Genomic DNA, 60948 nt, shown 5'->3' with positions numbered 1-60948 from the left:
CGCGCGTCAGACCACTTTTGCATTAAATGCTCCTGCGATTTGGTCGGTCGGCGCGACGATTTGGTCAGGGTTGCTTCTTGGCGAAGACAGGGCCTCGGGCGAGCTGGAAATACGTTAGCCGCTGGAGGGGGGCCTCGGGCGAGGCGGAGATCCTCCGGGGTCGGCTGCCCTTGTCCGAGGCTAGGCTCGGGCGAGGCGTGATCGAGTCCCTCGAATGGACCGATCCCTGACTTAATCGCACCCATCAGGCCTTTGCAGCTTTATGTTGATGGGGTTACCAGCTGAGAATTAGGAGCCTTAAGGGTACCCCTAATTATGGTCCCCGACATCAATGGATCAATAACATTCAAAACTCGTGTGCACTTTATAAATCTTCACATCGCCTCTATTAGCGATCTTGTGAATAAGGTGATAGAGCTAAATTATATGCTTATATTTTTATGTGATTTAGGTTCCTTGGCCTATGTAATGGCACCATTATTATCACAATAAAGGCCCAAAGCATTAGACACGCTCAGAACCAAACCCCACTTAGAAACAAACATCCTGATTCAAACAGACTCCTTAGTACCTTCTAACGTTATTACATACTCGACCTCTATCGTAGAATCAGCCATCATCTCTTAATTTTTTCTAACTTATTACTCCTCCATTGAGGCATAACACAATTCCGAATGCGATTGACTATCATCTTTATTGATTTGGAAACTAGCATCAGTGTAACCATTTACAATGAGATATTCCTCACATGCATAAACTAGGAACATATCCTTAGTTCTTCGCAAATACTTTAGGATATCCTTTACAACCACCAGTGAGCCTCACTAGGGTTAGATTGATACCTACTTGTAATGCTCAGAGCATAAGTAAGATTTAGATGTGTATATACAATGACATACATGATGGATACGACCATGGAGGCATACATAATCACACTCATCATTTTTTTCTTATTAGGTGTCAAAGGACACCAAGTATCGCTTAGGGTAATGTCATTGTCATGTGACATTGGCAAGAAACCTTTCTTAGAATCTTGTATATTGAAGCATTTTAATACCTTGTCAATGTACGTACTTTGTCTTAATCCAATTAACACTTTTGATCTATCTCTATAAATCTGCATGCCTAAATGTAAGATTCCTCTTCTAGATCTTTCATAGAAAAACTATTTCTTAATGAATACTTGACGACTTGTAACATAGGAATATCATTTTCAATCAATAATATGTCATCTACATATACAACCATGAATACATGTGTGTGCTCCCACAATCCTTCTTGTAAACACAAGGCCCCTCTTCATTCTTGAAGCCAAAGATTTTGACTTTTTCATCAAAATAACAGTTTTGACCATATGATTTTGTACCTCAATCTAAAATTCTTTGCACTTTTCAAACGATTCAGACTTGTGCCTCGTTAAGTAGGCACACCCATATGGCCATATCTACTGAAGTCATCAGTAAAAGTGATGAGGTACTAAAAACCACATCTAGCTACTGAACTCATTGGTCCACATACCAAATAAGTCACTTGCTCTCTCACTTTGACCACTAAAAAGTGCCTTAGTCATCTTGCTACGTAAGCACAACCCACAAATCCCAAATGTTTCAAAATCAAGAGTTAAGAAGACCATCTTTGTGGATCATCTTTATGCATTTCTCATTTATATGACCTAAATAACAATGCTAGATAAAAGTGGGATTCAAATCATTAGACTAGAGACTTTTAGTATTAATGTTATGAACATATTTATCGTCAAGATCTAGGATCAACCAATTTTACCAGAAACTATACATACATGCTGTTTCAACTATACATACCAGTATTATTTATTATTTTAACAAAATTCTACGTGTCGTGATCACACCGATTGCTTCACGCGGTAGCCATTCCCACCCAAGAAATCAAAAAAGAAGACAGAAAAATAATTTAAAATTGTATAAATTCACCGCAATGTTCCGGCTCTTCCTTTCCACGCCACCAACTTTTCCACCTTTGGCAAAGGAGGACACCTCCTTTTCGCACAAAAGCCCCCGCATTTCTCTCAAATTCCCCTCTGTTCCCCTCCCAAGAAACCCCACATTTGCATGGGCAAGCACCTACCTGCCGCCGCCACCGCCGCCGCCGCCGCCGCGGTTCGCTCGTACGCCCGCAGCCTTCGCGTCCCATCCGATACCGCCGCATCCGCCGGGAGGGCAGATAAGACGCCGTCTGCCCCGCTGGATACGCCCAGGAAATCCGCTGCCGCCGCTGCCGCGGCCAGCTCCGGGCGGGCCGAGGTGCGGGATTTGGCGGCGGCGTGCGGGCTAGAGGCGGACGAGAGGGTTCCGCTCGCGGAGGTGGTGTCGGACTGCACGAGGCGGTGGTTCCAGGACGCACTCAAGGAGGCGCGCGCCGGCGACATCACCATGCAGGTGCTCGTCGGCCAGATGTACCGCAGCGGATACGGTGTCAACAAGAACGAGCACAAGGTGAGCCATTAAGATTCCGAGGCGGAAGCGGCTGCCTTAATCAATGTTTTGGTTCTGGGCTATCTGGCTTTCGGAGTATGGCAATTCTTGATATTGAATGGTTTCACTTTGGATCAGTTTTGGTCCTTAGTTACGGGCGGCTCCAAAACTTCCTCAGTGACTTGTCACAACTTAGTTAGGTTGTCCGCTACGCAATTTCTGCCTATTGTTGCAGTAGCGCTTGCTATTGGGGAAACGAGACTGTGTAGTTGTTAAATATTGTCCTTACTGGTAGTTTTGCAAGAAACTATGCACTTTTATTGCATATAATTGATATATGACACGATCATCAACCAAAAAAGAGCAGAAATGAATATCAGAAACTGTGATCTGTAAGATGATACATTTCCTGTCTAACTGGGGTGTTGGTTGACATGAGGAATAGAGGTGGCAGATTCATCCCAACTTATTTCACTGCATTTGTTGATAATAAAACTAAAGATTGCATTGTTCAGTTGTACTAATCATCCTGTTAAGATGCTGAAAGAAGCACTTGCTTCAACAACAGCAACAACAAAGGCTTTTAGTCCCAAGTTGGGGTAGCTAGAGTTAAAATCCAACGGAAACCACCAGACATAGATAGCTGTTTTTCATTCACTCTTATTTGAAAAGCTAAACCTTTGGATATATTTTATCCTTTTAAGTCTCCTTTTACTATTTATTCTCATGTCAACTTTGGTCTTCCCATGTTTGAATGTTTCCCTTCTCATTGCCATCATGTCTTGGGGGTGTTTGGTTTCTTTAATCACCCTCCTAAACTTTAGTGAATAAATTTTAGTCCCTAAAATTTCTATTTAGGAGGCCTCATTTAGTCATACCGTTTGACAATTTAGGGACTAAAAATGAAGTTTAGGATGTGGGAACCAAACACCCGTTAAAATTCCATTACACGTTGGTGCCTATGGAGGTCTCCGTTGGACATACCCAAACCATCTCAATCGGTGTTGGACAAACTTTTCTTCAATAGATGTTACCCCTAACTTATCACATATATCATCGTTTCAGACTCGACCTTGTCCTGTATGGCCACAAATCCAACACAACCTACACATTCACGCAACACTTATCTCTTGAACTTGTCGTTTTTTGTAGGTCAATATTCTACACTATAAAATATAGCAGGTCTAAGCCATTCTATAAAACTTTCTTTTTAGCTTTTGTTCTACCGTCTGGTCACATAGAACGCTAGATGCTTGATTCCACTTCATCCATCTTGTTTTGATTCTATGGAAGTATGGATAACATCGTCATCAATATTCCTGTCTCTCTATAGCATTGATCCTAAATAATGAAAGGTATCTTCCCTGTGCACTACTTGACCTTCCAAACTAACATCTCCTTCCTCATGCATAGTATTGCCGAAGTCACATCTCATATATTTCAGTTTTAGTTCTACTGAGTCTAAAACCTTTGGACTCTAGAGTCTCTCGCCAAAACTCCAGTTTCCTATTTACTGTTGCCTGACTTTCATCAACTAGAACTAAATTGTCCGCAAAAGCATACACCAAGATAATATCCCATTCTATTTCTCTTGTGATCTCATCCATCACCAATACAAAAAAGGTAAGGGCTCAAAGCTGACCCTTGATGTAGTACTAGTTCGTGTCTCGATCACTTGTTCGAACACTAGCCACAACATTGTTATACATTTCCTTAATGAGTCCAACATACTTTATTAGAACTTTATGTTTGTTCAAAACCCAGTACATAACAGTTCTTGATATTTTATCATAAGCTTTCTTCAAGTCATCCCTATACTGCTTCATTACTTATTAAGAAAATGGCTTCTATGGCTGACCTTCCTGGCATGAAATCAAGTTGGTTCATAGAAATCCTCGTTATTCCTTCAGACGATGCTCGTTAATTCTCTGTCATAACTTTATAGTATGGCTCGTCAACTTAATGCTCCGATAGTTAATACAAGTATGTATATCTTCCTTATTCTTGTAGATCGGTACCAATATACTTCTCCACTCGTTAGGCATTTTGTTCGGCGGGAAGATATGATTGAACAACTTGGTTAGCCACACTATAACTAGATCTTCGAGGCATCTCCATGCCTCAATCGGGATACCATCCGGCCCTATCACCTTACCCCCTTTCATCCTTTTCAATGCCCTTCTAACATCAGATTCTCGGATTCTACACACAAAGCGCCTATTGGTGTCATCAAAAGAGTCATCCAACTGAAAGGTTGTGTGCCAATCTCCATTGAACAATTTATCAAAATATTCTTGCCATTTGTCTAATCCTATCCTCCTTCACCAAGAGGTGCTCTGTTTCATCCTTGATGCACTGAACTTGTTTTAAGTCCCTTGTTTTCCTCTTACTGATGCTAGTCATCCTATATCTCTCTTTCTCTCCTTCCTTCGTGCTCAAACGTTAGTAATTATCCTTGTATGTCCTACCCTTTGTCACACTTGTAGCTCGATTTGCGGCTTTCATTGCTACCTTGTACTTGTTTTTGTTGTCCACACTTTTGTCATGATAGAAACATCTATATCATTCTTTTCTCTTCTTAATATCCCTTTGGACTTTCTCGTTTCATCACCAAGTATCTTTAGCTTCATCTCCACTCCCTTTGGTTGTTCCACACACCTCTGAGGCCACCTTCCAAATGCAGGTTGTCATTGTTGAAGCGTATAAGTGAATTGTCTACCTTCTTCTAATAGTTTAAGTTTTTGGGTTGAATTGGTTAGTGTGTCTACTCTAACATGGTATCAAAACTAGAGGTCTTGAGTTCGAATCCTTTCAGAGGCTAAATTTTTGTCTCCACCCATTTATTTCCACGTTTGCGCCTTTCTCCCTGGTTGCACGTGAGTGTGGGTGTTGAAGTGTATAATACTCTGTTTGGATGTCGATATTGGAGGGTTTGGAATTGAATTGGGTTCAATACCAAATCAGCCCTGGTATTCAAATGAGATGTAATTCCAATTCTATTGTTTGGATGTCACTAAATTGGAGTTTGGATTTGTGCGGTCTAATTCCATGCAATACAGAGGGGTGATGCTCTGTATTGGGAGAGAGAGTTTCTAGTTATAGTCCAATTCCAGGAAATTGGGTCTCTGATTCCAAATCTTAATTCCACGTGCAACCAAACAATAGAATTTTGGAAAGTTGATTCTAGTTCCCAATTCCGTGCTCCAATCTCTACATCCAAACGGGGTATAAGTGAATTGCCTACCTTCTCCTAACAACTTAAGTTTTTGGGTTGAACTGGTTAGTGCGTCAACTCTAACAATCATCTTCTCCCACATGTTGTTTGTGTCATCTTGTTCCTTTCAAGTGGCCTCTTTGATGCCCCTTTTTTGAATGGTACCACTTGTTATCACATACTCGGTGCTTGAGATATACATTCTAGAACTATTTTTTTTTCTTTGGCTGCCAGCCCCTTGTTACAAAAATTTAATAATAGGCCGCAAATAGGCGTGCGTAAATACTGAAGCTTAAATCTTATAAGACTGGATATGAATCCAGCAAATCTCTATTGTGCACTGGAGCCCGTAATAGATTTTGCAACTGCACAGAATAGGTTTGGATTTTGGAATCCAATGGGTAGTATGGGGTGTTAAAAAATGGAAAATAATGAAGAAAATATCTAATTGAACATTTGTTTCTGAGCTCACCCTTTTTTTCAAGAACCTCCATGAGAGCTGCAAAAGCAGGAAAAGCCCAGAGGGGCACTGAGCTCACCTGTGTTGGATTCTGTGATCATTCCTGTTGTATTTGCAACAAAAGTTTAACTGACCAACAACTTCATCATATAGGCAAGAGTTTGGATGGAGAAAGCATCAAGATATCGGTCTACAGTATGGAAAGTTAGCAATAAACGTCCAGGTCATATCTCACTTTCATTTCAATGTTTACAGGGCTCTTTGGTGTCTTCGTCATGCGAACAACTGTATAGATGCATATGGTCTTCTATTTGCTGACCTATCAGGTTCTTGTTTTGCAGGGTACAATGCCAGTGACTCGGACTCAGGCACAGATGATGCTAAGGAAACATGCAAATAAGAAAATTTGAGATTTTGACATTAATGGACGGGTAAGTTTCATGTACATGTGCCCTTTTCCTGGTAGCTAAGCATCATAATTGAGTTAATTAATTGAAGCACATTTGGTAGTTCATTTGTATGTTATACATTTAGCTGAAGAACATTTTCATTAGACAGTATTATCAAGACGATGTGGCAGCTTGTTAGACCTTTTCCATGTCCCATGCATACTTGTTAGTCATATTTGTGCTGACATCTAATTTTCCTTGTCACAATGATTAATGTTAAGAGGTTCTACAAAATATTTAGTAGCCCTGATCGGAGTTATCATATCTAAGCAGTAACAACATTGGAAAGACCTGAAAATATGACTTCCTTTTCTCTTGATCTCACCGAACTGTACTGTTCTAGCACAGAAAGGCAAAGGTTATATATTGAATTTGATATTTGTCAAAAGACTTGTGCTTTAGCACACCTTGTAAAATTAACACTTTCTGTTGGTTGTTTCTTTGGACTATTTGATATTTGGTTGAGATGATCCTTTACTTTGCAGGAGCTGCCACCCACACGGCCACACATGCACTGCTGCAGTGACTTGAAGGTTCAGATATCAGTTATGCCAACGGATCCATTTGTGCTCCCCCCCCCCCCCCCGGCCTATTTGGCATGATCGCTATATATTGTTGTTATGTTTTCAGTTTGTTTTTTCACTATGTGAGTTACACACTGTATTATGGCAATGTTTTAGAGGTTTCCTCGTTTTTGTTGTCTTTTTTTTTTGTTGTGTTAGTTCTGCTTGACGTCAGGAAAGTGGTTATCAGAATGGTCTTTGCCACGTACAAAGAATCGCAGGATATTCTGTGGCATATGTAGCCACTGTTTCATCTGCATTTCGTCAATGGTATTTGCCCCGATAGATTAGTAGTTGAGAACATCCCTTTCTGGCCGGTCTTGTTAGTTTGATCCTAAAATCAAAGAGATTGGATGGGATTCGACTCGAGGTCTTTTTTTTCTTACGAGGTTTTCTGAGAATCTGGTTTGGGGAAAATCTGAATATTGTGGGAATTACGTACGAAGAAAGATAGTGTTTAGAATCTAGAAAGTGACTGGATTCCTATTTTGTGACGACTCGCCAATTTTGTGTTTCAGTTGATTTTAGATAAAGCGATTCCCACAAAAGCAAGCAGGCTGAAAGACTTATGTTTGGCAATTTGCAGTACCTTCGGGTGGCCAGAAACTAAAAATAAGCTGAAATAAACTTGCCCTTCCATTGGGACAGGAGCAAGGATGTTAACGATATATTATAAAAAAGCCTAAAATAAGGGAGTGTTTGGGCTCAACTTCATGAAACCCAACTCTGCTTTCGAAATTGCAAGCTAAACATTCCAGCTTCACGGACCCAGCTTCACAAGAAAATGGTTAAGTTAGGGTGAATTTCACCTTTTTATGAAGCAGGTAAAATGGTGCTTCACAAAGACTAGTTTTCAACTTTCTTATGATGTTGGAGTGTAATTACCCACCACTGCCATCCATTACATACAAACAAAACTTTTCTTTATTTTCCCCTTTCCTCACCCGTCGTCGTTCCCGTCACGGCGTCACGCCCATCTGCTTGCTTCTGCCTCCGCGGCCTCTTGTCTTGTTTACATACTTTAATCAATATCAATATCACATAAAAAAACATAACCATGATTTCATTATTAGTAAAGTATGTAGTGACAATACTTTACTAATAATGAAATCATGGTTATGTTTTTTTATGTGATATTGATATTGATTAAAGTATGTAAACAAGACAAGCACATACATCATCATGGGTACAAGGGATTTTTCTTAGCAAGATCTTATTTTTCTGAATCTGAAGTTGGTCTGTAAGCCAAACACTCTAAAAAACTCTACAGCTTTAAAACAAAGCTGCTCTATTGAAGTTTATGAATTTGAGCTAGTTTCTGTAAAGAATAGCACTCCCAAACACCCCTAAGTTCTTAGATCGATTCCCAACGGTTAATGGTGACAATAGAGGTATCGATGGGCCCCACCGAGTTTAGGGGGTGTTTGGAACCGCCTCAACCAAACGATATCAACTTTAGCAAGTCAGCTTCACCAAAAAAATTGAACTCACCCACAACTTCACCAAAAAACACGAAGCAACTAAAGGAGCACTTCATGAATGAGTAATTTCAACTCCCTCATAAAGTTGAGATAAAATTATCTACCTTTTTCATTTTTTGATTACCCTAGCTATATACATATTCTTTTAACTACATTTATGATATATGCGCTCATGATTGTATCATGTAGTCTCTTATACTTGGAAAATCGATTCAAGGGCTCAGCTTGTACATGCCCTTAGCATATGCCAGAACTTGTCTTCTACATCTAGTGGTTTAGGTGATAAAAGCATCTATTGGTTTCAGTGATCAATAGTAATATAAGATTATTGTGACTAACATGTGTTTTGTAGAGATAAGCTGAAGTTAGGTCGCAATAATAAAGATTGTTCAGGTACTCTATAGTTTTCATTGCCCTAGATTATGAATTTTGTTTCAATTTTAAAAAGAATATAAGACAAGATTAATGTTGGACAGTTCTAAGTGAGTCAAGAAGTTTAGAATATCTTAGGACTTCATTTTTAACCATACCATCAAGGGATACGAACTAGTAGCTTGATCTAGATAAATCTAATGAGTTTAGTATGGTGTATACTAGTTGACTTTAGCTCTAGGTGACATTGAAGAAGGCTAAAACAAAGTCTAGATCAAAACTCATTCATAAAGTTTCTAAAATTGGACAAGTTCGAAGGATTTTCAAGATGTTGGACCTTGAGTTTTAGGGTCATTAGACCAGAAATGACTAGTTTGGTGCCTCCATATAGTCAGCATAAGGGAGACTGATCCTTGAACCCTATGAATAGTAGGGCGTAAAGGATCACAATGCCTAAGGAGGAGGGGTAAATTGAACTTCTCTAATTTTTGTAATAATTAGATTCTAATTGCAAGTCCAACTTCACCCTAGAGCGTAATTTGCTATCAAAAAATTTGCACCCTAATTTTCAACCCTATATTATCATGATAATTTCAAGAATATATTTTTAAGTAATTCGTTCAAAAATAAATACGTAAAGTAATGTAAGGGTTAGAAGATTTTTTTCACACTTTATGTGGGTTGCTTAAGCTATTAAATTGGGCAAGAGCTAGTGTATTGGTTGGTTGGTCGGGTATTTACAACCCTTAATTGTCTAACTAGCCCTTACAATAAATTCTAGCAAAAAAACATGAATGTCGGACCATCCAACACTCACCCACAATTGTAACTATTGTACTACTATGTTAGAATTTACTATAAATCCTAAACCCTAAACCAAACATGTTACATAAGTTAGGGCATCCAAAGAGCTATACAGATGATTGTTTAAAATCTAACATTCACCGGACATGTATCACCGGGCGATGCATCCAAAGAGGTTGCAAATTGAGTGAGAGGCTAAGTATTCACCTAACATATTTAGTGTGTCACTAGATATGGTAGTATACATGGAACTCAAAGAGGTACGTAAATTGTACATTCGATTCGTATACTCACTAGACATGTTTGGTGAGACATCGAACATAACATTGAATACCAGTACGACAATGACTGTTTTCTAAACTAGTCAGGGTTGCACTAGACATGTTTGGTGCAGGGAAATGGTGTGCATCGTACATGTTCAATGCACCCATGAAAGCTTAGTGGAGTGCCAATGGATAATTGCTTGGCTTGAGGCTATTTATACCTCTCCACTTCATCTATTTGAGGTCTCTTACCCATTTAATTAGCTGAAGAAACCCTTTGGAGTGCGAGGGAGAGCATTTGCTATGTGATAAACTTAAGAGTTGATAATCGTGCGATTAGTGGCCTCATTTGTGCATTGAGAGATGTGCATCCACCGTTTTTATTACTGTGGAACAGATCAAGTGAGAGTTTATGCTTGATACTCTTGATGATCAATATCACCTAGATAACTTTGGCGTTCAAAAGTTTAAAGATCACTCCAAGAGTTTGTGGGTGACCCAAACCAACTCTAAGTATACACGGTTATTAGTTATTTACCATGCTAAAGTGGCAAAGAACCAGTCCATCGAGAGCTTTTGATCCTTACACAGATTAAGGGTCCTTGTGTGAATTAAGGGAAAGAGACAACAACTTTGCACAAGTATTTAATAAGGACTAGTGAAGAGTATCGACTCTTTGATAATACTAAGATGTTTCTAATCTTTACTTTGTATGAATATTTACTGTTGAGCAATTACATTTAATTATTTTCATTACTAGAATTACCATGATAATCTAGAATTGAAACCTAGAATGCAAACCTCTTGATCAAAAAATGAAACACTATACATTTGAGATAAAGTGGGCTCATTAATAGACTTCAATTTATATAAAAAAATAAAATTATCATATTAACCTAGGATTGAAACCTAGGATGCTTGTCATACATGTCCACGCCTGCACAGACAACCAACATTCAACCTCATCTTGACTCGATGCTGCCATTTCATATATCCAAGTACTCATAATAGGATAACTGTTTGTTTGAGTTGTGTGTTTCCAACCAAAATAAATGCTGTAAGCAAACATTTTCGGACCATTTAAGCAGATTACAAACGCCAGTTCTCTCACAAAGACTAATAGCGCTGCTGATGAGTCTCACATATATAGGCCCTCCGGCACGCCTTCTTTCTTCTTGAACATAACCTTTTCTTTGGCCTTCTTGAAGTCTGCATGCGTTACCTAACGCAACAGAAAATAAAAATAGCAGTTCATGAGTGGATATTTTCTGTGACCTTGTATTCAAGTTGCAGGCTATTACAAAAGGTTAACTCTGGTGAATGAGCTTATAGGTACCAAAAAAAGTGACGGTTTCAGGTACCAACAAGGTTAATCCAAAGTAGCAGATTCATGGGAAAAAACAGAAGGGGGTATTTGGTGTACTGAGCTGTCTTACCTTCATCCGCCGCTCTCTCAAAGCAAGCAAGCCAGCTTCAGTACAAATGGCCTTGATGTCAGCACCTGAAAACTCATCTTTTGACATAATAAACTCTTCTAGGTTTACATCATCAGCCAGTGTCATTTTCGATGTGTGTATCTGCTCATCAAAACAAAATTTTGGTAACAACAAATCATGCTTTTTAATTAAAAGAACAGGACTCAGAAGCTTTCATCACATAGAAGCACCTGGAAGATGCGCCGCCTAGTCTTGACATCAGGTAAAGGGAATTCAATCTTTCTGTCAATTCGACCTGGGCGAAGCAAGGCTGGATCAAGACTTTCAATACGATTTGTTGCTAGAATAACTTTAACATCTCCTCTTGAATCAAAACCATCCAGCTGATTTAACAACTCCAACATGGTTCTCTGAATCTCACGCTCACCACCAGAATGAGCATCATACCTACAACAGGGCGAGAAACAGCAAAACTCATATTAATCCTTTCACTAGAAGCTTCAGCAACATTTTTTTCATAAAAATCTCAGCCGGGAAGGGAAAGACCGCCCTCCCGGTATGATGCTTGGGGCCGGCACTCAAGGCGCACACAACCCACTGATGGCTAAGAAGAGACCGAAACATGGTTCCGGCCGAGAAAATCCCCAAACCCTGGCCCCCATCACTAGCGGAACGTCACTGTCCACTCTGCAACAGCCCAGTCGAAGGGTGGTGCGCAGGACGTAACCCGGGAGCGGTCGGGGCACAAGGGGATTTTTTTAACCAAGCCAGAAATTCGCCCCCAAGGGCATCGAACCCAGGACCTGGAGGTGCTACTCAGAATCCTTTAACCACTAGGCTAGAGGCCCTTTCACCAGCTTTTTTTCATAACCAAAGAAAATAACTGCTGTTAACTTTCATGTCTGATATACCTCTTTGTCCCAACAGCATCAATCTCATCAATAAAGACAATTGAAGGAGAAAGATCATCAGCCACCCTGAACAATTCTCTAACAAGCTTGGGACCATCACCAAGGTACTTTTGGATCAATTCACTCCCAACAACACGCAAGAACGTTGCTGAAGTAGAATTGGCAACAGCCTACAGCGTTCAAAAGTTTTAAGTAATTAAAATATGATTTTAGGAATAAAGGCATAGAGAATATCTTATGTCAGGAAGAAAAGAAGAATGAAAAGCGTTCAGTTCCTTCACTGCTTTATCAATGAACAAAAACAACTAAGGCATGGAAATAAAAACTTGGAACTGTCCTCAAGGAATCAGCACAAACCTTTGCGAGTAGAGTTTTCCCTGTTCCAGGTTCCCCATATAGTATAACTCCCTTCGGAGGCCTGATCCCAATGTCCTCATATAGCTCAGGATGTGTTAAGGGAAGTTCAACTGCTTCTTTGATTTCTTGAATTTGAGCATCCAAGCCACCAATGTCAGCATAAGACTCCAAAGGTGCCTTTTCAACTTTCATCACAGAAACCATAGGATCAACTTCGTCTTGCAAAATACCAACCACTGACAGAACCTAAGGGAAACATTTGGCCAAGCTGTTTACTAAATAAGCATTCAAATCAAGGAAGTACATAAAACACAGAGTACATCACTTGAGGAGCAGCATTGATTTTTAAAAACAACCGTGAAAAAAAAACTGCCGAATATACCAATGCAAAACCTCTGAGGGTTGTGAAATGCATTATCACTTGAAATTGGAGTGACAAATTACCTGCCATTTAGATCACTAGTATTCCAAACTGCAATATCTATTTCCAAATACTTGTATACCAAAGTATATGCCAAATTCATGCACTTGGTGGGAAAAGAAATTATTTTCTTTGTGGCACACGACAGCACAAACAACAATAACACAACAAAATTTTCAAAAAAAAAAAAAAGTAACACAGCAGCCAAAAAACTATGCAAATGATCTATAGATATAAACCAAAGAAAATATGTTCTTTAGCTTCCACACGAGGTCATATTGAATAGATATATTATACAGCCATAACTGTGAATTCACAGTTCATAAGCCTAGATGAATTAGCAATGTATTTAAATAAATATAGAATTCCTGGAACTCTCTTAACTCTTTGTTGTGCACCTATGAAACACGATAATATGCTATAATTGTATCCTTCAAAATTAAGGTTTCTCCCCATTCCGCCATACAGAACCAAAATAAACCCAATATTCTACAGTAAAGTCAATAATTTAACCAGAACAGCCTATTAATTATCATTTGTTTATGACTAGACACAATAGAAATCCTAATCTTCATATAAAACTCGAACATTTTCCCGAACTGATCTCCTGAATACCACCCTGAATCACTAATTGAAACAAGTGCAACACTTTCAATTCCGTATCTTAATCCATGAGATCAATTCAGATATACCTTGTTGTGCATCAGAATGGCACATCCAGGCTCGAGCTGGTCCTTATCAACGAAGGAAAGTATCCCGACGTAGTACTCGGGACCGACGGACGAGGAGACGATGGCATGGCTCTCGTCGATGATCTCCTCCAGCGATCCGACGTTCATGGGAGTGCCGCGGAGGTCGTCGACCTTGGATCGGTCCTCCTCCGTCTTATCCTCGCTGGGGCGCAGGCGCTCCTGGCTGGCAACGAACTCCTCTTCCATGAGAAGGTAGTCCTTGACGCGTTCGAGCTTGAGTAGGCGAAGGCGGCACTTTGAGAGCGGCGCCACGGCGGGGAGCCGCGCCGCCGCCTCGGAGCCCTTCTGCCGCTTCTGCTTCCGGCCGACACGGGAAGGGGCAGCGGGTGGTTCATATTTCTTCTCTTTCTTGCCGTCTCCCTGCTTGCGGTCGCCCGGGAGGCCGGGCTGCTTGCCCATCCCGCCGGGAGAACCTTGTCCCATCTCCGGCGGCCGTGAATTAGGGTTTGGCTTTGTGACTCGGTGAGGAGAAAGTGGGGGAGGGTGGAAGGTGAAATGAGGAAAACGATCAGGTTAGCTTATACTCGCTGAGTTGCTCTGTTCCAAATTTCAGTATAAGATACTCCCTACTCCCTCCTTCCACTTTATTTTGAGGTTCTAGTTTTTTTGAACAGATTATAGGAGAAATAAAATGATACATGTAACCCTAGTTTCTCTTAATTAAACGTCAATTACAATACAATTAAAAGCTATTAAAAGCTATCCCGCGCATTTACCCAAGCATCACCGCTTGCTGCTCCAACCAAATGGCACCAAACCAACTGAAGCAACGAAAGGCTAGGATGGCTGACGAGCTAGTGGAGAGCGGACAACGATCTTTAGGGGTGTTTAAATGCACTAGAGCTAATAATTAGTGACTAAAATTAGTTGAAGACATCTAAACACTTTAGCTAATAGTTCAACTATTACATATTTTTAGTAAATTAGTTAATAGTTAGCTATCTATTTGTTAGCTAGCTAACTCTACTAGCAATTTTTTAGCCAACTAATTATTAGTTCTAGTGCATTCAAACACCCCTTAGCCTATAAGTACATCCCAATTTATAGTCTGATTCATTTTTTAGAATATATAAAAAATTTAAAGACATATTTAAAATATATCATATATTAAACGGTTTCACAGTAAAGATTAATAATAATTATATTTTTTTAATAAGACGAGTCGATCAAATTTGGTGTGAAAAAATGTCACACCTATCTCATATGTGCGCCAGAATATAGTCACACATATAATAACTTAGTGTATAGAGACGAATGTCATAATCTTTATTACATAATGATAATGTCTTACAAAATTACTGAGAAAATAATTCAAACTAAGATAATTATCTCCATGGCGCCATAGTTGACTGGGAGACGACGCCTAGATCTTATTGAACTCATCGTAGAGTCCTCCGGTAATGCATACTCTTCTTCTGTGTGATTATAGTATAGTGAGCTCACATACAGTCATCGCTCAACAAGTATGGGAATAATGTGCATGAGCTCTCTTACAATGAGGGCTCATGTGAAGTGTAAAGCTTACCGAGGAAAGTAGTTAAGGCTGAACATTGCTTTTTAAATAAGTTGATCAAAATTTTATTAGCAATTACTAAGTATAGGTAGATACCGTCCCAATTAAATAATACAACATAGATAAATAATTGAATCACACAACGCAATGCATGACAAGTTAAGTTTTAATTCCATCAATTAATTATGTGAGAATCCTGAGCCGCTTATGATCGTGATCACGGCTGATATACCTGTTTTACACTTTGCAGAGGTTGCACATCTTTACCCACAAGACGTGTTTCTCTTTTAGCCTGGGTTAGCTAGACCCTTAGACACTGTCAAGGTGAATGACTAAGGATTCACTGCGAGGCCTTTACAAAGTTCCACTAGCTCAAGAAAACCTACTACGAACAAAGGAAGCATATGTCTTTTTCCGGGGTCTGTAACCCCATCACATTAATTACAGCCATCACTATACTCTACAACGATGCCTCCTCGCTTGCCCCTTTCGGGAAAGATAATCCCTCACTAGTTTTATTAATTAATTGGCCAAGAGCGTCCCATACAACCCTTGTGGTTGCACTGTTTTCTCAGGTTAAGATCCATGTCCCAGTTAACAAAATGATGTTATCATATATAACAATAAATCCAATAATAACAATAAAGCATGATCATGATTCAGTTATAATATAACACCCAAAACCAGGTAAAGCATAGCAAGGATACCCAATAGTTCATTTATACGCAAGGTTTAGAGTAAACTAAACTAGGGTAACCTATTAGGTCCCATTAAATTTAACCTGAGCATGCCACGATGATTATCATGAACATTATTAGGTCAAAGAAAGTGATCAAGGGCACAACTTGCTTTATACTTGCGATAACCTTGTTGTCCATATGCTTCCCCAAAAGTTTGGGCTTTGTGTTCCTCGTGGTCTCGCTTCTATCATAGCAATTGAGAGCACCTAGAGGGGGGTGAATAGGTGATCCTGTAAAAATCAACACTAAATAGCACAAACTTAGTTTATGAAATGTTAGTGAAACCAAAACCAGGGTGCTATGTCTAGAGAGAAAGAGATGACTTCTTCACTTAATTGCTCTTTACAAAGTGAGTATTAAACTTAGAGCAATTATCAAGTGAGTGGAGGATCGCACAAGAATAAACACAGGTGACACATCGATTTTTATCTCGTGGTTCGGCCAAGTAGAACACTTGCCTACTTCTACGTTGTGGCGTCCCAATGGACAAGGGTTGCACTCAACCCCTTTCAAGCGATCCAATGATCTACTTGAATACCACTGTTTTCTTCCTTATAGTTAATGTTTCCCTTGTGAGGAATCTCCACAAGTTGGAGTCTCTCACCCTTACAAAGTTGATCACAATGAAAAACACAAGAGTAAGGGAGGGAAAGAAACACACGCAAGAGCTAGAGTCGCAGCAATGACACACACACAAGTCAAGAAACGAGCACGCAAACACAGCGCAGAGAGTTTACAACTCAACAAGTGCTCAAGTCTCAATCACAAGTATTCGGATGCGTGTTTGAGGAGTCTAGGCGTCTTAGGATTTTCAATGGAGGCTTGGTGTCGTGCTCCATGCGCCTAGGGGTCCCTTTTATAGCCCCAAGGTAGCTAGGAGCCGTTGGATCTCCATTTGGTAGGCAATTCTTGCCTTCTATCGGTTGGTGCACCGGACAGTCTAGTGCACCAACGGACATGAACAGTGCCCGATTTCTTTCCTTCTCTAACAAAACCGACCATTGAGCCCTCGGTCCCCTTGGCACACCGGACACTATCCGGTGCACACCGGACAGTCTGGTGCGGTCTTGTGACCGTTGGCTCTGGCCACGCGTCGCCCGCTGATCGCGTTGCTGACCATTGGCGCGGGGCGCTGTTGGCTCACCGGACATTCTGGTGAAATTTAGCCGCATCACCCTCTGCAATTCCCGAGAACAGCGAGTTTATCCGTAAGCCAGCCTTGGCAACAGACATTGTCCGGTGCACACTGAACAGTCCGGTGCACCGAAGGCTAGTGCAAGTCTGACTGTACTTAGCCAAACTTCTCCAATCCAATCTCATTTGATTTGTCAAGGATCCTAGCACTTAGAGGAATATGTCAGTACTAAAAATAATTCACTAAGTCTAGAGTCATACCTTGATTCTTGATTTTCGTCTCTTTAATACTTAGTACCCATCACCTTAAAATAATATGTGTTGGGCATCTAACCACCAAAACATTTATAGAAATTGCTCAAGGGCATATTTCCTTTTCAGCAATACATACAAATAAACAAATAAAGATCATGGTAACATTAGACCAAAACATGAGAACAAACCACACAATAATATTCTATGTGTCGCTACGAGAATGTAGGTTCGAGAACCACTAAAATCAGAGTTAAAGGAGAAAATATGCATTTTCTTAAGTTTCAAGAATTAATTTTATACTAAAAATCAATTTTGAATTAAATTTATAAATAAACCGAGTAAAGTGGAGTGTAGTTTAGTTCTATAGAAACTAAAGGGACTTCTTTGCATAAAAACGAATTCATTTATGACGATTCTTGAACAGAGGTGAAGTGCGGTTAATAACTAGATTTTCCAGGGGCTCTTTAGAAAGATTTCTCAGATGAAGGGATATCGGCCGAACTGAGCCATCTGATCACAGATCGAGGGCCCAGATTTCAAACGGAGAATATCTAATCCTGGTCGGTCATCTTACGCTCAACGGTGCACAATCCTCCCTATCTCACGGCGACGCCCCTAGCCGGAGAGGGCTGAATCGGTGCCCCGACGAGCTAATCCTAGCGCAGACATGTGCAGAATAGAGAGGAGAGTAAAGCAAACTCTATGGGGTTGCCTTACCGGTGATCAGGTTGTGTAGTCTCCCTCCCACGATGAATGTCGGCTCTGCGCGAGCCTGCGACTCCAGCGAGCAATCACGGTGACAACGAGGCTCCCTCCGGCTTAGCAATGCCATGGAAACCTTCATGGGGACCGGGTGAAGCTCCCTGACCGGACGGTGAGCCCTCGACGACGGCATAGGTACGTATTCACGGAGGCGGCTTGACTCTCACCTCTCGACCCGCGCGACAGTCTATGGTTGCGTGGGACGCTCCGGGTTTGCGCGAGAGGGGTGAGGGAAAGTCACGAGGTGACCGGGTTTATATGGCCGCAACCACGAACTTTGGCTAGAGAGGCTCCGAGATGGTGCATGCAGATCGATCATAGTTTGTTGGTCGACTCCGCGTTGACGACGAAGAAACGACTGGCGACTGGATCCTAGTAGCCAGTGGAAGCTAGAAAGCCTTGGCGAGCCGGTGAGGCTACGAGCGGGGCCCGACAATCAGCGTGCCAGGATGGTTGATGTGCGTGCACGTGGTTGGTAATTGGCGTGCGGGCCCGACTTATCAGCGGCACTAGTCTTCGCGTGTGGAAAGTGGACCGAGTGGCTGCCAAGGCGGCCCCACATGTCGTCGCAATGAAATTGGGCCTGCAGTGAGAGTAGTGAAAGGCCTAGTGGGCCGGAATTAAGCACTCGGTCCAGCTAGGGATTCTTTTCGTTTTCTTTTTCCTATTTTATTTCTATTTCAGATTTCAATTCAAAACTAGATTCAAATAAAATTCAAAATTCAAATTGAATTATAAATGCAAAAAAAGAAATCCCAGCATGAGATGCAAGTTATATATTTTTTGTTAATTAATTAATTTATTTATTTAGGCAATATTTCAAGTATTAAATGCATACACATATATCATTTATGTTGGGGACTTTGTCATTCTTAAATGTATATCTAAATTTTAAAGTACATTCAAAATTTAATATTAAGTACTTATCTAGTTTAGGAGAAGTTAATATAAAATCTTTATTAAGGTTGAATTTCTCATAAAAGAATGTTTTATATAGTTCTTGAAGGGGATAATCTAATCTAATAAATGAAATTCTTTATTTATTTCATGAAACGCACAAACGAAATTTATGTTTCTATTTTATTTTAACTAATCATTGTTTTAATACTATTATTTATTTTAGAAGGGTTCATTTCAAAGTACAATTATTCTTCAGGGACGCTTTACTTTGATTTCTTTTACTAATCCCAAAATCAGGATTTTGGGTGTTACAAAAAAATCAAATGAATTATAATTTAAGAATTATAAATTAGAACGGAGAGAGTAGTATACAGAAAGATCATCTTTAAGCCACTTCTAATTTATTATATCTTGTCAAAATATCTAAAATTGTCATATCATATAAAATTGCATAAGATACAACTACTCTAATGTATGATATTATAGATTGCCTTTTTATGCTATATAGAATATAAAATGCTAATATAGATGAGAGTATGAGACGTGGGCCACTTGAATAGTTAAAATTTCAATGTATATGATCTCGGTGCCCAAGTAGTATCTCCACAAATATACAATTCTCTTTTGTTTTCTCTTAACTCTCTTGCCACATCATTAAAATGTTTATGTGGTATATATTAATGTATATGGTATTATAGGTTGAGAATAGCCTTACTGGTATATATTTAGATATAGGGCCTACGCGTTTGTGTTTCTTTATAAAGCTGCGGCTGTTACTATACATCATCTTTTGCTAGATCATGCTACAATGTAATTGATGTGATATATCTAGACACAGAATAAAAATCATATGTCAAAAAAATCAAAATTATCTTCTGAAGTGAGTAGTCGTTAGAAGTGAACTCTACATATATTGGAGATGGGCAGATGCATTGGGTTGAATAGTGTATCAAATAAATAATCGTCTCCCCTTGATAAGAATTTGTATATGTATATAAAGATAATATTTTGTATATGTACCATCTAAGTCTTTACTATATAAAGCATCAGTTTTTATGGTTCTACGGTCACTCCTTTTTCATTGAAGCTTAAAATTGTACATAAGCAAGAGGTTCGAACCTTGGTTGTTGGCTCCACATTCACACCCACCTAACCAACAAAATACATATATTTTGTGTTTTATTAAAACAAGCTATATATATATATATATACTTAAAGCACCAGTTTTAACGGTCGTCCCGCATCATCTTTTTACAAATAACCCCTCACAGCTATTTCAAATTAACCCGTTGCACGCTAATAGATGGCCAAATAGTGACCTGGCGTGGGCGTCTGACCCGCGGGCCACAGCTCTGGTTCAAGCACGTCATGCCGGCCTCCTGACTGTGCCGGGCCGGCCCATTAGTCCGTCGGACCATTTGATTTAATCCGTCGGACCATTTGATTAAATCAGCGTAAAATGTTAAAAACGATGCAAGTAGTGGGGTTCAAACCCATGCCCTGATGGAAGAAAGACGAGAGACACTGGGTGAAACTGTCTAACCAGTACAACATCATGCTCAGATGATTTTAATATTGAATATAAATTATATATAGGCAACGTATCCTGTATAAAAGGATTTCACGTGCTAACATACTAAAACGTCTTAAGAGCCCTTAGATCCAGGATCAAAGGATAAATTTAATCCCACCTTCTAATCTTGGTCTTTTCTAAAGAAGCCCTTCCTTTCTCTTGTTGTCCTATCTTTTTCGGTGCCTGCTAGTCGAACAAGTCCGTCTTCGCCGACTGCTGTTGTTCTCTCCATCCCCGGTCCATCGATCCTGACCCCATCGAGCAGAGCCCCGTGGATCCATGAAGCCCGTTGGACAAAATTCTGAAAGTCTGAAGCCATTCGTATGTGCAGGTGTTGCAAACAAGTAGATTCCCAGTGATGATTTTCATGTGCATAGATGGGTAAAACAGAACGCTGTTGAGTTCAGATGGCAGTCCTCTGGTTCAGATAGCACACCGTACAGATGGAATTTAGGCCATGTAAAGTTGTGGTTTTTGAACTACTGTAGCAACTCATCAGGTGCTCAAAAAATGACAGCCCTGAATCTTTGTACATGGTTGCTTGCTTGAGATATTGATTTTGCAATATATGTTTTCAAAACTTCATTTTTTCTTAAAAAAATATTCATCAGTTGAGAAACTTGCTGCAAATTTGATCCCAACAGCACATGTACACGAGCAGAGCAGAGCACGCTGTTGGGTTCCACAGAACGCGGCATACACGAGCCGAGCAGAGCAGATAGACGGGGCCTCTCCACTGCTGTCTCTCCTCCGTCTCATCCATCTTCATCTCCTTCCTAGCAGCAGGGATGGAAGGAGAGACACCCTTGTTGGCGGGGATCAGCGGATTCACGTCCTGGAGACGTCCTGGAGGCAGGGACGCTCCTGTGGGGCAGCGGGGAACGGAGGTGCCGTATCAAAAGGGGACTGTGCGGTGGCGGAGAATGGAAGCGCCGAACTCCTGGCAGCAGAGAACGAGGGGGAGAGAGATCTCACGGAGAGAAGTTGTGCGGAACAGAAAACACAGATGGAAAGGAAGGGTCGAAGGGGTTCTTTACAAAAGACCAAGGTTAGGGATTTGGGATTATAGTTATCCTTTGATCCTGGATCTCAGGGCTCTTAAGGCGTTTTAGCATGTTAGCACAAGAAATCCTTTTACGCAAGATACGTTGCCTTATATATATGTATATACGTTTTTTGTAAAATAATATATATATATATAATCATGTCGGGTCGGGCCAGCACTACGGGCCGAGGCTACAGCCCAAGCACGGCACGACGTTCTTGGCTCTTGTAAGCATTAGGTCGTTTCTAAGACAACATTGGCACAATAGACTCCATGATGTTTGGGGTTGCTGAATTAGATGAAGCAACAATGATTTATCACACTAATAGTAAAATGAAAGGTTATTTGTTTGTTTTAAACGTTAGTAATTGCTACGAAATAACATAATTTATATGGAGCGCATCCAGTTTTTATTAATGTCTGACTTTAGCAACCACTCCATATTTTGATCTATTTTTTTATAAGTTTGAGTTCATGTGACTTATTTTAGAAACTTGAGCTCACAAACTTTCTCTTATTTGGTCTCTGTATAGTGGAATTATGGTATTCTATAATCTCTGTTCGTTCAGTCAGTCGTTGTGAACTCTCTTCTAATCGCTCACTTCATTGACCATGATGTACCAAGACATATTAGATGGATAAACAATAACATCAGTTAGCCAAATCAAAAAAAAATATTATACGGAGAGCGGAGACAATTAATAAAAAATATTGAGATTTTTTTGGTGCATAGTTTACGTGAGTATTGTTGTAAGTCGTCACAACGCTATTGAGGTACTTGTATAATATATATATATAGCGCATGTATAACGGGAGCCCTGGGCTTCCAATAGTTAAAGGAAGCCAAGGTCGATCATCCCTGCAACCTGGTTCAACCCAGCGCACCGATTGGACCAGGCTGTCTGTTGCACCACTCGCGTCCACGTCTGTGCGCGTAAAAAAGGAATGCATGCATGAGTCAAACACGTCCCCTTACATGCGCATAAATTTAGGAAAGATATGTGTGGCGGTTTTTATTTTTAAATGCTTTATTTTCTCCATAAATTTAGGATCACTGCAACAGACATGTAACTAGACTCGTAAGGACCATTTTATGATATATAATGCTACTAAATATGCTACCCTGTGTAGATAATTATGCAATTCGGTATACTGCGTAAAAATCTGTTACCAGCTGCATGCACACGAATTTATGATGAAAATAATGTGCAATGAAAGGAAATGAATTGCACGCATAGAAACAAAAAATCGTATTTAATGTTTTATTTTCTTCATAAATATAGGATCCCTCCAACAACCATGCAGCTAAACACATTAGATCTAGTTTATGATATATATTGATACAAATTATACTACATGGTGTAGCTATTTATGCAATTCGTTACACTGCGTAAAAAATCTGGCATGTTGTGCACTGGTGGACGCATCTCTGGGTTGGAGCGTAATAACCTTAAGTTTTGAGCATAAAATCGTTCAATTATAAGCGTAAATACCGAGCTAATGTGAGAGGTTGATAGCTCTAGTAGGTTGTTATTACGATCCTATTTTTATGACAGATGCGAAAAACATGGCAGCCGCATGCATGCGGTTATACAGATCCAAAAATTATGGCAAAATGCATGTATGAGTCAAACACGTTCCCTTGCATGCGCGTAAATTTAGAAAAGATATGTGTGGCGGTTTCTATTTTAAATGCTTTATTTCCTCCATAAATTTAGGATCGCTGCAACAGCCATGCAGCTAGACTCGTAATGACCATTTTATGATATATACTGATACTAAATATGCCACACTGTGTAGATAATTATGCAATTCGGTATACTGCGTAAAAATCTGTTACCAACTTGTCGGCGTTTCGAACCCGGGGGGTCCCTGGACCGACGAGTAAATTATCGCCGCGTGCCCCAGCCCAGATGGGTCGGCGCGAGACGGAGCGCGAAGGGGGAAAGAAGCCAGAGGGAGACGGGCGTGAGAGGTGGAATCCCGCGGCCTTCGTGTTTGTCCCGCGCCCTGGTCGGGTGCGCTTGCAGTAGGGGGTTACAAGCGTCCACGCGGGAGGGAGCGAGCGGCCTCACGCGAGCGCCGTCCCGTCCTTCTCCGCGCGGCCAACCCTTTGTAAGAGGGCCCTGGTCCTTCCTTTTATAGGCGTAAGGAAAGGATCCAGGTGTACAATGGGGGGGTGTAGCGGTGTGCTAACGTGTCTAGCGGAGGAGAGCTAGCGCCCTAAGTACATGCCATCGTGGCAGCCGGAGAGGTTTTGGCACCCGGTTCATGTGGTGTCGTGGCCGTCGGAGGAGCGCTGGAGCCTGACGGAAGGACAACTGTCGGGGCTGTCGAGTCCTTGCTGACGTCCTCTTGCTTCCGTAAGGGGGCTGAGAGCCGCCGTCGTCATAGAGCGTGCGAGGCGCCATCATTGCTCGTATAGTGGAGCGAGCCAGATGGGACGTCGGTCTTGTTCCCCGTAGCCTGAGTCAGCTTGGGGCAGGGTAATGATGGCGCCTAACGTGGTCGGTCCGTGCCCTGGGTTGGGCGAGGTGGAGGCTCCTCCGAGGTCGAGGTCGAGTCTGTCTTCCAAGGCCGAGGTCGAGTCCGAGCCCCTGGGTCGGGCGAGGCGGAGACCGTCGGCTGATACCAGGGCTGAGTCCGAGCCCTGGGGTCGGGCGAAGCGGAGTTCGTCGTCCTTCGGGGCTGAGCCCGAGTCCGAGCCCTGGGGTTGGGCGAAGCGGAGTTCGTCCTCTTCCGGGGGTGAGCCCGAGTCCGAGCCCTGGGGTCGGGCGGAGCGGAGTTCGTCGTCTTCCGGGGCTGAGCCTGAGTCCGAGCCCTGAGGTCGGGCGAAGCGGAGTTCGTCGTCTTCCGGGGCTGAGCCCGAGTCCGAGCCCTGGGGTCGGGCGAAGCGGAGTTCGTCGTCTTCCGGGGCTGAGCCCGAGTCCGAGCCCTGGGGTCGGGCGAAGCGGAGTTCGTCGTCTTCCGGGGCTGAGCCCGAGTCCGAGCCCTGGGGTCGGGCGGAGCGGAGTTCGTCGTCTTCCGGGGCTGAGCCCGAGTCCGAGCCCTGGGGTCAGGCGAATTTGTGGCCCGCGTTAGGATCACCGCGTACAGCAGCTTTTGAATTTGTGGGTAGCGGATCTTGGTCTCGGGCAGTACCTCACTGATGAAGTAGACTGGCCTTTGGACGGGCAATGCATGCCCTTCTTCTCGTCTCTCGACTACAATCGCGACGCTAACCACCTGAGTGGTCGCGGCGACGTAGATCAAGAGGGCTTCTCCGGCAGCGGGGGGCACCAAGATGGGCGCGTTCGTGAGGAGCGCCTTCAGGTTCCCGAGGGCTTCCTCGGCCTCAGGGGTCCAAGTGAAGCACTCGGCCTTCCTTAAGAGGCGGTACAGAGGCAGGCCTCTTTCGCCGAGGCGCGAGATGAAACGGCTCAGCGCCGCGAGACATCCCGCGACTCTCTGTACGCCTTTCAAGTCCTTGATGGGCCCCATGCTGGTGATGGCCGCGATCTTCTCCGGGTTGGCCTCGATGCCCCGCTCGGAGACGATGAACCCCAAGAGCATGCCTCGGGGAACCCCGAAGACACACTTCTCGGGATTGAGCTTCACGCCTTTCGCCTTGAGACATCGGAATGTCACTTCAAGGTCGGAAAGGAGGTCGGAGGCTTTCCTCGTCTTGACTACGATGTCATCGACGTAGGCCTCGACCGTTCGGCCAATGTGTTCGCCGAACACATGGTTCATGCACCGTTGGTACGTTGCACCCGCATTCCTCAAACCAAACGACATGGTGACATAGCAGTACATGCCGAAGGGTGTGATGAAAGAAGTCGCGAGCTGGTCGGACTCTTTCATCTTGATCTGGTGATACCCCGAGTAGGCATCGAGGAAAGACAGGGTTTCGCACCCAGCAGTGGAATCCACGATTTGATCGATGCGAGGCAGAGGGCAGGGAACTTTCGGACATGCTTTGTTTAGACCAGTGTAGTCTACACACATTCGCCATTTCCCTCCTTTCTTTCTCACAAGCACAGGGTTGGCAAGCCATTCGGGATGGAATACCTCTTTGATGAACCCTGCCGCCATTAGCTTGTGGATTTCCTCGCCTATGGCTCTGCCCTTTTCTTCGTCGAATCGGCGCAGAGGCTGCTTCACGGGTCGGGCTCCAGCTCGGATATCCAGCGAGTGCTCGGCGACATCCCTCGGTATGCCGGGCATGTCCGAGGGACTCCACGCGAAAACGTCGGCGTTTGCGCGGAGAAAGTCGACGAGCACTGCTTCCTATTTGGGATCGAGCTCGGAGCCGATCCGGATCTGCTTGGAGGCATCGCTGCTGGGGTCGAGGGGGACGGATTTAACCATCTCCGCTGACTCGAAGTTGCCGGCGTGGCGCTTCACGTCTGGCGCCTCCTTAGAGAGGCTCTCCAGGTCGGAGATGAGGGCCTCGGATTCGGCAAGGGCCTCGGCGTACTCCACGCACTCCACGTCGCATTCGTACGCGTGTCGGTACGTGGGGCCGACGGTGATGACCCGTTGGGGCTCGACATCTTGAGCTTGAGGTATGTGTAGTTGGGGACGACCATGAACTTTGCGTAGCATGGCCTCCCCAGTACTGCGTGGTAGGTTCCTCGGAACCCGACCACCTCGAACGTGAGGGTCTCCCTTCGGAAGTTGGAGGGCGTCCCAAAGCAGACGGGAAGATCGAGTTGTCCGAGGGGCTGGACGCGCTTCCCGGGGATGATCCCGTGGAAAGGCGCAGCGAGTGCCCGGACCGAGGATAGATCAACACGCAGGAGGCCGAGGGTCTCGGCGTAGATGATGTTGAGGCTGCTGCCTCCGTCCATGAGGACCTTGGTGAGCCTGACGTCGCCGATGACGGGGTCGACAACGAGCGGGTATTTTCCCGGGCTCGGCACGCGGTCGGGGTGGTCGGCTTGGTCGAAGGTGATGGGCTTGTCGGACCAGTCTAGGTAGACTGGCGCCGCCACCTTTACCAAACAGACCTCCCGACGCTCTTGCTTGTGGTGCCGAGCCGAGGTGTTCGCCACTTGCCCACCGTAGATCATGAAGCAGTCGCGGACCTCGGGGAACTCTCCTGCCTGGTGATCTTCCTTCTTATCGTTGTCGCGAGCCCTGCCACCCTCCGCGGGTGGCCTAGCTTTGTGAAAGTGGCGCCGAAGCATGGCGCACTCCTCAAGGGTGTGTTTGACGGGCCCCTGATGATAGGGGCACGGCTCCTTGAGCATCTTGTCGAAGAGGTTGGCACCTCCGGGAGGTTTCCGAGGGTTCTTGTACTCGGCGGCGGTGACAAGGTCCGCATCGGCGGCGTCGCGTTTCGCTTGCGACTTCTTCTTGCCTTTCTTCTTGGCACCGCGCTGAGTTGACGCCTCGGGGACATCTTCCGGTGGGCGGCCCTGGGGCTGCTTGTCCTTCCGGAAGATAGCCTCAACCGCCTCCTGGCCAGAGGCGAACTTGGTGGCGATGTCCATCAGCTCGCTCGCCCTGGTGGGGGTCTTGCGACCCAGCTTGCTGTCACACCCGGTTTTAGAAGGCAAACCGAATGCGAACCATGTACGTGCCAGGATCAGTTATTCACGTACACATCAGTTACATAACATGGACATCATCACACAGTGCTCAAAATAGTATTAAAAGGGAAATAATAGTCGATTACATCATACGTCTGAGACGTCCATATAGTTCTTACAATAAATCAAAGTGCGGAAAAGAAACGTAGATAACCGCGACCTTCACAGGCAGCCGACTGGGGGTTGCCGCTAACCCACGCCTAGAACTCGTCGTAGTCTTGGAACTCCTGGAAGTCTCCTTCCACAGCTTCATCTTCTCCTGAGCAGTGGTTGCAATGCTGACAACCTGGGGATGGGGGGGGGTTGGTGTGTAGAGCAAGGGTGAGTACACATCAACATACTCAGCAATTATCCTGTTTGGCTGTAGTGGACTAGCTTTATGTGGGGATAAGTCAAGCAGTTGCTTTTAGTTGGTCAGATTATTATTTACTAATAGAAAGCCAAGTTTTAGCATTAACCCAAGTTATTAGCCCGATGTACCCTTTCCAAACGGAAAGAATACCACTTACCAGCACCATAGTCATATCCAGAACCATCGATCTCATAACCACCTGTACCAAAATGTCTCTGATCAAGTACCACTAATCACTGGAGCTCCCTTGGCCGCTCATAACCGCGAGCACGGCTGATATATCAGTTTTCAAACACTCTGCAGAGGTTGTGCACTTTACCCACAAGCCATGATTCCCATTCTGCCCGGAGAGAGCTACTCCCCATTGACCACTACCTAGGTGGCCTAGCAGGGCATCACTACGTAGCCTTTACAAAGATTCCCCGGGGCTGTAGCCACCCGTTAGGTTTCCTAAATGCACCGCACTCCTCCCCAAGGGGCGAACCCAAACTTGGCAGAGCGAGCCGCATACACCGAGCCCCATTGACGGCACGACGGCTAAGTGAACTACACCCCGGATCCTCCAATTATTCAGCTAAGGGCATCCCATTCCACCCTCATGGTTGCACTGTTTTCCCGGGCGGTCATCCATAGAACAGGTCCTTACGGAGAGGCACTCGAGAAACCGCTCGAGCCCCCTTGAAGACCACAAGTATAACATCATAATAAGAGAGGGGAAAACAGCGTATCATAGATAATCTCATCATGTTCATTGATTAGAGTTTGAGCAATAGCATAAAGCTAAACAATAATAATCCAACCCAAATAGGTAAACAAGGACATGGATACCAAAAGCTAGTCAATCCTTAGGTAAAAATGTGTAATGCGGGAGGTGAATTAAAGAATGAATAGGACAGAGATAGGTCAAGGGACACTTGCCTCCACCAACCGACTGCTGCTCAGGGGCTTCTCCTGCGAGTTCCTCGGGCTCTTCGACCGGATCGTTCTCTAAGCGAGTGCAAACATACATACATCCATCCATTGAAAATAGGAAACCAACAGTACACCATACAAGAGAACAAGTAAAGCAAATATGCATAGAATACCACATACGATAATGAATTTACCATGGTTAGAAAGAAACGAGGGAAGGTCTCGCAAGGGTTAAGGCTTATGCTCGAGGGGCACTACGGGTAAACGAATTACTAGACGTCACGTGCTCTAGTTTTAATTGGTTCTAACAAAAGAATTAGCTACATGCACTAATGTAATCACGACCACTTTTAGTAGATTAACATTGAACGAGATAGATGATTAGTTATACAAATTAACTAACGTAACCAATTTCCAAATTGAGACTCCTAGCTTATTAATATAAACATGGGGTTAGCGCGCATAGGACACGGGGGGGGGGGGGGGGGGGGGGGGGGTAGACGGGGCACGACGGGTCGTGCCAGGGCACGCGCACTACGCGGGTACACGCGCGAGGCCGCACACACACGCCACGGACTAGCCGTGCGCACGTCGGGGCCGAGCGCTAGCCGAGCTCAAAGCCGCGTGCCATAGGCACGCTGGGCCAAGCTCGAGGCCACGCAGGGGCCGACACGATGCGAGCAAGGCACGGCGGGGCGAGCGGGCAAGCACGCCGGGGCAAGCGAGCACGAGCGAGCGAGGACGCGACCGGGCGCGGGCGCGGGCGGTCGAACCGGGGCACGAGGGCGGCCGAGCACGAGGCGGGGCGGGACGGCTCGCCGGAGGGCGGCCGGGGCAGGGCCGAGCGCGGCTCGCCGGGGGGCGGCCGGGCACGGGGCGGCGCGAGTCGCCGGGGCGGCCAGGGAGCCGGGCCGAGCGGGCGGGGCGACCGAGCCGGGGCTTGGCGCGGCGAGGGCCGACCGAGCCGGGCGGCCGAGCCGAGCGACGGGGGCGGGGCGGAGCGGGCTCGCCGGACGAGGGCGGGGCTGGGCGAGCCGGAGCGAGACGGCGCGGGGAGGGCCGCCGGGGCGCGGCGCGCGCGGGCTCGGGGAGGGGCGAGGGCGGGCTCGCCGGGGGCGGCCGGGGCGGGGCGCAGCCGGGGGCGGCCGGGGAGGGGACGGCCGAGGCGGGGCGGGCTCGCCGGAGCGAGGCCGGGCGAGGGCGGCCGGACGCGGGACGGGGGCGGGGCTCGTCGGACGCGGCCGGGGGCGGCGAAGGGGCGGCCGAGGAAGGGGGAGAGAGGGGAGGGGGCCTCACCGTGGGCGGGAACGGCGGCGGCGGCGCGCAGGGGCGGCGGCGCTAGGGCAAGAGGCGGCGGCGCTAGGGTTTGGGGAGAGAGAGGGTGGGAGAATGACGGGCGGGGCCCGCAGGAGGGATTTTTGGAAAAGGAAAAGGGAGGGGGGGGGGCGGTTGGGCCGGCTAGGCCGAAAGGGGGGGAGGGGGCGCGCGGCTGGGCCGGCCGGGAGGCCCACGCGGGAGGGGGAGAAGGGGGGGGGGGGCGGCTAGGCCGCCAGCTGGGCCGTCGCGCAAGGGGGGGGGCTGGGCCGAAATGGGAAAGGGAGAGAGGGAGAGAAAAAGAAAAGGGTTTTCTTTTTCTAAAATCTAATTTTCTTTGGATGAATGCTTTCACATTTTTAAACAATCAAAAGTATGCATGGTTCGGCATGGCGCATCACCCAAAATAAAGTATTTTAAGGTTTTGCTTTACACGGGGTCCAAAGCCAAAACCCGCTATAACTTTGGAAAAGATCAAGGTTTAGCGAGGGAACGAGAAAAAAAGAAAAAGGTAACACCTGAATTTGGTGAGAGAAAAGAAGAAAAAAATTCTACCCCCAAATTCAGGGCGTTACAAACCTATCCCCCTTAAAAGAATCTCGCCCTCGAGATTCAGGGTTGGCTAGCAAAGAGCTCAGGGTATTTGGCCATTAGATCATCTTCACGCTCCCAGGTTGCTTCTTCCTCTGAATGGTGATTCCATCTGACTTTGCACATTCTGATGGTCTTCCTTCGGGTGACTCTGTCTGCAACCTCAAGGATCTGCACTGTCTTCTCAACGTAGGTCAAGTCCTCCTGGACTTCAAGACCTTCCACTGGCAACTGCTCTTCTGGCACACGCAAGCACTTCTTCAACTGAGACACATGAAAGACATCATGCACAGCTGACAAATTCTCTGGCAGACTGAGCTGATAGGCCACTTCTCCACGTCTTGCAAGAATCTGATACGGACCAATGTAGCGGGGTGCTAGCTTGCCTTTCACTCCGAACCTTCTGACTCCTCTGATCGGTGACACTTTCAGATAGACAAAGTCTCCGACTTCGAAACTCAGCTCTCTTCTTCTTGTGTCTGCATAGCTTCGCTGCCTCGATTGCGCTATCTTCAGATTCTCTCGGACCATCTTGATGTTTTCTTCAGCTTCAAGCAAAATGTCTGGCCCAAACACTTGCTTCTCTCCAGGCTGATCCCATTGCAACGGAGTTCTAGAACTCCTTCCATAGAGCGCCTGAAATGGTGACATCTTCAAACTGGCCTGGTAACTGTTGTTATAGGAAAACTCTACATAAGGCAATCTCTTGTCCCATCCGGACTGATCTTGCAACGCACAGGCTCTCAACATGTCTTCAAGAATTTGGTTGGTCCTTTCGGTCTGGCCATCTGTCTGCGGATGATAAGCTGAACTGAAATTCAGATGCGTGCCCAAGGCTTCATGCAACTGCTGCCAGAAATGAGAGGTGAACTGTGTTCCTCTGTCTGACACTATCTTCTTTGGCACACCATGAAGACAAACGATCCGAGACATATACAACTCTGCCAATACTGCACTGCTGTAGTTGGTCTTGACAGGTATGAAGTGGGCTGACTTGGTCAAGCGGTCCACCACTACCCAAATGGAATCGTAGCCGGCTCGAGTGCGAGGCAATCCGACTATGAAATCCATACCAATTTCATCCCATTTCCACTGAGGGATCTGCAACGGTTGCAACAATCCAGCAGGTCTCTGGTGCTCTGCCTTAATTCTTCGGCAACTATCGCACATAGCCACATGCTCTGCGATTTCCCTCTTCATTCCGTACCACCAGAATTTCTTCTTCAGATCCTGATACATCTTCTCACTGCCAGGGTGAATCGAATAGGCCGTCTCATGAGCTTCCTTAAGAATCAACTCCCGAATGGACTGGACATTGGGAACACATAAGCGGTCTTTGAACCATATCACGCCTTCTGCATCTTCTCGAAAATCTTTGCCTCTGCCATCTAGAATCAGTCGCCGGATCTCATTGATTTTCTCATCATTCTTCTGCGCTTCTTTGATTTCGCGCTCTAAGGTAGGTTCCAACTCAACTGTGACTCCTCGCGAATTGTTCAGAAATCCGAGACTCAACCTGTCAAACTCCTTGGCCAACTCATAAGGCATCGGACGAGCGACCATCAGATTGACTTGACTCTTTCTGCTCAAAGCATCTGCCACTACGTTTGCTTTGCCTGGATGGTAATGAATCTCCAACTCATAATCTTTGATCAACTCTAACCATCTTCGCTGCCTCATATTCAACTCTGACTGAGTGAATATGTACTTCAGACTCTTGTGGTCTGTGTAAACATCGCATTTCTGTCCATACAAGTAGTGCCTCCATGTCTTCAGTGCGTGAACCACTGCTGCCAACTCTAGATCATGGATTGGGTAGTTCTTCTCATGAACCTTCAGCTGTCGGGACGAGTAAGCCACAACTCTTCCCTCTTGCATCAACACGCATCCCAAACCTGTGTAACAAGCATCACAATACACCGAGAAGGGCTTGTGCACATCAGGCAAGACTAGGACAGGCGCTGTAGTCAACTTCTCTTTCAGCGCTTCAAAGGCCTCTTGGCATTTCTGGGTCCACTTGAACTCAACCTTGTTGCCTAGCAACGCTGTCATTGGTTTCGCAATCTTCGAAAACCCTTCAATGAATCGCCGATAATATCCGGCCATTCCAATGAAACTCTTGATTCCTCGAGCATCTGTTGGCGCTTTCCAGTTCAAAATGTCTGCCACTTTCTTCGGATCCACAGCCAATCCTTCTTTGTTGATTATGTGACCCAGGAACAGGACTTCACTGATCCGGAACTCACACTTGCTCAACTTTGCATACAACTGGTGCTCTCGCAATCTCTGCAATACCATCCTCAAATGATCTGCGTGCTCTTCTTCGCTTTGAGAATAAACCAGGATGTCATCAATGAATACCACCACAAACTTATCAAGGTAATCCATGAATACACTGTTCATCAAGTTCATGAAGAACGCTGGCGCGTTGGTCAAACCAAAAGACATCACTGTGAACTCATACAAACCATACTTGGTAATGAATGCCGTCTTCGGAATGTCCGAAGGTCGGATCCTGAGCTGATGATAACCTGACCTCAAATCAATCTTGGAGAACACACTGGCTCCTCTCAACTGGTCGAACAGATCTTCTATTCTGGGCAAAGGGTACTTGTTCTTGATCGTGACTTCATTCAAAGCTCGGTAATCAATACACATCCTCTTGGTGCCATCTTTCTTCTCCACAAATAGGACAGGGGTGGCCCAAGGCGAGGTGCTTGGCCGGATGTAACCTTTCTCTGACAGCTCATCAATCTGCTCCTTAAGTTCAACCAACTCTGGTCCGGATATTCTGTAAGCTCTCTTGAAGATAGGGGAAGTTCTAGGAAGAAGCTCTATGGCAAACTCAACTTTCCGCTCTGGTGGCATACCCGGTAAGTCCTTTGGAAACACATCTGGGAACTCAGACACAACCTTGATACTCTCAATTGGGTCTGCTTCACTGCCATCAACAGCTAGCTGATAACAACTTCCTTTCTTTGGCTCAGGCGGGACTAACTCAGTCACCACTTCCTCTCCTAATGGGGACACCAACTTGATGGTCCTTTTATCACAACTGATAACTGCCTGATACTTATCTAGCCAATTCATCCCTAGGATGACATCTATTCCCTGAGTACCCATTACTATAAGGTTGGCGGGAAACGCTATCCCCCTTATCTCCACACTTATATTCAAACAAATGCTATCAGCTCGAATTCTACCACCGGCTGAGTCAATTTGAATGGGGGTTGACATGGTAGTAATTGGAAGATTATGTGCTTCTACCCATGATGCAGTAATGAAAGATTGCGTTGCTCCAGTATCAAATAACACTTCTGCAATATGGGAGTCGACTGGGAACATACCTACTATCATGCCGGGGGTCTCCTGAACTGCTTCAGCCTCCAAGTGGTTCAGTCTTCCATGATTGTAGCGCGGCTGAGAGCGGTTGCCTGACCCAGGCTGGGGCACATTCTGCTTTGTTGGGGCATTGGGGCCTGACTGCTGCTGGGCTGCCTTCTTCGGACATTGCATCACCCAATGGCCTTGCTCTCCACAGTGGAAACATGCTCTGTTTCCAACCTGAGCTGGTGCTGCCTGATTGTTCTGCTGGTTTGCTGGGGCAGGAAGGCAAGGTGCCTGCTGATTCTGCCTCTGAAACTGACCTCCTGACTGATTGCTCTGACGGTTCTGGTACTGGTGCTGAGGATACTGCCTTTGGAACTGTTGATGCTGCTGAGGTGGACGCTGGTTCTGCCTGAACTGCTGAGGTTGATTGCCTGAGAAACGAGGACGGTTGCTGCTTCCAGGCTGGGGTCCACTGATCTTGCGCTTACGATCCTCCATCTCCTTACGCTTCCTCTCTGTCATGATTGCTCTGTCAATCAGGTGCTGGAATGTCGGGAAGGTGTGATTCATCAGTTGGTACTGAAGAGGGTCAACCAAGCCTCTCAGGAAACGGTACTGTCGCTTGGCGTCGGTGTTGACATCTTCAGGAGCATAGCGAGACAATTGCAGAAACCTGTCCCGGTACTCACTGACAGACAATGGCCCTTGCTTGAGAGCCAGGAACTCCTCCTTCTTCACTGTCATCAGACCTGCAGGGACATGGTACTGACGAAAGCTTCCTCTGAACTCTTCCCATGTGATGGCGTCAGGGTGGGCATGGGTGGCGAGGTAAGACTCCCACCATGACTGGGCTGCTCCTCTCAACAGACGAGGACCATACAGGACTTTCTCCCTATCATCGCACTGAGCGGTATGCAACTCCCGCTCCACAGTGCGCAGCCAGTCTTCAGCATCCATGGGGTCAGAAGAATGAGCAAACGTTGGTGGATGACCTCTCATGAATTCAGCACGCTTGTCTCTGGGCATCTGAGGCATCTGGGGCTGAGGTGGGGCCTGCTGCTGTTGTTGCTGCTGCTGCTGAATGGCGGCCAGAGTCTGACCGATGGCTTGAACTGCCTGAGTCTGCATCAGAAACATCTGCTCGATCGACATCGGGGGCGGGGGCGGCAGGTGCTGCTGCTGGGGCACCTCCTCCTGTTGAGTGGCTCGCTCCTGCTGAGCACGCCTTCCTCCTCTGCGCCTGTTCTCTGACATCTGCAGAATGCAACCACACATCAGAACTGATCTGGCAAATCTTACAGCATAAGAAAAGAGTATAGAATTCTTCAACAGCACTGAACAGATGAGCATCTTCACTGATCTCCAACACAGACCACACAGCTTCTCAGATAAAGAGGAAAGTGGAATAAAAGGTTTCCCAACTATATAACTAACTCCACTAACATAATAGGTAAACCAAAATGCAGGGGATGCCCACACTCTGGTGACAGTCATTACAAAGATCCAAACCAAACATAGTTCATCATGACAAACATAAATGCACAGGATATAGCAAACTACCCTGTCTATCTAAGACTAACTAAATCCGAGACTAACGCTAAGACTGTAGCTTCTACGTATATATTTCGTATTAATTACAAGATCCAACTCTAACGAGCTATGGTTCTAGAGTTATCTTGGTCTTGCAGTCGGGATTGCCATAAGACTGGTGTCCACGCCGAGGTGAGCGGTACGGGTGCTGAGTCCCGACGGGAGCGGGGGAACCACCATCCAGGTGACGACGTTCCGCGCGCTCAGCCCGCAGCAGGGCGATCTCAGCACGAGCCCTACTCAGCTCGTCTAATGCATGGTCCAGCTCCGTGTTTAGCACGACGGCTAGGTTGACTGTGCTGCTCAACCTAGGATTGCCCTCACCGACAGGTGAGACAATCACGCCTCTTGTGCTGCTAGATGGACGGCGGGGGTAATACTTCAGGTCAACACCGTCAGCTGCCCCACCGAAAACCGAGCAGTAGTGCGAAAGCGCACGTCGTGCAGCATCTTGCATGGCTGCCTCAGCTGAGTCCAGCTCAGAGATAGAATAGTGCTCTGAGCAGGCCTCTGCACCCTGGAGACTGTTCTCCGGGCAGCGCACCAAGCAGGTTGCCTCCCAGCGGTCCGGGTAGACCCCGTGACTGTGCTGGTAGACCACACAGCGATACTCGATGGACCAAGTATGCCGGTTAAATGCCCGATGTAGCAGGGTGTCGAGCGCATCGTGGAAGTGACACCCGCGAGCAGCGTCGCGAGTGATGGGTCGAGCAACCCATCCTTCCGGCTCATGGTTAGCAGAGCAGTCGGTGTCGTGGCTCGAGCTGTCGTCGCCACTTCCGTCGTCTGGGTCTCCTCCAGCAGCTACTCCAGAAGCTGGGGCGCCCAGTGGTGGTGCAGGGGGCGCCTCCAGAGGAAGCATAGGGGAGCAGCTCCTCACGGACTCTATCTCCTGTTGGAGCGACAAAGAAGAGCCCTGCTGCTCCTGTCGTCGACGTTCCTGCTCCTCATGTAGGCGGTGGTGCAGTCTCTCCAAGTGGCTGGACTGTCCGGCCACGGGACGGCGAAGCGGGCGCTCAGCAAGGCGGGAGGGTAAGAAGGGGATGACAGACTTTCGTGCAGTGTGTCTAAGTCGAGCCATCTACAAAAGACATCGCAAGCAAAAGGGTGAGAACAGAATTAATATGACCAGCAAGTAATGAATCATAAGTAAAGGAAGGATTAGAATAAAACATGATTTTCAGCAAGGTATAATATATAGTAGAACATAGGTTTGGTCGGTATGACCAACTTTTGAAGGGATATCAAAGTCAAGGCAGAGACAGAGGTCTATAGTCCTTAGAACGACCATTCTACTCTAGGTTAGCGGTCCTACAGTCAGCACGGCTTTGATACAACTTATGTCACACCCGGTTTTAGAAGGCAAACCGAATGCGAACCATGTACGTGCCAGGATCGGTTATTCACGTACACAGCAGTTACATAACATGGACATCATCACACAGTGCTCAAAATAGTATTAAAAGGGAAATAATAGTCGATTACATCATACGTCTGAGACGTCCATATAGTTCTTACAATAAATCAAAGTGCGGAAAAGAAACGTAGATAACCGCGGCCTTCACAGGCAGCCGACTGGGGGTTGCCGCTAACCCACGCCTAGAACTCGTCGTAGTCTTGGAACTCCTGGAAGTCTCCTTCCACGGCTTCATCTTCTCCTGAGCAGTGGTTGCAATGCTGACAACCTGGGGATGGGGGGGGGGGTTTGGTGTGTAGAGCAAGGGTGAGTACACATCAACATACTCAGCAAGTATCCTGTTTGGCTGTAGTGGACTAGCTTTATGTGGGGATAAGTCAAGCAGTTGCTTTTAGTTGGTCAGATTATTATTTACTAATAGAAAGCCAAGTTTTAGCATTAACCCAAGTTATTAGCCCGATGTACCCTTTCCAAACGGAAAGAATACCACTTACCAGCACCATAGTCATATCCAGAACCATCGATCTCATAACCACCTGTACCAAAATGTCTCTGATCAAGTACCACTAATCACTGGAGCTCCCTTGGCCGCTCATAACCGCGAGCACGGCTGATATATCAGTTTTCAAACACTCTGCAGAGGTTGTGCACTTTACCCACAAGCCGTGATTCCCATTCTGCCTGGAGAGAGCTACTCCCCATTGACCACTACCTAGGTGGCCTAGCAGGGCATCACTACGTAGCCTTTACAAAGATTCCCCGGGACTGTAGCCACCCGTTAGGTTTCTTAAATGCACCGCACTCCTCCCCAAGGGGCGAACCCAAACTTGGCAGAGCGAGCCGCATACACCGAGCCCCATTGACGGCACGACGGCTAAGTGAACTACACCCCGGATCCTCCAATTATTCAGCTAAGGGAATCCCATTCCACCCTCATGGTTGCACTGTTTTCCTGGGCGGTCATCCATAGAACATGTCCTTACGGAGAGGCACTCGAGAAACCGCTCGAGCCCCCTTGAAGACCACAAGTATAACATCATAATAAGAGAGGGGAAAACAGCGTATCATAGATAATCTCATCATGTTCATTGATTAGAGTTTGAGCAATAGCATAAAGCTAAACAATAATAATCCAACCCAAATAGGTAAACAAGGACATGGATACCAAAAGCTAGTCAATCCTTAGGTAAAAATGTGTAATGCGGGAGGTGAATTAAAGAATGAATAGGACAGAGATAGGTCAAGGGACACTTGCCTCCACCAATCGACTGCTGCTCAGGGGCTTCTCCTGCGAGTTCCTCGGGCTCTTCGACCGGATCGTTCTCTAAGCGAGTGCAAACATACATACATCCATCCATTGAAATTAGGAAACCAACAGTACACCATACAAGAGAACAAGTAAAGCAAATATGCATAGAATACCACATACGATAATGAATTTACCATGGTTAGAAAGAAACGAGGGAAGGTCTCGCAAGGGTTAAGGCTTATGCTCGAGGGGCACTACGGGTAAACGAATGACTAGACGTCACGTGCTCTAGTTTTAATTGGTTCTAACAAAAGAATTAGCTACATGCACTAATGTAATCGCGACCACTTTTAGTAGATTAACATTGAACGAGATAGATGATTAGTTATACAAATTAACTAACGTAACCAATTTCCAAATTGAGACTCCTAGCTTATTAATATAAACATGGGGTTAGCGCGCATAGGACACGGGGGGGGGGGGGGGGGGGGGGGTAGACGGAGCGTCTGGGGGTAGACGGGGCACGACGGGTCATGCCAGGGCACGCGCACTACGCGGGTACGCACGCGAGGTCGCACGCACACGCCACGGACTAGCCGTGCGCACGTCGGGGCCGAGCACTAGCCGAGCTCAAAGCCGCGTGCCATAGGCACGCTGGGCCAAGCTCGAGGTCACGCAGGGGCCGACACGACGCGAGCAAGGCACGGCGGGGCGAGCGGGCAAGCACGCCGGGGCAAGCGAGCACGAGCGAGCGAGGACGCGGCCGGGCGAGGCCGGGCGGTCGAACCGGGGCACGGGGGCGGCCGAGCACGAGGCGGGGCGGGACGGCTCGCCGGAGGGCGGCCGGGGCAGGGCCGAGCGCGGCTCGCCGGGGGGCGGCCGGGCACGGGGCGGCGCGAGTCGCCGGGGCAGCCAGGGAGCCGGGCCGAGCGGGCGGGGCGGCCGAGCCGAGCAACGGGGGCGGGGCGGAGCGGGCTCGCCGGACGAGGGCGGGGCTGGGCGAGCCGGAGCGAGACGGCGCGGGGAGGGCCGCCGGGGCGCGGCGCGGCCGGGCGGGGGGAGGGGCGAGGGCGGGCTCGCCGGGCGCGACCGGGGGCGGCCGGGGCGGGGCGCAGCCGGGGGCGGCCGGGGAGGGGACGGCCGAGGCGGGGCGGGCTCGCCGGAGCGAGGCCGGGCGAGGGCGGCCGGACGCGGGACGGGGGCGGGGCTCGTCGGACGCGGCCGGGGGCGGCGAAGGGGCGGCCGAGGAAGGGGGAGAGAGGGGAGGGGAGGGGGCCTCACCGTGGGCGGGAACGGCGACGGCGGCGCGCAGGGGCGGCGGCGCTAGGGCAAGAGGCGGCGGCGCTAGGGTTTGGGGAGAGAGAGGGTGGGAGAATGATGGGAGGGGCCCGCGGGAGGGATTTTTGGAAAAGGAAAAGGGAGGGGGGGTGGCGGTTGGGCCGGCTGGGCCGAAAGGGGGGGAGGGGGCGCGCGGCTGTGCCGGACGGGAGGCCCACACGGGAGGGGGAGAAGGGGGGGAGGCTGGGCCGCCAGCTGGGCCGGCGCGCAAGGGGGGGGGGGGGGGCGGCTGGGCCGAAATGGGAAAGGGAGAGAGGGAGAGAAAAAGAAAAGGATTTTCTTTTTCTAAAATCTAATTTTCTTTGGATGAATGCTTTCACATTTTTAAACAATCAAAAGTATGCATGGTTCGGCATGGTGCATCACCCAAAATAAAGTATTTTAAGGTTTTGCTTTACACGGGGTCCAAAGCCAAAACCCGCTATAACTTTGGAAAAGATCAAGGTTTAGCGAGGGAACGAGAAAAAAAGAAAAGGGTAACGCCTGAATTTGGTGAGAGAAAAGAAGAAAAAAATTCTACCCCCAAATTCAGGGCGTTACACTTGCTCACCAGGTCGCGGCAGGTGGTGCCGGCGAGGAACGCGCCGATGACATCTGAATCGGTGATGTTGGGGAGCTCGGTGCGCTGCTTCGAGAATCGTCGGATGTAGTCCCGGAGAGACTCTCCCGGCTGCTGGCGGCAGCTTCGGAGATCCCAAGAGTTTCCAGGGCGCACGTACGTGCCCTAGAAATTGCCGGCGAAGGCCTGGACCAAGTCGTCCCAGTTGGAGATCTGCCCCGGAGGCAGGTGCTCCCGTCAGGCCCGAGCGGTATCGGAGAGGAACAGGGGGAGGTTGCGGATGATGAGGTTGTCATCGTCCGTTCCACCCAGTTGGCAGGCCAGCCGGTAGTCCGCGAGCCACAGTTCCGGTCTCGTCTCCCCCGAGTACTTTGTGATAGTAGTCGGGGTTCGGAACCGGGTCAGGAACGGCGCCCGTCGTATGGCGCGGCTGAAAGCCTGCGGACCGGGTGGTTCGGGCGAGGGGCTCCGATCCTCCCCGCTGTCGTAGCGACCCCCACGCCTGGGGTGGTAGCCTCGGCGCACCCTATCATCGAGGTGGGCCTGACGGTTGCGGTGATGGTGCTCGTTGCCGAGGCGACCCGGGGCCGCAGGCGCTGTGTTGCGCGTGCGCCCGGTGTGGACCGAGGCTTCCCGCATGAATCGGGAAGTCGCAGCGCGATGTTCCGAGGGGTACCCCTGCCTTCGGGAGGCGGAGCTTTCGGCCCGTCGGACCGCGGCGTCCTCCAGGAGATTCTTGAGCTCTCCCTGGATACGCCGCTCCTCGGTGGTTGATGGCTCCGGCATCGCGCGAAGAAGCATTGCCGCTGCAGCCAGATTCTGGCCGACCCCACTGGAAATCGGTGATGGCCTTACCCTGACATCGTCGGCGATGCGGTGCTGGATACCCTGGGGTAGATGACGCACTTCTCCGGCCGGAGGTTGGCCCGCCCATTCCTGCCTGATGTCCCGGCGGATCGGCTCAAGTGTTCCTGCTCCCTCGTCGAGCCTGACCTGCATCTCGCGGATTTGCTCGAGCTGTGGGTCATGACCCCCCGCCGGGACGGGGACCACAGCTAGCTCCCGAAGGATGTCAACACGAGGCACAGGCCTAGGGAGATCACCGTTCTCCGGCATACCAAGGTGGTTGCCTTCGTCGGGACCCTCTAGATCGACGTGGAAACATTCACGACTTGGGCCGCAGTCCTCGTCGCTGAGGCTGCGACTACCGTCAGAACAGTCGGAAAGGCAATAGTCGCATGCGGTCATGAAGTCCCGCATGGCACCGGGGTTACCAAGTCCGGAGAAATCCCAACAGAAGTCGGGCTCATCATCTTCCTCGGACCCCGAGGGTCCGTAGGTCGAGACGGCCATCAGTCGGTCCCAGGGTGACCGCATACGATACCCCAGAGGGTTTGGACTCGCCTCTACGAGAGCGTCCACCAAAGCGAAGTCGCTTGGTGGGTCGAGGCTGAATCCAAAAGGCGTGAAATGGGAATCGGTTGGTACCTCTTGGTCGACGGGCGGTGACGAAGTCACGTTCGGAGCAGACTGCACCGCCGTCTCAGGTACGAGGGTGACGCCCAGCAAGTCCTTCGCGAGCGTGCTGGCGTCGTCCGTTTGCTTGGGGTTGGCGTGTTGCGGGGAGACGGCGCTCGTCTTCGTCTCAGACGCGAGGTCGATGCCCGACGTGCCCCCCGTTGGGGCGCCGGCGTCGTCGACTCGCTCGACAGCCGACGAGGTGCCGCCTCCTGCTTGGCCTTGGTTGCCCCGCCTCCTCCTCCGTCGGCGGGGGAGGGGACGAGGCGAGCTCGAATGTTGTTCTTCCACTTCGCGGGGAAGGCGTCGTCGATTCCGCCGCCGGCGGGCGGGTTGTCGGCCGCCATTGTCGCTGTCGCACGGCGGGGGAAGGAGTATCATGTCGTAGCTGCCGTCGAGGGACATGAACTCAAGACTCCCGAAACGGAGCACCGTCCCGGGCTGGAAAGGTTGCTGGAGACTGCCCATCTGGAGCTTGACGGGAAGCTGTTCGTCAACACGCAGCAGGCCCCTACCGGGCGCGCCAACTGTTGGCGTTTCAAACCCGGGGGGTCCCTGGACCGACGAGTAAATTATCGCCGCGTGCCCCAGCCCAGATGGGTCGGCGCGAGACGGAGCGCGAAGGGGGGAAGAAGCCGGAGGGAGATGGGTGTGAGAGGTGGAATCCTGCGACCTTCGTGTTTGTCCCGCGCCCTAGTCGGGTGCGCTTGCAGTAGGGGGTTACAAGCGTCCACGCGGGAGGGAGCGAGCGGCCTCACGCGAGCGCCGTCCCGTCCTTCTCCGCGCGGCCAACCCTCTGTAAGAGGGCCCTGGTCCTTCCTTTTATAGGCGTAAGGAAAGGATCCAGGTGTACAATGGGGGGTGTAGCGGTGTGCTAACGTGTCTAGCGGAGGAGAGCTAGCGCCCTAAGTACATGCCATCGTGGCAGCCGGAGAGGTTTTGGCACCCGGTTCGTGTGGTGTCGTGGCCGTCGGAGGAGCGCTGGAGCCTGACGGAAGGACAGCTGTCGGGGCTGTCGAGTCCTTGCTGACGTCCTCTTGCTTCCGTAAGGGGGCTGAGAGCCGCCGTCGTCATAGAGCGTGCGGGGCGCCATCATTGCTCGTATAGTGGAGCGAGCCAGATGGGACACCGGTCTTGTTCCCCGTAGCCTGAGTCAGCTTGGGGCAGGGTAATGATGGCGCCTCCTGTTGACGTGGTCGGTCCGTGCCCAGGGTTGGGCGAGGTGGAGGCTCCTCTGAGGTCGAGTCTGTCTTCCAAGGCCGAGGTCGAGTCCGAGCCCCTGGGTCGAGCGAGGCGGAGACCGTCGGCTGATACCAGGGCCGAGTCCGAGCCCTGGGGTCGGGCGAAGCGGAGTTCGTCGTTGAAAGTAGCCTAGAGGGGGGGGGGTGAATAGGCTAATCTGAAAATTTTCACAACAAACTTCGAAAGATTGTTAGATACACAGTTCGACTGGTGCAGGCCGGTTCAACAGCTACGTGCGCAAGTTGAACCACTCTGAACCAATCCAACTGTTTTAAAAACTTTAGACTAAAATCTACTCGAAAAGTGTTTCGCAAGTTCTTGAGAGAAGTAAGATATAGCTAAGTGAGGATGAAAAGAAGAATATGTAAAGATTATTTTTCTTCTAGATAAACTCTACGGAGAAATCTTTATGTCAATCTTGCAAGTAAAAATATCTCAAGTTGAAACGAGCAAGAACACAAGACACAAGATTTAATCCGAGGTTCGGCCACACCACAAAGGTGTCCTACTCCCCGTTGAGGAGCCCACAAAGGGCCGGGTCTTTTTCAACCCTAATCCTCCAAAAGCCGACCACAAAGGTCAAGGCAATCTCTTCTTATCTTAGCTCAAAGAGCGGGTGATACAAACTTCTTAGGGTCGTCCACAAATTTGGAGACTCCCAAGCAACCTCAAAGATCTTGAAACCTAGGGTTTCAAGAACACCAAGAACGCACAAGAGGGGTTTGCACAAGCTCAAGTCTTTGAAAGAGAGATGGGAGAGGAAAACCAAATCGTGAGCACAAGCACAAACCTCACACCCAAGAGCTCCTCCAACAAGGTTGAATCTTGAGGAAGATTTAAGTGTGAGAGAGATGGAGAGATGAGTGCTTTGTCTCAAGTTAGGTGAGCAATAAATGAGTGAGTGTTCAGCTGTATTGAAGAAGAGAGAGAGGAGGGTCTATTTATAGTCACGGCTCAAAAACTAGCCGTTGGACCAAAAACCCCGTTGAAAACCGGTTGAACCGCCCCCTAGGGCGGTTGAACCGCCCCCTGACAGGTCAGCAAACTGTCTGCCAGTCTGACTGCCAGACTGACTGGCAGACTGACCTGCAGGCGGGTCAAACAGGCCAGGAGCGGTTGAACCGCCCCCTAGGGCGGTTGAACCGCCCCCTGACACCCCTGGCGACCTGACTGCCAGTCTAACTGGCAGACTGCAGATCAGAGGTCAGAGGGTCAGAGACCAGTTGAGCTGCCCCCCAGGACCAGTTCAGCTGGTCTAGACCAGAGAGTTTTGGAGAGAAAACCCCAGCTCAGCTGCCCTGGGGCAAGTTCAGCTGGGTATGGTCAGAGAGGTCCACAGCTGAAGTTGAAGTTCAGCTGGAGTTGAAAGTTCAACTCAGCTGAAGTCCAGCTCAGCTGAAAAGCTCAGCTGCAGCTGAAGAAGCTCATCACAGCTGAAGTTAAGTTCAGCTGGAAAGCTCAGCTGCAGTTGAAGAAGTTCAGCTGTTTTTCAGCAAGAACACTCTAGGTTTCTCAACCCAAACCATGGTCAGCCAAATAATGTTAACGTGATTTTTGGTTTTCAAAAATAGCTTTTGAATTAGAGGACTTGAGCTATAGCAAACACATGTACCTGTGCGGAAAAGAACAAGGAAGAATTACATCATGCAACACAAGATTTTACATAAATTTTATACGTCCGATGCATGAAGTCCTTGGTGCTTCCTTAAGTTCCTGTTTCCTTCTAATCAAACACTGAGAACAAAAACTGTTAGTACCCTTATTTGTTTTGTCATTAAATCACAAAAACCCTCACTTGGGGTTGATTGCACTTACAATCTCCCCCTTTTTGGTGATTGATGCCAAAACAATTAAGGTCAAAAGATATATATTTGCAATAGAAAATTTCTTTTGAATGATTGTATGTAGATGGCTCCCCCTAAATGTGTGCACGATTGTGAATCCAACGTCTTGACATAATATGTCATGTGAGCAACACATTTAGAGATAGTGACAAAAACCATGCTAAATACAATCATCCGAGGGGTGCAAAAGTGTCATAACAGGAGTTGTGATGCACATGACTATAAACACATTATTTTTACTTCATAGCAGAGTAGACATTACAAACTGATAGGACAAAAGATGATGGCCAGAAGACCATCATATTACTTTGAATAACAATCCAACAGTTTTATTTCATACAATGATAAAAAGGGTACAAGCCACAACAGTGGCCAAAAAACAAAAATAATCCAAAAGAAAAAACGAAAGAACCACAAACTAGAAGTTGGATTTTCTCCCCCTTTTTGGCAACAAGTACCAAAAACGGAGAGAGAGACAAGGATACAAGAATCAGTATCCTCCAGGAGGAGGATATGACGGAGGATACGATGGAGGATATGAAGTGTAGTCAGGGAAAAAAGTCCTCATCGCGTCCTCCTCAAAAGTGGAGTCCCGAGGTGGCTCATCAGCCGCAGAAAAAACAGATGCCGAAGATGTACGATGATCAGGAGGAGGTGGAGGGTGGTGGTGGTAACCAGAGCCGGATGGCCTAGGGTCACCAGGAATGGGTCCTGGACCCGGGTAAGGAGGCGGAGGGTGGGAGGATGATTGACCCGGATCCCCATGGTAGGGAGGCGGGGCAAACTCCTCGCGATCATCAACATAGACATCTTCATCTTCATCGTCTGCAGACATAAAAGGCACCCCGTAGGCCTGCTGGTGCCACTCATTGATCTCCAGGGGAGGAGGATGGAGAGGCACATCAGGCGAACGAGGGACAAAAGGCATGCCCATGGAGGAAGCTTGACGACGAAGATTGTCGTCAGTCTCCCGCTGACGCCGTGCCACTTCATGGACATCAGCAGAAATGTTGCGGCACATGGAGAAAAATGCCGCAAGCCCATGGACCAAGCGAGCACCCATCCCGCGGCCACGACCACGACCACGACCACGAGCACGTGGCATGGGAGAGCCGCGGCCAGGAGAGGGACGCGAGGCAGCAGCGGGGGGGGGGGGGGAGGAGGAAGGATGGTGGGGAGGCTGGCGAGGTGGCTCAGAGGAGGAGGCAGGGCCTCCAGACCGTGAGGGAACCCGCTTCGTACGAGCAGCTGGGTTGGAAGAATCAACCCAGTAGGGTACGTAGCGGGAGTGTTTGACGGGTTTTTCGAAGTGGGTCTGGGTGACCACTTCGATCATCTTCATGATAAAGGGTGCATGAAGACACCCTCTGTGAGGAGACCAGGAAGCACGGACGATCTCCTCCCAGATCATGTCAAACACATTGATGCGGGCGAGACTGTTTGGAGCAAGGAGGAGGAGGAGGACTCGACTCTCCCCAAGGACGTTCATTTGATTACCGCCCTTTGGGAGAACGGTCATCCGGGACAAGGAATTAAGGTACATGTAGTACCTATGCATGTTAGCGGTTGTCCAGAACTCCCGCTCAGTAGAGACATGAATGAATTCCGTCTCTTCCCGCATGGGCAGCCGAATGCCATGCACTCGCATGTTGCTGCCCTGAATGTCTGCATCAGAGAAGCCCAGAATATGGGCAAAACGACGATAACTGACTTTGTGCCATTACCCTGGATGAAGAAATACATGACTGGGTAATCATACCCATCGGCTTCCTCATCTACTTTCTTTATCCAGAGGGTGGCATAGAACTGAGCTACCACCTCATCATTCCAGGGGTATTCCATGGTTATAATGTTACGTAACCCCTTTCTCTCTAAGTTTACGAGAGCTGACGACATGTCAGCATCTCCCATATTCTCACAACCCTCCCAGTCAATAAATCTATGTCGGACGACTGGGTGTTTCTTGGAAAGAATGACAGAATTGTAGAAGTCAGCCTGGAAAAGATTCCAGAACCGAGGGTCCTGGACACCAGGATGACGAGGAGTGAGAGTAGGGTTGGTAAACCTCAGACGCTGAAGGGTTTCTATTCCCTTCTGAGTGAAGTCGACGGGAGATTCATGCGGACCGCGGCTGACGTTCGCCGGATGCATGTGCAGTCCGGTGACGTAGAGAGCATCAGGCGCCGGAAGGTCGACGAAGTCGTCGAAAGCCCCATCCTCCTCTTGGCAGGGAGCATACCCTGAGGAAGACGTGCTACGACGAGGACGAGAGGAGCCAACCTTCTGGCGTCTCCCGCGAGTCGGCTGCGAGGGCATGGAAGAGCCCTCGCCAGCCATCCGACCAGAGCCACGTCCTCTCTTAGAGAGGGAGCGACGAGGCGGAGGAGAGGGGACGGGAGATTCCTCCTGAATCTCGTCGGAGTCGCTGCTGAACTCGACCACAGAGGGGTTGCGACGACGCACCATGATTTGAAAAGGTGGTGAAACTGTGAAGCGGATGAAGTGTGTGAAGGAGAGGCTCTAAAGGTTGTGAAGCGACCAAGGCGAGAGTGAATGAAGTGGGAGAAGAGAAGGGGGAGATTGAAGTATATATAGGCAGTTGAGCTGGTCCTTAGGACCAGTTCAACCGCCCCATGGGCCAGTTCAGCTGGTTCTGACCAGTGTGGTCAGAGAACCAGAAACAACAAATTCAAATTTGCGCGCAGCTGCTGGAAGTGGCTGGACAGAAAAAAAATATGGACGCCCCTGACACGCATGCACGGCTAGTGCGCGGGCAGAGCAGAAATGTCCAAGAAAAGCTGCGCGCGCTGAGCAGAGAAGAGGTGACCGGACAAAACAAATAAAAAAAAAATCTGCATGCGCACCCCTGCTGTTGACCAAATAAAAGATTCTCCACTCGCATGTCTTCATGCAAAGTCAAAAGGACAAAAAATCTGCGCGCGCGGCAGGAAGGGAAGTGACCAGACGCTGCATGCAAAAAAGATTCTGCATGCACACCAGACCGGACTCCACACAAAAAATTTTTTTGGCGCGCACAGGTCCTGCTGTCCTGCTGAGCGGCAGCAAGCAAAAAAACAAAAACAGTGCGCGCGCCAGGGAAGTGACCGGACACAGAAATGGCGCGTCTGAAAAAAAAAATTCACTGCGCGCGCTAGGGAAGTGACTGCACAGGGGAAAAGAATTTGACAGGGCAAAGGTGGCTCGCTTCTGCATGCACACCAAAAAAAAATTTCTGCGCGCGCGTCAGGGGTGGAAGAGACAGCACAGGGGCGCTGCTGTCTACAGAGCGGCAGCAAGAAACAAAACACTGCGCGCGCCGCAGAGGGATGTGACCAGACAATGAGCGGCAGCAAGCAGAGAGAAAAAAAATATACTGCGCGCCAGGGAAGTGACCGGACGTGCAAAAGAAGGCGCGCCTGACACACAAACAGACAAAGAAAAGTGGCGCGCCCAGCAGAGTGAATGACCGGTCAGAAAAAAAATTACTGGCGCGCTGGCAAGGCAGTGGCGAAGCGACGAAAAAAAAATTACTGCGCGACAGAGAAAAAAGTTGCAGCGTGACAAAAAAAACAGGTGACAGACCTGCGACCGGTCAAAAAGGTGCTGCGCGACTGAAAAAATTGCAGGTGACAGACCTGCACGGACAGGCCGGTCAGAGACCGGTTCAACCGGTCCACCAGGCGGTTCAACCGCTTTTAACCAGGATGGTCCTGGTAAAGACTGGTTAAAAACAGCTGAGCTGAAGTTCAGCTGGCCTCCTCCAGCTGAACTAGAAAGTTCAGCTGGTCAAGCCAGTTGAACCCAAAAGAAATCTTAGCACTAAAGTGCATTCAAATTTTAACATTTTCACAAAGTTTTTGAAAGATCATCACATAGCTTTTTAAAAACTATCAATCAAAAACAGTGAATCAAACAATTTTTGTGACCGTTTTTCAAGTTAAGTTACGAGAATCCAAGATATTTAATTCACTCCTAAGAAAGCAAAACCTAGTCTCATCGAGGGGTTTTGTGAAGATATCGGCTAGTTGATTTTCGGTGCTCACATGAAACAATTCGATATCTCCTTTGGCTTCGTGGTCTCTCAAGAAATGATGTCTGATGTCAATATGTTTAGTTCTAGAGTGTTGCACAGAGTTGTTTGCAAGTTTTATGGCACTCTCATTGTCACACAAAAGTGGAATTTTGTTAAACTCACAACCAAAATCTCGAAGGGTTTGCTTCATCCATAACAACCGTGCACAACATGCCCCAGCTGCTATGTACTCAGCTTCTGCAGTGGAAAGGGCAACACAATTTTGTTTCTTGGAACTCCATGATACTAAGGATCGCCCAAGGAATTGGCAAGTCCCAGTAGTACTTTTTCGATCTACTTTGCAACCGGCATAATCTGAGTCAGAATAGCCAAGTAAATCGAAAAAGGAGCCTTTGGGATACCATAATCCTAGGTTTTGGGTGTGAACTAAGTATCTTAGAATTCTCTTAACTGCTACAAGATGGCAATCTTTAGGATTTGCTTGAAAACGTGCACACATGCAAACACTCAACATAATATCAGGTCTAGATGCACATAAGTAAAGTAGTGATCCTATCATTGATCTATATAATGTTTGATCTACGGGTTTACCTTCCTCATTTAGGTCGAGATGTCCATTTGATGACATTGGAGTCTTGGCGTGTTTTGCCTTTTCCATGCCAAATTTCTTGAGCATATCTTGTGTATATTTGGTTTGGCATAGAAAAGTACCTTCCTTGAGCTGTTTGACTTGAAATCCCAGGAAGTATTTAAGCTCGCCCATCATAGACATCTCAAACCTGTTCGTCATTACTTTGCTAAACTCTTCACAAAATTTTTCATTAGTACTACCAAATATAATGTCATCAACATATACTTGGCACACAAATAATTCATTGTCAACTTTTCTAGTAAATAAGGTAGAGTCAGCTTTTCCTATTGTAAACCCATTCTTAATTAAAAATTCTTTAAGACAGTCATACCAAGCTCTAGGGGCTTGTTTAAGCCCGTAGAGTGCCTTGTGAAGAAGATAAACATGATTTGGCTTCTTTGGATCTTCAAAACCCGGTGGTTGCTCCACATATACTCTCTCTTGTAGTGGTCCATTTAGGAATGCGCTCTTGACATCCATTTGACATAGCTTGAAATCATGGTTAGTAGCATATGCAATTAATATTCTAATTGATTCTAACCTTGCTACCGGCGCATATGTTTCGCCAAAATCAAGTCCTTCCACTTGAGTATAGCCTTGGGCAACCAACCGTGCCTTGTTTCTTGTAACCACGCCATGTTCATCTTGCTTGTTCCTAAAGACCCATTTAGTCCCAATCACATTTTGTTTGGGTCTTTGGACTAAGGACCAGACTTCATTCCTAGTGAAGTTGTTCAACTCCTCTTGCATGGCAATTATCCAATCCGGATCACCCAATGCTTCTTCAACCTTAAGTGGCTCAAGAGAGGAAACAAACGAGTAAAATTCACAAAAATTAGCTAAACGAGATCGAGTTGTTACCCCTCTCCTGATGCTACCCAGGATGTTGTCCACTGGATGATCCCTTTGTATTGTTTGATGGACTCTAGGATGAGGCACTGATGGATGTCTTTGTATTTGCTCCTCCTCATCAATTACTTGATCAAGAGGCACTTCACCATCAATACTTTCTTGTTCATCTTCTACCACTGTTGGCATCCTTTGATGATTTTCTTCGTGGCTTGGATGACTTGAGGTTGATGGGTTTGCTTGGGTGGAGACTTTGTCACTCACCACCCTTGCACCCACATCAACTATCTCATTGGTCATCCATAAGGTTCCTTCTTCATCATCCCTTTCTTGAGGTCTCACCTCACCTATTGCAAGTTTCTTTATGGCCTCACAAGGTGGTTCTTCATTTCCTGCAGTGTCATTAGAAATATGCCCTTGCGAGCCATTAGACTCATCAAATGTCACGTCTATCGCTATTTCAACAAGACCGGTGGTATTGTTGAAAACACGATATCCATGCGCATTTGATGCATACCCAAGCAAGAAGCCCTCGTCCACTCTAGGAGCAAACTTTGAGCTCTTGACTTTCTTGTTAAGAATAAAACACTTACAACCAAATACTCTAAAATAATCAACTTTTGGTTTGTTACCAGTGAGAAGCTCATAAGCAGTCTTTTTGTAGATCTTATGAAGATAGAGACGGTTGATTGCATGACAGGCGGTGTTGACCGCCTCTGCCCAAAAGTTGTCAGGTGTCTTGTACTCATCCAACATGGTTCTTGCAGCTTCAATTAGAGTTCGGTTCTTTCTTTCCACAACACCATTTTGTTGTGGAGTGTAAGGCACCGAGAACTCATGCTTGATTCCCTCTTCTCCTAAGAATTCTTCGACACCTGTGTTCTTGAATTCCGTCCCATTATCACTTCTCACTTTCTTGATTTTGAGCTCAAATTCATTTTGAGCTCGCCTCATGAATTTCTTTAAAATTTCTTGAGTTTCACCTTTATCACTTAAAAAGAAAACCCAGGTAAATCGAGAAAAATCATCAACAATAACTAAACCATACTTACTACCACCAATGCTAATGTAGGCCACAGGTCCGAAGAGGTCCATGTGAAGAAGCTCCAATGGCCTCTTTGTTGTGACCACATTCTTTGATTGATGTGGGACTCCATGTTGCTTTCCTGCTTGGCATGCGCCACAAACCCTATCTTTCTCAAATACAACATTTGTTAGTCCAATGATGTGATTATCCTTTTGAAGTTTGGCCAAATTCCTCATACCGACATGGGCTAGCCGGCGATGCCAAAGCCAACCCTTGTCGGATTTTGCCACTAAACAAGTCTCAGGCGTCACTTTACTTGTTGTGAAATCAACAAGATAAAGCTTGCCCTTCAAGCGACCGGTAAAGGCAACTGAGGAGTCCTCCCTTCTAAGGATCTTCACATCCACATCCGAAAATAGGCAATTATAACCCATTCCACAAAGTTGTGAAACGGACAACAAGTTATAGCTTAAAGAATCTACTAATAAAACATTTGAAAGTGATTGTTGGTCTGAGATAGGAATTTTACCAATACCAATCACCTTACTTTTGCCACTATCTCCAAACACAATTTCTTGTGCTTCTTGAGTTAGTTGCAATGTATGAAACATGTCTTTCTCCCCGGTCATGTGATTTGTACATCCACTGTCAAGCACCCAACTTGACCCACCAGAGGAGTAGACCTGCAAAACAAGTTTAGGCTATGCTTTTAGGTACCCAAATTGAATTGGGTCCTACAGTGTTAGTTATAGCCTTGGGTACCCACACACTTCTTTTCATGACTTTTCGTTTAGTGTAGGCACCCACATATTTCACAACCAATTTTCCTAAATCCCAAGTCAACATATAATCACAAAGATATGAGTGGGAAATGGGAGCATTAGATTTTTGTCCACTTGAGGATCCCACTTCCTTCATCTTACTCTTTGTGGAACTCAAGTTAACCTTTACCTGAGGTGACTTGTCATTTGAGGAGTGAATCCTCCCCAAGGCATCATATAGGGTGGTTCCCTCTATGAACTTGGGGGATCTCCACCCCTTATGCACTGTGCTAGGGTTTTCCTTGGATGAGTTGAACCCAAGCCCCCTTCTTCCATTGTTGGGCTTAAGGGACTTGTACTTGGGTTCAACTTTCTTTAACCCATCATTGCTAGAGCATCTTTTCAAAATTTCTTTGACCTTCACCTGTGGACTATTCTTCCTTGCATGGTTAGTTAGACAACAAGAAGCATGATATTTGGCACAATGTTTGCAAGAATTATCATTTAAGCCAGACTTAGATTCAAGCACTACAGATGAGGCATTGATGTTCTTGCAATTTTCAAGTTGCACTTGAAGTTCTTGATTTTGAACTTTCAAGCTTAACATGCTTGCTTCAAGTGCATTCTTTTCATTTGCAAGATTAGCTATAGAGGTTTTCATGTTAATTATTTCTTTATCTTTATTCTCTATAGTTATCTTGACTAAAGATACTTCCTTAGTCAAGACATCTAGCATTTCATCTTTATTGTGAAGCAATTCTTGAAGCTCTAGGTTTATTTCCTTTTCAAGGATAAGCAAGTCTTCTTGAGCATCAAGAGTTGCTTTTCTTTTATCTAGCTTCTCCATTAATTTGGTGATAACATTGTATCCATTCAAGCCAAATTCTTTAATCATTTTATTTTTCATGGCAATTTGTTCATCATCATCATCATTTGAAAAATCATTACTAAATAAGGTTACCTTATCTCCTTTTGCCATGAGGCAAGTTGGAGTGTAGAATTCGTCTTGTAGGTTGGTGAAGAGTTGCGAGCTTGATGTAGATTGGATGGCCACGTTTGCCACCACTTCCTCTTCCTCGGAGCTAGAACTCTCTTCATCGGAGTTCCATTCTTCACCAATATGGGCTTGACCATATTTCTTCTTCTTGAAGTATCCCTTGGTCTTGCCCCCCTTTTTGAACTTGTCCTTCTTGTATTCCTTCTTAGCTTCTTGTTCCTTCTTGTTAGGACAATCCGCTATGAAATGACCGGTTTGGCCACATTCATAGCATGCCCTCTTCTTTCCTTTCCTTTGGAACTTGTCATTTTTCCTTACAAATTTCTTGAATGTTTTGATGAACATAGCAGTGTCTTCATCACTTGAGCTATCTTCATCACTTGAAGTCTCGACCACTTTCTTTGCTTTGTGGTCTTTGTTCTTCTTGGGGTTGTCTTGTTCATTAGTGATCAATGCATGAGAGTCCCTTGACTTGATAGGGGCTTCTTCGGACTCGTGTTGTTGAACCTTTGCAAATAATTGATGAGGTGTCATATCCTCATAGTCATCATGATCCCTAATCATCCTTGCAAGACTCTTATCCTTTTCTTTATACGCTCTCATGAACAATCTTGTGACCTTAGAGTCACTCCAATCTTCACTCCCAAGAACTCTTATTTTGTTGACCATCACCATCAAGCGATCAAAGAGTGATTGAAGCGACTCACCCTTTGTCCAATCATATCTTGCAAGCTCACTTTCCAAAGCCTCAACTCTATGTCTTTTAGCTTTGGGATCTCCTTCATGTGACATTTTAAGAATATTCCAAATGTCACGGGCATCTTCTCTTCCTTGAACTTTCCGGTATTCTTCCGGACAAAGACTTCCTTTAATTATGCTCACTGCTTGAGCATTTCGATGAACCTCTTGCATCATTTCCGGAGTCATCTCTTCTCCTTGGGCGGGCTTATACATACCTACATTAACAATCTCCCAAAGACTAGGATGCACACCGATTAAATGCGACTTCATCTTGTCGGCCCACTCATCATAGTTCAACTCACTAAGAGTTGGTAACTTTCCAAGTGGGGCGGAAGAGAAGTTGGGAATATAATTTCTAGAGTAATCGAATTGAACTTTGCTAAAGTCATTACCTTTGCTTTTGGTAGATGATCCTTCGGTGTTGAGACTTACCTTGCTCAATACCTTAGACACCAAAAGATCCACTAGATCGTCATTATAATCAAATGTTCCCTTACCTTTATCTTCTTCGGCCTTTCTTCTTGATTCTTCTTCTTCGGCCTTTTTCTTAGCATCTTCCTCTTTCATTTTGAGGAACATTCTCTCGGCAATCTTCATGGCGAGGGCGAGGACCTTGGGGTCCACTTCCTCACCGGAAGATGTGATGGGGATTTCCTCGAGGAGAGGATCCACATGGTCCCGTTGAGTAGACATGATCGTTTCCTCACGCGGTTAAGCGTAAAACAAGGTACAAAGCTTTGATACCAATTGAAAGTAGCCTAGAGGGGGGGGGTGAATAGGCTAATCTGAAAATTTTCACAACAAACTTTGAAAGATTGTTAGATACACAGTTCGACTGGTGCAGGCCGGTTCAACAGCTACGTGCGCAAGTTGAACCACTCTGAACCAATCCAACTGTTTTAAAAACTTTAGACTAAAATCTACTCGAAAAGTGTTTCGCAAGTTCTTGAGAGAAGTAAGATATAGCTAAGTGAGGATGAAAAGAAGAATATGTAAAGATTATTTTTCTTCTAGATAAACTCTACGGAGAAATCTTTATGTCAATCTTGCAAGTAAAAATATCTCAAGTTGAAACGAGCAAGAACACAAGACACAAGATTTAATCCGAGGTTCGGCCACACCACAAAGGTGTCCTACTCCCCGTTGAGGAGCCCACAAAGGGCCGGGTCTTTTTCAACCCTAATCCTCCAAAAGCCGACCACAAAGGTCAAGGCAATCTCTTCTTATCTTAGCTCAAAGAGCGGGTGATACAAACTTCTTAGGGTCGTCCACAAATTTGGAGACTCCCAAGCAACCTCAAAGATCTTGAAACCTAGGGTTTCAAGAACACCAAGAACGCACAAGAGGGGTTTGCACAAGCTCAAGTCTTTGAAAGAGAGATGGGAGAGGAAAACCAAATCGTGAGCACAAGCACAAACCTCACACCCAAGAGCTCCTCCAACAAGGTTGAATCTTGAGGAAGATTTAAGTGTGAGAGAGATGGAGAGATGAGTGCTTTGTCTCAAGTTAGGTGAGCAATAAATGAGTGAGTGTTCAGCTGTATTGAAGAAGAGAGAGAGGAGGGTCTATTTATAGTCACGGCTCAAAAACTAGCCGTTGGACCAAAAACCCCGTTGAAAACCGGTTGAACCGCCCCCTGACAGGTCAGCAAACTGTCTGCCAGTCTGATTGCCAGACTGACTGGCAGACTGACCTGCAGGCGGGTCAGACAGGCCAGGAGCGGTTGAACCGCCCCCTAGGGCGGTTGAACCGCCCCCTGACACCCCTGGCGACCTGACTGCCAGTCTGACTGGCAGACTGCAGATCAGAGGTCAGAGGGTCAGAGACCAGTTGAGCTGCCCCCCAGGACCAGTTCAGCTGGTCTAGACCAGAGAGTTTTGGAGAGAAAACCCCAGCTCAGCTGCCTTGGGGCAAGTTCAGCTGGGTATGGTCAGAGAGGTCCACAGCTGAAGTTGAAGTTCAGATGGAGTTGAAAGTTCAACTCAGCTGAAGTCCAGCTCAGCTGAAAAGCTCAGCTGCAGCTGAAGAAGCTCATCACATCTGAAGTTAAGTTCAGCTGGAAAGCTCAGCTGCAGTTGAAGAAGTTCAGCTGTTTTTCAGCAAGAACACTCTAGGTTTCTCAACCCAAACCATGGTCAGCCAAATAATGTTAACGTGATTTTTGGTTTTCAAAAATAGCTTTTGAATTAGAGGACTTGAGCTATAGCAAACACCTGTACCTGTGCGGAAAAGAACAAGGAAGAATTACATCATGCAACACAAGATTTTACATAAATTTTATACGTCCGATGCATGAAGTCCTTGGTGCTTCCTTAAGTTCATGTTTCCTTCTAATCAAACACTGAGAACAAAAACTGTTAGTACCCTTATTTGTTTTGTCATTAAATCACCAAAACCCTCACTTGGGGTTGATTGCACTTACAGTCGTCCTTCGGGGCTGAGCCCGAGTCCGAGCCCTGGGGTCGGGCGAAGCGGAGTTCGTCGTCTTCCGGGGCTGAGCCCGAGTCCGAGCCCTGGGGTCGGGCGGAGCGGAGTTCGTCGTCTTCCGGGGCTGAGCCCGAGTCCGAGCCCTGGGGTCGGGCGAAGCGGAGTTCGTCGTCTTCCGGGGCTGAGCCCGAGTCCGAGCCCTGGGGTCGGGCGAAGCGGAGTTCGTCGTCTTCCGGGGCTGAGCCCGAGTCCGAGCCCTGGGGTCGGGCGAAGCGGAGTTTCCTATGGCGCCTGAGGCCAGACTTGGCTACTGTCAGCCTCACTCTGTCGAGTGGCACAACAGTCAGAGCAGCGCAGGCAGCGCTGTCCTCTTGTCAGGCCGGTCAGTGGAGCGGCGAAGTGACTACGGTCACTTCGGCTCTATCAACCGGAGGGCGCGCGTCAGGATAAAGGTGTCAGGCCACCTTTGCATTAAATGCCCCTGCGATTTGGTCGGTTGGTGTGGCAATTTGGCCAAGGTTGCTTCTTGGTGAAGACTGGGCCTCGGGCGAGCCGAAGGTGTGTCCGTTGCTGGAGGGGGTCCTCGGGCAAGACGTAAATCCTCCGGGGTCGGCTGCCCTTGCCCGAGGCTGGGCTCGGGCGAGGCGTGATCGCGTCCCTCGAATGGACCGATCCTTGACTTAATCGCACCCATCAGGCCTTTGCAGCTTTGTGCTGATGGGGGTTACCAGCTGAGATTTAGGAGCCTTGAGGGTACCCCTAATTATGGTCCCCGACACAACTGCATGCACACGAATTTATGATGGAAAGAATATGCAATGAAAGGAAATGAATTGTATGCATAGAAACAAAAAATCGCATTTAATGTTTTATTTTCTTCGTAAATATAGGATCCCTCCAACAGCCATGCAACTAAACACATTAGAACTAGTTTATGATATATACTGATACAAATTATACTACACGGTGTAGGTATTTATGCAATTTGTTACACTGCATTAAAAATCTGGCATGTTGTTCACTGGTGGACGCATCTCCGGGTGGAACGTAAAAACCTTAAGTTTTGAGGATAAAATCCCTCAATTATGAGCATAAATACCGAGTCAATGTGAGAGGTTGATAGCTCTAGTAGGTTGTTATTACTATCCTATTTTTATGGCAGATCCGAAAACATGGCAGCCGCATGCATACGATTTTTATTTTTATACAGATCCAAAAATTATGGCAAAAATCGTGGGAGTTTCCATTGCATGCGCGCAAATTACGAACAACATAAATCAAGGAATTGCCTTTCCAATGTGCATGCAGTAAACTGATATACGAACTCCGTGTTTAAGTATAAAATCGTACAGTTTTTGGCGTAAATAATACATGTGGTAGGCATAAAACACAATAATCGAAATGAAAACTGCGCCAGATCAGAGGATGTCACGCGCGATCATCGCTGCGCGTATCTCGGGCCTTCCGTGACGCTGCTCGCTCGAACATCGCGCCTCATGCGTCGCCGTCGCTACTCGCACGTCGACGGGCGTCGCTTGCTCGCCGGCCTTGGAAGTGCCGCCTCCTCGGAACCTCGGGGACGCCGCCGCTTGCCCGCACAAGGGCCCCGCTGTCGCTCGCCCTCTGGATCGGGGAGCTGTCGCCATCGACCTGGGAACCGCCGCCACTACTCCGGATCGAGGAACCTCCGCCACTGCGCGTCGAGGTCATGGAGTTGCGGCCACCGGCTGGGGGTCCACCGCCGCGCACGCTCTGGGGCAACCGCCGTCGTCGCATGCGGCGTCGCTAATGAATCGGGGTGGAGCGTAAAAAAACTGAACCCTAGCACTCCGGGTGTTGTTTTATAGACGTCCGGATGTGGTCCGGCTCGACCGGATTGCACCATCCGACCTGAGCTTTCTCTAGTTATTAGAAGCCCAGGGCTCCTAATATATAAACTATATATATATAGTATAATAACAATACATATCTATCAATTGCCATGTTACGCTATTGAGGTACCATACATGTCTAAAAAGAGAGGAAAAAGTTTGTGAATAAAGTGAGGGACGTAGACTAGATATACACTACGCCGATATTGGATGCAACCTAGATACCACGACATAGACAATTTATAGAGCCATGTTAGGCATAATACCTTTCGTCCTCTTACGTACGATGGATTGACAAACAAAATGATTAAATAGATTATAAGCTCATATATCAACTTAGCACTAAGGGTGAAAATAAGATAGATATGGACATATAGTAGGTCATTCTGTATCCTACCTGATGTATTTCAATCGAATTCGGAGTCGGATACACATAGTTATAAATGAGACAGATACATATACATGGACCAGATATTTATTCGAGAGGATAAGTGACAGATACATATACGATTTGGTCGGATTCATGCAGATACCGAATACTTGTCGGATAATGCATTGATTGCTTATTATTCACTAGAATTTAGTTCGCGCGTAAGAGTTGCACTGTGAACATTGCATAGACCATAGATCAATATGATAATATAGCAATAAGTTGAGATCATACAATAGTCCAACACAATAGTTTAAATGTAATGACAAGATTCGAATCAAACAATAGTCTAATGCAATACAAGATAGTTTCCAATTGACATAAGATAGCCTAATGCATGTGACATATAGCTTATGAATAAGTTATGGAATATTAGAGTTGCACATGTGATGTATAGTATGTAACTTTGATATAAATTTGGATATAATTTCAAAAAATTTGACATAAATATCTGTACAAACAAAAATGTGATGTACTACAAAGTTGTAGATCTCTTCGAGCTATACGATTTTCATATAAACTTTATCTTCATTCGAATCCATATGTAAAAGTTATGATTTTATAAAAATATTGTACAAGAAAAAGAAAAATGGGTACCTGAAGCCACGGTACCCATATCCGACCCGAATATCTGGCTATGTATTGGTTAGTTCTCGCTCTGAATCTGACCCAAATCTGAAGTTGTATTATCTGGGTACTACTTGGATCTATCTTGAATATAAATGTATCTGAATCCATATCCGAAAAATGGGTATTTGTACTATCCGTATCTGGTACTCGATGGGTATACCTACCCGTTTTCATCCCTTCTAAAAGTTCTCTTTGCTCGGGAACACAGATCTGGATATTGCCTAGAGGGGGTGAATAGGCGAATAAATATTATCACCACAAACTTAGAAGTTCTTACTCTATTGGTAGCAGTGTATGCAGCAGAATGGTCAAGTTGAGTAGATTGCAGCGGAAATTATGTTCCTTGTCTCAAATAAAGATTGCACTTCACAAACAACTTATACCAAAGATACACAGAGAAGTGCAAATAGAAAGCAAACAGATCAAGAAACAAGGAGACAAGCAGCGATTTATCTCGTGGTTCGACCAAGCCTGAAATGCTTGCTTACATACACCTTGGAGTTAGCCAACCTAGCTTGGAGTCTATTTCAACTCCTTACTTTGTTTGCTCAGATCCGTCAGTAGGTGACAGACAGAGACTTCACTTATATCTGGTCGATGTTGCGGTATAGCAGAACTGGGACTATCACAACTTGTTAGCTTGATAGTGGATGAACGCACCACCGAAATCTTGTTCAAAATCACAATTGGACGCTTTAATAATGTTGTTCATGGTTACAGATTCTGATATTTCCTCTATGAGGAGGTATCCTTTGGGCTAATAACTTGGAATTTATGATAAAACTCGACTTATGTTAATGATAAAACTTGATGAAGTAAAAGCAATTGTTATCAACCTAACTCCACATAAAGCTAGTTCACTTCAGCTAAATGAGCTATTTGTTGAGTACGTTGATGTGTAATCACCCTTGCTTTTACAAACACTAGGTTGTCCACATTGCAACCTTTGCTTAGGAGAAGAAGGCAACATGGCAGATTTCCAGAAGTTTTAAGACTTCGATGAGTTCTAGATCTAGATTAGTGTAATCCCTAGTCTGTTGCTTGTGGAAGGTCTTTATCTTAGCTATGTTCCGTTTTAGCACTTAGATATTTGTGAAGTCAATGGCTATGTGGATGTCTTCGACATAAGTGTGTAATAAATTAAGTACTCTTTATGTTATTATGTTCTGAACTTGGCATGTACATGGTTCGCATTCGGTTTACCTTCTGAAACCAGGTGTGACAGAACTCTTTTGTTAGGAAGACACATCCTTCCTCCTCAATTTCCTAGAACTTCCCCCAGCCAATGGTTTGGAGGATAGTGGAAATTTCCTCCAACATACCACTCTGAGCGAGGAGAAATCAGTAGGAATACCTGGACCTACCATAAGTCTTTACGTTGAGGAGGTCCAAGGCTTCGGTTTCAATTTCTCCCTATGGAAATATGTCACTGTGAGCCATGAGGATAGATTGGTTAGTCGTTGATGAGGCTTCTCCTTCTGGTTGGATACCACTTATAGACATCACCTATGAACGAGAGAGGAATCTGCTGCTCACAGCCTTCTCGACTTTGCTAAAGAAACCCGTTCCTCCAAAATGTTAGCCAAGAAGATACCCAAAGGAAAGTGGATAGAGTGACAGAGAATGAAAATAGTGTTAGTGTCATAATTAGCGTTCTTGTGGGACGCAAGTCTCCACAAAATGATCTTGTGGTTCAAAGAGGTTAAGAGAGAAACCTATTATACTATGCCAAAGCAACAAAAATTTAGCAGCTAAACTAAGTCACTTAGCACTTAAAGGAGGAATTAAAGAGAGGGGATGAACTTGAAGCTCGGTGTGTGTGATTTAGAAGGTGAGTGAGCTTTTATAGGAAGAGTGTGAGAGG

General features: G+C 46.7%; 2 protein-coding genes across 2 annotated transcripts; one reads left to right on the top strand and one right to left on the bottom strand.

Annotated features, from left to right (window-relative positions):
- The first annotated feature begins 2046 nt into the window (after positions 1-2046).
- Positions 2047-7429, top strand: LOC100277064 (uncharacterized). Its single transcript, NM_001150731.1, has 4 exons — positions 2047-2471; positions 6278-6347; positions 6466-6555; positions 7059-7429. The coding sequence occupies exons 1-3, from the start codon at positions 2088-2090 to the stop codon at positions 6522-6524; spliced, it is 513 nt and encodes a 170-aa protein (NP_001144203.1). The 5' UTR covers positions 2047-2087; the 3' UTR covers positions 6525-6555; positions 7059-7429.
- Positions 7430-10912: 3483 nt separating this feature from the next.
- On the bottom strand, positions 10913-14407 carry LOC100279843 (26S protease regulatory subunit 4). The gene is made up of 6 exons (NM_001152796.1): positions 13874-14407; positions 12761-13006; positions 12404-12573; positions 11723-11939; positions 11493-11633; positions 10913-11278 (listed from the first exon to the last, which is right to left on the bottom strand). Exons 1-6 carry the CDS (start codon positions 14354-14356, stop codon positions 11195-11197), a joined length of 1341 nt encoding a protein of 446 aa, NP_001146268.1. The 5' UTR covers positions 14357-14407; the 3' UTR covers positions 10913-11194.
- Positions 14408-60948: the final 46541 nt, after the last annotated feature.

The sequence above is a fragment of the Zea mays genome, chromosome 1 (assembly GCF_902167145.1).
Source record: "Zea mays cultivar B73 chromosome 1, Zm-B73-REFERENCE-NAM-5.0, whole genome shotgun sequence".
In the NCBI taxonomy this organism is placed as follows: Eukaryota; Viridiplantae; Streptophyta; class Magnoliopsida; order Poales; family Poaceae; genus Zea; species Zea mays.
The sequence above is the reverse complement of the archived record's forward strand: the minus strand, read 5'-3'. Positions and strand labels throughout refer to the sequence as shown.

Bases quoted from the DNA above. Each gene is read 5' to 3' on its own strand.
- LOC100279843 (NM_001152796.1), bottom strand. From the start codon at position 14,356: ATGGGACAAGGTTCTCCCGGCGGGATGGGCAAGCAGCCCGGCCTCCCG. The intron at 11,634-11,722 runs GTGCTTCTATGT...TTTGATGAGCAG, and splicing joins CTAGGCGGCGCATCTTCCAG to ATACACACATCGAAAATGAC. The intron at 11,279-11,492 runs GTAAGACAGCTC...CTGTTGCGTTAG, and splicing joins TGAGAGAGCGGCGGATGAAG to GTAACGCATGCAGACTTCAA.
- LOC100277064 (NM_001150731.1), top strand. From the start codon at position 2,088: ATGGGCAAGCACCTACCTGCCGCCGCCACCGCCGCCGCCGCCGCCGCG. The intron at 2,472-6,277 runs GTGAGCCATTAA...TTCATCATATAG, and splicing joins TCAACAAGAACGAGCACAAG to GCAAGAGTTTGGATGGAGAA. The intron at 6,348-6,465 runs GTCATATCTCAC...CTTGTTTTGCAG, and splicing joins AGTTAGCAATAAACGTCCAG to GGTACAATGCCAGTGACTCG.